The sequence below is a fragment of the Diplotaxodon limnothrissa genome, linkage group LG3, assembly GCF_057381915.1.
Source record: "Diplotaxodon limnothrissa isolate DT_005_m linkage group LG3, D_limnothrissa_male_GT1.1, whole genome shotgun sequence".
NCBI lineage: Eukaryota > Metazoa > Chordata > Actinopteri > Cichliformes > Cichlidae > Diplotaxodon > Diplotaxodon limnothrissa.
Genome location: NC_140598.1, coordinates 70,897,883 through 70,969,742, shown reverse-complemented (window position 1 = coordinate 70,969,742; position 71,860 = coordinate 70,897,883). Strand labels below are relative to the sequence as shown.

The following is a 71,860-nucleotide window of genomic DNA, read 5'->3' as shown; positions in this document are numbered from 1 at the left end:
TCAGTATCCCATTTTAACCCTACGCCACAACCTGACGTGGACCTGCTGAGACATGTAACTACACGTCGACGCTAACCACACCACTTACAGTTACAGCCGAGTAATATTACACTGAAACTGATGCAATTGGATAATAATGGTCCACAAACTGAAGCTAATGATGTGGGAACTGCAGGGTAACAAGAATGCAATAATGTGCTAATTCCTATGTTATTACTACTCTATTACCTGCGCTAGGTTCTGTGTAATAAGCAGGAAAACGGCCTGTTTCTATTTAATAACACATTAATAACCATGTTAATCTTTTAAAACAAACTGCTAGTCAAGTAAAATGATCATGCATAATGTTAATAATTAGTTTAAAACAATAACACACATGAATCCATTAAACTGTACACTGAAAAATTCAGTTTTAAAAGAAGAACAAGGTTTAAACAGATGATGTTCGGCAGCACTTTGAGCAACAATTTCACAGATATGGGCGTTCTCTATTTAAAAAAGTAAACATGCATCACTATAATTTGTGTATAAAGTTACATAATTTCTTTTCTGGCTACAAGAACATATTAGAACACGTTGGGATATTTCATGTGGATCATTAGAAATGCACTGTGGGTGGAGGAAATCGTTGCTTAAAGAACTGCAAACATCACGTCTGCTTAAACACGGATCTTCTTCCAAAGCGGGCGGCTCGGTGCCACTCGCTGCAGCAGAGGCTGATCTGTGGATGGTTGGAGACGCCTGTAGAAAGTGTCTCCCTCTGCTGGGCACTCTTTTGTAGCGCTTATGTTACTTTAAATCACATTTACCTTGTGAATGTCGTCCTTCAGTAGCGTCCCACTGGTCTGTATGATCTGTCTCAGTGCTACAAGGATGACAAAGGTCAGTCTGGTATCAGAATATCATACGTAGTATACCAGTAAACTCCCAATAACATTAAACTTGGTTTGCATCTCACCCCTGACAGCTGCAAGGCAGGTATCTTGATTGGCTAGATGGTCTCCTTTCCTCTGCAGCGATGGCCCGACTGTATCTGCCATCACCAAATGCTTCGTCCTACGAGGGCCGGGCTTTCCTCCAGGAACAACATCAGCCGATAGTCCTGCCCGGAGCTGGAAACAGGACACCCCACGCACAGGAGCAGGAACAGAAGAAAGCTCAGCACATCCCAACAAACCACTGGTTCCCTTTAGCTTCATAAAGTCAGAGCTTAAAGTAAATTTTTTAGATTTAGTGCTCATGACTAATCTCTTAGTTGAAAAAAAGAATTGACTTATACACGAGTCTCAGATATCAAGTTAGATTTGATATAATCCAGAAGTGAATTCAAAATCCTGCTCCTCACATGCAAGGTCTTAAATAATCAGGCCCCATCTTATCTTAATGACCTTGTAGTACCATATCACCCTATTAGAGCACTTCACTCTCGCTCTGCAGGCCTACTTGTTGTTCCTAGAGTATTTAAAAGTAGAATGGGAGGCAGAGCCTTCAGTTTTCAGGCCAAAATAAAGTGAAGAAAGCTCCTTCCCACATGGATCCAACCTTTTATTCGGTCATTACAAAATATTTGTGAGTCCAAGTTACAGTTCAGTCTCAGAACTTCACTGGTTTCATCCATTTCTGCAGAAAATATCAACATAATATCCTTATTTTATTGACATAAAAACCTTTATGATTGTTGGAGATAGACTGAGGTTCATGTCTGACCCACTTAATCAAAATACTTTTCTTGCCAGCATTTGTGTGAATGACTTCTTTGTGTTGTATTAAAGAGTCAGGAACATTTCAAAGCAAACAAAGTAGTGGATCTGCTGGCACTGTTTACTCATTATCAGAATCAGAAAGACTTTATTTATACCCAAGGGGCAATTAAGATGCAACAGAGCAGCAGGACATTGAAGATAAGGACAGGGCATAAACAGGCAATGAGAGTGATTGTTTTACTGATGTTTGCACAAACTGTTCTTCAGAAAGTCAGAATGATTCCCACAAACAATGGAGCCTTCTTCCAACTGTAGTCTAACATTTAGGACAGTTTGGTTTTATCCTTACTGTAAATATATGGTGAAATATAAAGATTATGCAGTATGTTATATTGTAACTCTTTATATCTATTACATATTGAGATTCTGAAGGGCAGCAGCAACATTTTGTCCCAAACATCATTCAAGTTTATCCAAGTTCAAACTACATATGTCAGAATAAAACTTTGTCACAAAGTGTTTGTGCTTTCTGTGGTTCAGAGAAAAACCTTTCCAGCAGACTGTTTCTGGTGGAAATGTCCTCATGAGCCAGCTTTCAGAAGAACATTATTTGTAGGTATTTATAGAAATCATTACTTGAAAGGTGATGTTGAGACTTCAGGGTGTTTTAAAGCTTCCGTTATCAAAAAGATTATATATTCTTTTTATGCCTGCTCTTTGCCAACTTGTAAAGTTTGATCCTACACTTTGCAATGACAGTTCTGGGTCATCTAATGTTACAAGAATATTAACTGAGCTACTTTCAGACATTGTCCTTAGTTTGCCCCATGCTCATAACACATTTTTATTCAGGAAACTGCCTTTAACAGGAGGTGGTGTTTCCCTATGAAATTTATTGAGGGAAAGGGTTTTCACAGCACTGCATCCACCTCTCACCCAGGAGGAGAGAGTTCAGGCCTGAATAACCAACATGTCTAAATTTGGTAGGCCCCACCCACTCTTAACCTTTGGCAGTTGTAGAGTCACTAGACTAAAAGGTTCATTGACTAAAAGGAAGAGCAGTGTTCTTATTTTCATGGCTATTAGTGTAATGTTTGCACCAGCAGTTTTAATTCTTCCATGACTTGCAAGTCATTACATTGTGCTTTGGAAGCAACTTGGAAACAAGTTGAGGAAGTAAAGATTTCCCTGACTGAAGTGCTGAAACAATCTCGTCCACTTATATGGGAGATTCTAAAATAGTAACTTGATTCTCTGGTATCTGTGGAAAAGTTTTTTTATTTCTTAAATAAATTAACTTTTCCATAGATATCATAGTGGATGACTATTCTCATCCACTATGGCTGGAATAAAGGATTTTACCAGAGCATTCCTTGATAGCTGTGCTAATAGGCAGTTGGGTTTATTTGTCAGATATATACAAATATATAATCAGTCTGGAACACTGACAGATGTGGCGGACAATGTAATGTGTGCTGCTGTTCAAGGGGATTATGTTGCCTACATACAGCCAAGAGATCAAACTCCTTTGTTGTATTTAAAAGCGCATTAACATGTTTGGACTGAGCTACCTGTGATGGATACCTATCCAATATAGGGCATAATAAACAGTTGAAATCACCCCTGAGAATTGTATTGGTACAGTCCACATCAGCAAGTTGACAAAATAAGGATGCATAAAATTCTACCGGTTTTAGAACAATTCAATTATTCCAGTTATTTATTACAATTCCAGTCGTTCAAGTCCAATGAATAGTTGAAATGGTACAAAGGTAAGTGGTGAACTGACAGAGGCTAAAAAAAGGTAAGGTTATCCAAAACTGAAAAATAATGTACATTTCAGAATTATATAAAAAGGCCGTTTTCAAGGATGTTACGGCCCCCTCTGCTAGGGGACAGGGTGTCACGATCCTGGAGGGTCTGAGGAGTCTGTTCAGCCCACACCTGCTCCACCACCAGCGGCTTCCACATATCCTCCCTGGTGAATTTCATGTGTCGGTCCACTGAGTTAATGTGATCCGTGAATTGTGGAACTTCCTGAGATTTGATTTTCACCCAGGTGCCATCCACATACCTGAACCAATGACTTGCTGTTGTTCCAGGGTAGGATAGCAAGTAAGTAAGTAAAATTTATTTATTTCGCACTTTTCATAGACAAAAATCACAAAGTCCTTCACAATAAAACCAGAAATATAACTAAAATAATATACAATATTATAAACCAAAGGAAAAAGTTAATTAAAAGCTCATATGTAGAGAAATGTCTTTCTGCTTTTTAAAGGAGTCAATGGAGTTGACACAGCGTAAAGACAACAGAAGAGAGTTCCACAGCCTTGGTGCCTGAAAAGTCCGATCCCCACCAACTGTAACTTCTGTCCTAAAGACCTAAGTGCTGGGGAAGCAGCATGAGGTTTCAACTGGTCAAAGATATACTGGGGACTTTCGCCATGTAGACATCCAAAAGTTTAAACTCACATTTTAAAATTAAACTTAAAGTTTACTGGCAACCAATGAAGAGAAGCCAAAACTATTTTTACGCCCTCTTTTCCACTTCTTCCATGTACAAATTGGCCACGATGGGTGAAACTGGGGAGCCCATGTTTCTGCCTGTAGTACTGACCCTTGTATGTGAAGTAGGTGGAATTAAGACACAATTCAAGCACACTTCAGTTACACACTCCTGTCAGAGCACTTAGATCTGCTACCCAATTTCTTCTGGAGCAACCTCGTTCTCGGCTGACGCGACCGTGCGTTTGTGTAGCTGCTCCAGTCTTATGGAACAATCCTTCTGTTGCTATCCGGGCATCTGACTCTATGCCATTGTGTAAATCACGGTTAAAGACTTATTTATTTGATCTTGCTTTTCCACCTAGATAATATCTGCTGTGTGCTGATACATTTTTATCCTTTATGCTTTGTTAACTACTTTTATGTATTATGATTGTCATGGTTTTATAATTGATAAATGCCAGGTCCTTTCTCTTTCCCTTTTCCCTCCCATCTCCATCTCCTTATTTTGTCAAGCACCTTGGTATACCCTTGGTTTGTTAGTGTGCTTTATAAATAAAGTTCATTATTACTATTACCACCTGGAGACTCTGTTGTCCTGCTGGGAGACTTCAATGCTCACGTGGGTAACGACAGCGAGACCTGGAGGGGCGTGATTGGGAGGAACGGCCTCCCTGATCTGAACCCGAGCGGTGCTTTGTTATTGGACTTCTGTGCTAACCGCCATAACGAACACCCTGTTCGAACATAAGAGTGTCCATAAGTGCACGTGGCACCAGGACGCTCTAGGCCGTAGGTCGATGATCGATTTTGTAATCGTATCAGCAGACCTGCGACCATATGTTCTGGACACTCGGGTAAAGAGAGGGGCTGAGCTGTCAACTGATCACCACCTGGTGGTGAGTTGGATCAGGTGGCGGGGGAGGACGCTGGACAGACCTGGTGCACCTAAACGCGTAGTGAGGGTGTGCTGGGAACGTCTAGCAGAGGCTCCAGTCCGCGAGATCTTCAACGCACACCTCCGGCAGAGCTTCAACAGCATTCCGAGGGAGACTGGGGACATTGAGTCCGAATGGACCATGTTCAGCGTCTCCATTGCCGAAGCTGCTGCATTGAGCTGCGGCCGCAAGGTGGTTGGTGCCTGCCGTGGTGGTAATCCCCGAACCAAATGGTGGACACCAGAGGTGAAGGGAGCCACCAGGCTGAAGAAGGACTCCTATCGGGCTTGGTTAGCCTGTGGGACTCCGGAGGCAGCCGACAGGTATCGACAGGCCAAGCGGAATGCGGCTCGGGCAGTGGCTGAAGCAAAAACTCGGGTGTGGGAGGAGTTCGGAGAGGCCATGGAAAAAGACTTTCGGACTGCCTCGAAGAGATTCTGGCAAACCGTCAGACGTCTCAGGAGGGGAAAGCGGTGCTCTACCTGCACTGTGTATAGTGCTGGCGGAGCGCTGCTGACGTCGACTGAGAAAATTGTCAGGCGGTGGAAGGAATACTTCGAGGACCTCCTTAATCCCACTGACACGTCTTCCGAGGAGGAAGCAGAGTCTGGGGATGAGGGGAATGACCCGCCAATTTCCGGGGGCGAGGTCACTGAGGCAGTTAAACAACTCCTTGGTGGCAGAGCCCCTGGTGTTGATGAGGTCCGCCCCGAGTTCCTGAAGGCTCTGGACGTTGTAGGGCTGTCCTGGTTGACACGCCTCTGCAATGTTGCGTGGAGATCAGGGGCAGTACCTGTGGACTGGCAGACCGGGGTGGTGGTCCCCATCTTTAAGAAGGGGGACCGGAGGGTGTGTTCCAACTACAGGGGGATCACACTCCTCAGCCTCCCTGGGAAAGTCTATGCCAGGGTGCTGGAAAGGAGAGTTCGTCCGTTAGTCGAACCTCGGATACAGGAGGAACAATGCGGTTTTCGTCCTGGTCGCGGAACACTGGACCAGCTCTTTATCCTCTCGAGGATACTTGAGGGTGCATAGGAGTTTGCCCAACCAGTCTACATGTGTTTTGTGGACTTGGAGAAGGCATTCGACCGTGTCCCTCGGGGTGTCCTGTGGGAGGTGTTGCGGGAATATGGGGTGTCTGGCCCATTGCTACGGGCCATTCGATCCCTATACAACCGTTGCGAGAGCTTGGTTCGCATTGCCGGCAATAAGTCGGACTCGTTCCCGGTGGGTGATGGGCTCCGCCAGGGCTGCCCTTTGTCTCCGGTTCTGTTCATAATTTTTATGGACAGAATTTCTAGGCGCAGCCAAGTGGCGGAGGGCTTTCGCTTTGGTGGCCTCAGAATCTCATCTCTGATTTTTGCAGATGATGTGGTTCTGTTGGCTTCATCGGGTGAGGGCCTCCAGCTCGCACTGGAACGGTTCGCAGCCGAGTGTGAAGCAGCGGGAATGAGGATCAGCACCTCCAAATCTGAGGCCATGGTTCTCAGCCGGAAAAGGGTGGAGTGCCCACTCCGGGTCGGGGATGAATTCCTGCCCCAAGTGGAGGAGTTCAAGTATCTCGGGGTCTTGTTCGCGAGTGATGGGAGAAGGGAGCCGGAGATCGACAGACGGATTGGGGCTGCAGCTGCAGTAATGCGGACGCTGCACCGGTCCGTCGTGGTGAAGAGGGAGCTGAGTGTAAAAGCGAAGCTCTCAATTTACCGGTCGATCTACGTCCCTACGCTCACCTATGGCCACGAGCTGTGGGTAGTGACCGAAAGAACGTGATCGCTGATACAAGCGGCAGAAATGAGCTTCCTCCGAAGGGTGGCTGGCCTCTCCCTTAGAGATAGGGTGAGAAGTTCGGCCATCCGGGAGGGGCTCAGAGTAGAGCAGCTGCTGCTCCACATCGAAAGGAGCCAGCTGAGGTGGTTCGGGCATCTGACAAGGATGCCCCCTGGGCGCCTCCTGGGTGAGGTGTTCCAGGCATGTCCCACCGGGAGGAGGCCCCGGGGCAGACCCAGGACACGCTGGAGAGATTATATCTCTCGGCTGGCCTGGGAACGCCTTGGTATTCCCCTGGATAAGCTGGAGGAGGTGACTGGGGAGAGGGAGGTCTGGGCCTCTTTGCTTAGGCTGCTGCCCCCGCGACCCGGCCCCGGATAAAGCGGATGAAGATGGATGGATGGATATTACTATTATTATTATTTGGTCGATGCTGAGAGTGGTCCTGTTGCTGAGGTTGGACTATCTCCAACACTTCAATGGATGCAAGTGAAGAGAGATGTAACATCGTACGAGACCATGGTTTCATCTGCCTCCATAATGACATCTCTCACCTTCTCGACAAAATCCAGGGTGTTCAGGATGTGGTGTTCAGAGCTGCCCACCAGCAGGTTGAGGATCGAAGCCAAAAACTTTGACTTACAATGCTGTGATTGCAGCCATTCCCCAACTCTCTGTGATTGGTACTCATGGCCATTGATCAGTGGTTGTTAATCAATGGTCGTGACAATTTGCATATTGATGATCAAGGAAAGGACCTCACAGCCCATCGTTCATTCAGTTGTGCTAGTTTCAGTCATTGTGCAAATGTACTGTTGATAAGATTGGGGAAACCTGCTGAGACTGAAGAAGTCACCTGGATGAGTGACGAAACGTTTCTCCCACTGAAAACGTCCAGATGAACTGAATCAGCTTTTGGGATTTACTTACTTGGATGAGTGAGCATGCGTCAAGACAGACAAATCATTGGTTGTGATGGAAATTATATTAAAGTGTTTAAGTAAAATACTTTTGCTAAATGTCTTAATTTTGTGAATGAAAAAAATTTATAATAAAAAACATCAAGTAGTTACAAAGGCTTCTTTTCACACTTAAAACAAACAAACTGAACTGTCAGCCAATCACCTTACTTGAGACTGGCTGTCTTCAGAATTGGCTTCCCTTTACTGTGATTCTGTGCTGGCTAGCATGTGTTGTGCAGACAACAATAAACAAATATTTACTGGGAACCTATGCTATATGCAGGCTGCAATAAACTTTGCCAAAGGCCACATTTGTTATGGAAGCCTTGAGAATGAAACATGCGACCTTAGACAGATATCAAAGGAGTAGCTTCTCAGGCATCACCCATTAATTCTATCCACAGGCCACCAAATTTAAGTCAAATTTAATTTTTCAATTTTCAGTGGGATCATTTCCTTTGTAGACTTACATATACAAACACGTTTACAGACTGGTACAAATATTTCAACAGCTAATTTCCCCTTAGTGACAATTGTGCATGAGGAAACATTTTTAAAGAACTCACCTGTATATATCATATTAGTATTACACATACTGGATCATTTATTTCATTCTCCATAAATTTAAAACACGCAGCTTCTTATTTCAGCTTGTTGGAATCGTGGACTGAAGCCTTAAACTGTGACATCCTGTTGCAAAATCATTATGTGTAGGGATGCAAGTGGTTTGCTGGTTTTGTAACTAAAGGTGTAGCTTCATTCCCTGTACAGAGCAGCAACCTTATGTAATACTGATGTGACACACCATGGTTTAACAAACATTTAATGCTTGATTGTATCATGTATCTGCAAGAAGAAACCATGAGACTAAGAATATCGTACATTATTTTATTTTACATGAAGAGATTAAAATATTATAAATGCAATGGCTATACATTTACATTTTTAACCTGCAGAATTAAAGTTTATAACTATTGTGTAAACGTTACATCGACAGTAGCAATAAATAAGCATTCTGACAGGATTCAGCCAACAGTAGTTGATGAAGTATTCCCTTGGGGGAAGTTACAAAACATCCTCTGCTTGCTTTCACAAATCTTGCCGTTGGTACTTCGATCTTTTATGTACAGTCTGTGATATTGGCTTTCGATTTCACTGAGTCTAAAAATGGTGACATTTGTTTGTTTCCCTTGTATATATGCGTGGATATTTATAGTTGTTAATTTCAGTCTTCTGTGTTCTCTGATTCCAATTGTCAGGATATGGTGGACATCTGGTGTTTACTGGTGTCTGGTAGGAGGATGTTGCCAGTAGGTCTTCTGGAGTTGAAGGTTTGGCCCAGGGAATCAAGACTTCTCCCGGTATGTATTGCAGATGTTGAATTTGATTGGGATCCAGGGAGCTTAGCAGCTGGTGACAGTGTCTTTACTGGTTTGGCATGTTCCTTGAGTAAATTTCGTAGTATTGCAATGCATATTGTCCAGCTAGGTAAAACCAATGTCAGTGAGTCCCTATACCAAGATGTGGATAGTGGATCCCAAAATGAGATTTACATAAATGATTAACATGAAGCAGGACTGATTCACTTGTTACTAATGTGTTGCTTATTGGTGTCTATAAATAACATCCAGCAGTGCATCTGAAGTTCATTCAGCTACATATTTAACTTTTGCTCTGTTCATATATGATGGACTTTGACATGCTTTATTCTCTTTTTTGTCAATACGGTCTTCTGTTTCTCTGTCCACTTCACCCTCTCCTTTTCCCATCACTCTTAGTGGCAACTGTAGCATAGCATGCTGCTGGGTAGGGGTGTTTACTGCTTGGCAGCAGTGAGCTCCTCCTTTATCTTTAGTCAGAAAGTAAAGAAGGGCATTGAGCCATGCATTGAACGATGCTAAAGGTCTGGTAATCTTATAGCACATAGAGACTGCCGTCATGGTGTGACAGGGAACTCCCTTGGTCACTTTCAGCAAAAGAAAGATGGTTCTGGTAACATGAAAGGGGAAGAAACACAGAGCAAATAGCAGGGTGATAGTGATAATAGTTTTGATAGATTTACGCCTTCGACTGGCATATGGGGAGTGCGCGCCAAGTGAAATGGAAATCCCTTCATCTCGTCCCGCCATCTTCTGCAATCCATTGCTTCGTCTTCTTCCCGTTCTAACAACTGCTGAGGCTTTCCCATCTCTTTTCTCCATGCATTCATCCATTGGATTTCTGCACAGTGAGGGCTGAGAATGCAGTGTCCTAAATATGGTCAGAACTACGTGAGAGTAACAGTAAGCGATTATGGAAAATGGCACAAAAAAGCCCAGCAAATGGAGCGTAATGCCATAGGGTACATAATCAGGAAACTCCTTATCGATGGCATCATCCCAGCAGTTCTGGTACTCTTCAATTATCCCTTCCAATTTACCATAGCCCACATTACCATTTTCTGGTGATATGCTATTACTCGGGTTGTCAGTACTTACATTGCTTCCAAACCCTGTTAATCTTGTCACATGACCAGTCTGAGCAAAACGGAAGATGGGGCAAGTCAAAGCAAATACTATTATCCAAACAAGGACACAAGTGCACTTGACGGCCTTCTTGGTCTCCAGCGTTATCACTTTCATTGGATGGCAAATACCAAGGTATCTGTGCACAGAGATACAAGTGAGGAAGAAGATAGAGCAATAGAGGTTAAAGTAGAAGAGAAAACGAACCACACGGCACATGAAGTCCCCAAAAACCCAGCGGTCACGCATTATGTAACTTCCTACAAGAAATGGCAGTGACAGGCCGTACATAAAGTCTGTAGAGGCCAGGTTAACCATGTATATTAAAGAAGCATTCCAGCGTTTGGTCCGACGGAAAGAACGGTAGAGGATGACAGAGTTAAGAGAGATGCTAAAGATGAATGTGAAGGAATAACAAATGGGAAGGAAGATGTACTTGTACGACTCGTCTATGCTGCAAGACTGAGTTGGTGAGGATGGGGAGGAAGAGTTGAGGATATCGTGGAACGTATCCACATTGATATCTGAAGGAACCTCATGTCTTGATGACATCGTGAGAGCAAAAGTTATTTTGATATGAGAGAGAAGGATTCAGCATGTATGTTTGGACTTCTGGCAGGTTTCTCCTCTATCATCCTTGGTCCTGTCCATGTATGAGTGTTTACCTAGAAATAAACAAAGACAGCAGTCATTTATCGGAATTTTATTTCATCAGATTTTCTCTTATCTTAGTATTGAAAGTTTTGATCAAGTAGTGTTCCTGGTTCTGTGGGCATCTGCTATGATTTCAAAGGTACATTAAAACTTTTTCACAGTATTTTATGGAGTTCTGTTAAAAAACAAAGGACATTCCATTATTCAGTAGCTTGTAAACCATGCCTTTGTCAGTTCTTCAGATGGTTTCACACAGTCTTCTTAACATTTGTGCTTCAGTTCATTGAGATTCATGGACAGCTTCTTGTCATACTTACATGTTTCAGATCATTAAATTTTAATATTACTGTATTTTCTGCACTATAAGGCGCACTTAAAATCCTTTAATTTTCTCAAAAATCAACAGTGCCTCTTATAATCCGGTGTGCCTTAAGTATGAATTCTGGTTGTGCTTACTGACCTCGAACTGATTTTTATTTGGTAGGCTCAAAAATCTGTCAAAAAATGTTTTAGTATGACTTTGGTAAGCTACAAAGCCGCACCGCTTGATGGATTGACGTAGCATTACAGCTACCGCAGTCAGGAGCCTCGCGGAGCAAAACTCCGTAGGTTCAGGTCCCAAAGTCAAACGAACACTGCAGCATCACTGAGAGTTAAAAACTGTCTAAATTCTTTCATCTTTAATAAAATGATCAGTGTTGCTGCTTTACCAGGTGTAACTATGAAGTTTAACATCCAGGAATCCATGAAAACAGAATTTATTACATGTAACAGAGTTAGAAGTTAGCAGGAAGTTAGCTCGCTAGTTTCCACCTAAACATGATATAGCATGTTCTGACTGAGAGATTTCTGAGAAAATTCAAACGTACAGCTCTGCTATCACTTCCAACATAAATGAAGACAGAAAACTAAACAGCAGTGACGTTTGTAGGGTTACTGAAGTTGGGCTAGCTGGTATATAATGATGTGCTACGTGATCGCTAGCGACACAGCTATGTTAGCATAGCTGGAGGATGAACGCCAACTTTTTTCCACTCGATAAAAGTTAACGTGAGGGTTCCCGATGGTTAGGGACAAATGCAATCGCATGGCAGGATGCTGTAAACCAAACTTCAGTCAGGACAACAACTGAGATAATCCATCCACAATACGAGGTTTGTCATTAATGTACTGCAACAACATGGGAATAGAGCAGCTGCCAGAGAATTCAGCATTAATGAATCAATGATACGGAAGCAAGAAGAATGAGTTGAGTAAAGTCTGACTGTTTTGTTTCGCTTAGTCCACCTTATAATCCTGTGCACCTTATGGTCTGAAAAATATAGTAAATGCAACCTGTCTGACGAAATTTGGACTGGTACCTGTGACACCGTAAACGCAGGTCCATGAAAATATTGTCTGACATTAAACTGGTCTGTGGTGCAAAAAAGGTTGGGGACCGCTGTCTTACAAGGTGATCAGCAACACCAGAGCACCATAAGAGACCACTCTCTCCCCTTTCCTGTTCACCCTTAACACCGTAGACTCCGTCCACTGCAGGGATCTGCCACCTTCCAAGGCTTTTTCTCTGCGGTGGTTGGATGTATTGCTAGGGGTAATGCGATGGAGTACCAGGTTGTGGTGGACTCCTTTGTCGTGTGGTGCAAGAAGAATCATCCGTAGATCAATGTGACAAAGACCAAGGAAACAATTGCAGACTTTAAGGGGACCAGGAAAACAATGACCACTGTGTCAATTCAGGGAGTCAATGTGGACATAGAATATGAAGCTAGAGACACTAGCAACTACAGTCAATTGTTACTAATCAATGTTACTGTCAATTGTCTTTCAGGGGCCAGAGTTAGCAACATTAAGGGAAATTTAAAACTGCTGGCTAAGGGTAAACATAGAATTAATAATAAACTGGTGTGTAACTTTGCCAAAACACTGTCGTTTTTGCTGGTTTGCTTGCCAATTGGACCAGGAGTGACATGTTTAGCTGCATGTTCTCCTTAAATTTCTGGCTGTCAGAGTGGTGTCCAAAAAATGATGTGGGCTTCAAGATTCAATCGTCCTGTTATTCCCCCAGAACCACATCCCCTTAGAGACTGTCTCAGCTCCCAGACAAAAAACAAACCAAAAATCACAAAAAACCTAATTTAACACAAAAAAACTACAAAGAAAGAACAATATAGCACCCACATCTCCACATAGAATAAAGCAGTGAAATTAACTGAACATTAATTCATAATTGATCAACAAATCGATCTACTCTGCCTGACAGAAACCTGGTAACAGCAGGATGTCAGTTTAAATGAATGAACACCCCCGAGTTATACTAACTGTCAGAATCCATGAAGGGGGTGCACCAGTCTTTCACACCAGCTTATTAATCAACCAAAGACAGAGTTTTGAATCTTTTGAAAGCCTGATGCTTAGCCTCGTCCACTCTAACTGGAAAACTCAAAAACCAGTTTTATTTCTTGTTATCACTGGTTAGCACAGATTAGAGAGAAATGATACAAATCCACACAATTTTTAATCTATAACATAGATTTGTTTTTTTCTGCTAATTAAACTTTTAGTAACTTTCGTCCCCTAAGGATGGAGACACTGTGTTTGTAAAAGGATCTGCTCCCATCAGAAACAGAAACGTTTTCTCATACGCTGTTTGCTCAGAACAACTTTGCATCAGCTTACAATGAAACCATGCCTGCAATCTAAATCTGTCACCTGTCTATAGCTAAAAGCATAAAAGTCCTTTAAAAAATGTTTTCTTATCTTATCTTATCATTATATTGAGGGCAATATAATAAAGAGCTACTGCTTTCCAACCCCACCCCTCCCATTAACTGTTCACTGGGGCCTTTGCACAATCTGTTTGTCCCCCTGTTGTATGCTGCTCATTCGCAGTGCTTGTTTGCCTTCCTGTGTACAAGGGTATGTTGCTGATTCAGATCCTTCTCACTCCATTAACTCAGCAATAAGTAACCACACTTTCCCTACGTGTCTTTATGCATCCCTCTGTACATTGGTCTCTCTCACTCCACTGATTACATATTACCCATTCCTGTCATCACAATCCCTGAGTAATTTCATGTCATGCAGTCAGCAACAGCATCAGCAAAGTCAACAGTTTCTAACTAAACAGGGTTCACTCAGGCAACATTGTAGTTTCTTCACTGAAAGAGTCACATCAGGTGTACCTCTGCATATTAGTTTGTTATAGAGTTCCAGTAAACTAAAGGAATATGTTTGTTTCGAGTTAAAATGACCATCTGCATCTAAACTAATTTTCAGTAAGAAAACGTTTTTGTATCAAACACCGAAAAGGGGAATAAATATATCTTGAAAGTGTGACGATAGGTTCAATATTTGAAGCATTAGTTTCAAGGCCATAAATGTGTCGTGGTGTTTCTGGTGGCGCCTTACTTTTAATGTGTCTCAGATCTGTAGCTTTCTCAGATATATGACATTTTCAAAAATATAAAAGTGCACAAAGCCAGCCTAACACAAGAAAATGTGTATCCACTGACAAATGAAAAACATTTTCATGAGTCTTTCACAATTATACAATACAAAGATATGTGCCAGAAATACATGTTTCCTGCAAATCACAAAGATTGTATATTGCAGCTATTCCTTTTGCAAAGCATGTTGCAACACCCCATAAACTTTTGGTGCTTCTTTATTTACTTTTATGTTAGCTCCCTTACGTTTTTCAGAACTATGAAGAACAGTTTGCAGACACCTGAACTGTTCTGTCTAATCATAGTAGCATGATAGAACACGATATGCTAACACATTTTCATGCTGTATGGGTGTTGATTGAATCCAATCTTTACATTGAGTATCAGGAAAAAATTAGATATAAAAAGTAGCTTCTGGAAAAGCCTAAAACTCTCAAACCGTTTGCCTCTGAACTCATATTGAGTTCCAGAGTGAGGCATGCAGTTACATAAGGCTAACTAAGAAAATGTGTTTTTGAATGGATGTTTAAAAAGATATTACTGCTTTGGAAAATGTTCTGGAACAAAAATAACAATTCTCCCGTGTCTGGAGGTTCATTAGTTGTTGTGTAAATGCAACAGCATCGAACTCATAAATACCTGCATCACTACAATCTGCTGTAAGACAAAGAGCTTACCCCTGCCAGCGATGACTCTTACTCCATATGGCTTCTATTCTGTTGCCCATCAGAATAGCTGAGAAACTGCATTGATTGACACCACGACTGCAACCTTTCCCTGTATTTCAACAACAAGTGAACATTAGCTGCAATCAGTCATCAGCAGAGCGGCTTGGTTGATCTGTGACCCTGACGATTGGACCAATACAGCTTTCACCTTTTTGCCTGCTTCTCTGAGCAGTCAGAGCAGTTTCTATGGTAATCCAGTCCCTCCCTCTGTCCCTCATTGTGTGTCATCCAATTCTTCTCCCCACTTCACCTCTGTGTGTGTGTGTGTGTGTGTGTGTGTGTGTGCGTGTGTGTGTGTGTGTCTGTGTGTGTTCCTCACTACTTTTTAAACAACTACCCTGAAAACAAATCAAGTTACGACACGTCCATTTAAGTTTAAAGCTTTTTATGAATAACCTCTGTACACTTAAAGATTCCTGGGTTTGATTCCCAAACTCCCTTTTGTTTTACAGAAAACTCACCAATCATCTTAAGTTCATGAGTTGTCTTTTTATAAAGACAACTCATGAACACTCTACGCTCAACCCCAAAACAAAAATGCCTCATTGAAAGAAAGGCAACAGTAACTCAAATAACAAAGTTCTACAGTGTAAAGGTTTACACATTCTCCTGACAGGAATCCCTATTTGATCCCTGGAAAAGAGGCAAATCCCTTTGGGCCCAGAAAAGTATCTGCACTACTTGATGTGTGAATACAAAACACGTTCTCACTCCCAAAGCGTAATATTTTACAATAGGTGACAAATCGTCAACATATTATGCTTCCGGGCACCCAACACGTCCCTGACGAGATCGAAAAAATAAGGAAACACGAGAACCGTTTAGAATCAATCTACACATGTTCGTTCATTTTCCTCAAAGTTACTTTGGAAAAGACTATTTAACGTCATTAAAGTGCTGGTTAAGGTTAGACAGTGACTCCTGAGATTAGGGACAAAACAGGTTTTAATTTTCTAAAATATATTTTTTGATTTTTCAAAAACATATTTACTTATAATTGTTACACAAAGTTTTGGCTGTCTCACCATGTTTTGGTCTCCCAGGTGTAACATTTTTTAATAATTTAGGTTTTTGCTGGAGCAGTGCAAGGTTTTTGTCAACACTGTCAGACACAAAGAAATGCAGAAATATATATTTTAAATTAAGTTGTTTCAGCTATTCTGACTATTAGCAGCTTCTCTATTCTTCTCTGGTCTATTGTTTATGCACATTTATGCACATGAATTAGTTATATACATATATGTGTGCAGTGTTGGGGAGTAACGGAATACATGTACCGCCTCTACGTATTTAAAATACAAAATATAAGTAACTGTATTCCGTTACAGTTACCGTTTAAAAAGGTGGTATTCAGAATACAGTTACTTTGTTGAAATAAATGGATTACACTGCGGTACTTTCCTGTTTCATTTTGTCGCGGGTCAGGACTGTTTGGTTTTGTTTGACAGCTACGTTCTGTTGTTCCAGGCGGCAGCGTTACGGTTGCCATGGTTACAGGGAGACGCTCTCTCTCTCTCTCTCTCTCTCTCTGCGACTGTGTGTTTCCTGGGTGAGAGAGCGCATTTTCGTTGTTGTTGTGCTAAGCTAACAGGCAGAATGCTACAAGCATAGCTCTAAAGAATGTAGCATCATGGGCAGTGTAGTCCGTGCTGCAGGGAGAATGGACTGCCATACACGTTATGTGTCTGTGAGCGCGAGGAGGGAGAAAAAGGGGAGTGGAAAGGTACGAGTTGTCATCGAGGAAAAACGGGAGCTGGAAGCATGTAAATATAATAATAACCACTTCAGCCAAGAAGAGTGCCTGACGAGCCCAGTTGTAAGTAAGCTATTAAGACTCGACTGTACACCGTGTTAGTGTTTTCCTCCGAAAACAATAAGTTCCGTTGGAGCAGTCTTTCAACGCCTCTCTCTGTCTCTGGCAAGAAAAGTTGACCCACACAACAAAGTAAAGCTATTTTTCGGCTACGAGCCGACAGGGACCCCGCCGTATCAGTCAGAGGTCCCTTTACTACAGTTCGGAGTCGCGGACCTTCAGTAATAGTAATAAATCACACAGCAATAGTACATTCACGTTGTTGTAAAAAGCATGATAATATATTAAGTATTCCAAAGTATTCAGAATACGTTACTCTCACTGAGTAACGTAACGGAATACGTTACAGAATACATTTTGGGGCATGTATTCTGTATTCTGTAATGGAATACATTTTAAAAGTAACCTTCCCAACACTGTGTGTGTGTGTGTGTGTGTGTGTGTGTGTGTGTGTGTTATACACTGGTTCACCAAAATCATCACCAAAGTAACCACCAATGAGTCGTCTCCTTATGTCACTGCTTCAGGACCTGATTATAAAGCACTGAATCAGGTCCTGAAGCAGTGACATACAGGATGACGCTTTGGACGTCATTAGTCACGTGACTCTGGCCAGCCGACCTCAGCCTCGACACAGTGTTTCTGAAGCACTGTCTTTATGACACTTTAGCTCCACAGACCATCACTACAGTTAACATCAGATGTCCCACCAGTGGGCTGCATTGATTGTGTTACATTTTAGTGGCCGTCAGTGTTGGTGAATAAGCACGCGGCTGGTCTGCACCTCATCTCTGCCTCAATTCTCCTATTTTCAACACAATTGTACTGTATAAAGTGTTGTCAGGAGTAGGACCTTCATTACACTACATCCCCAAATTATCATAACTGGCCAGTAAAACCAGTTTTGATCATCATATGATGAACAGAAATCAGTAACTGTTTTAAAACAAGGTTTTAGAACAGTTTTAGTTTGTTTTACGTTGCTTTTCTTGAGTATTTGTAATTGACAAGCAAAGAAGAACATTGTCTTCCACACCTACACCTATGTGAGACTTGGTTGTTGGCTGGTTATCCTCCGTCAGTGCAGGCACAAGCATGGGTAAAGGCATAATCAACACTTACATTCTAGGTTGGTCAATAGAGAAAGTGAGAGAAATAAACATCAAAATGGGTATAACTTTATTTTGTAGTTGTAAAGTTAATTCTGACCTTCTGCATAAATGTTTAGATGGAGCACCTCTCCATCTAAACAGCCTGATTCATCTCTGCTATCACCAAGACACATATAGGAAATCTTTTGTCCCATAATGTTTAATGCAAAAACAAACTTATTCATACACAAATCTAGACGGTTCTACCACGGGGTAGGACTCTTCCTTTCTACACCGTGGTAGAAGAATGGATTATGTGAAGAGTTGTGTTGGTGTTTTTAGAGCATGTGCTCCACAAATTGGAGGTGAGGAGAGCAACCTGGTTACAGGGAGATGAACGTGTTAGCTTAAACGAATCAACACTGCCAGTCACTGACAGTTAGTCACAATAACTGTCAGAGGTCTGAAAGCACAAACTGAGGAACAGGAGCAGTAATCTTTCACTCCAGCTTATTAACCAACCATCCTTTGAGTCATTTTAGTCCATGACTCAACCAAAGACCTACACAGAGCTTTTTTTGCAGTTCATTTCCTGAGGACAAAGCTGTCAGTGTGTACACACATAAAATATTTGCACCTCGAAAATGTTTTATCTACTTGGTGTGTAAAGGGCTTTACTCTTGTCTTGTCCATTTGAAGCAAAGGTCCGGCACAGACGGGGTTTTGAAAGAGAAAATGGCCAGATTTGTGAAGCTGAACGTAATAACTGGTGTGGAATCATCAGTATTTATTTAGGTTTGGATAGTTGCATTTGTAAAGTAGTTATACATGTGGTCAGCACATTCCTGCAAGCCCTCAAAGGTTATACACAAATCATTGTGCACATTTGTAAGTCTTTGTTTATGCTTATGGATCATATCATATGCATTTGCAACACTTTTGAGGCAGATTTCTCTCCATATTCAACTCCCCCGGTTTTTCTGCTCAGTCAGTGAATTCAGCTCTAGTTTGTCAAAAACCCACTAACTGTGACAAACTCTAAACATTGATTATGAAAGATTCTACAGTCATTGGTCGCATCAGTCAGGATTTGGCCCAGAAGTTGATTGACAGCACACAAGGGGGAATTGCAGAGGTCTTGAAAAAGACGGCCAACAGTGCTGACCCCCTGTTTCAATCCAGGGGGTCAGTGTTGACATTGTGGAGGACTATAAATACCTTGGAGTACACATTGACAATAAACTGGACTGGGCTAAAAACACCACAGCACTTTACAGAAAGGGCCAGAGTCGTCTCTATTTTTTGAGGCGACTGAGGTCCTTCAATATCTGCCAGAAAATTCTCAGGATTTTCTACGAGTCTGTTGTGGCCAGTGCGATCCTCTATGCTGTTGCATGCTGGGGGAGCAGGCTGAGGGTCGCAGACGCCAACAGACTCGATAAACTGATTCGCAAGGCCAGCAATGTTGTGGGGACGGAGCTGGACTCCCTCAAGGTGGTGTCGGAGAGGCGGATGCTGTCCAAGACAAAGACAATGTTGGATAACACCTCCCACCCACTCCATGACATGCTGGTCAGTCACAGGAGCACGTTCAGTGAGAGACTGAAATTACCGAAAAGCACCACTGAACCTGTGGCCATCTCCATCTCCCTGTACAACTCATCCATGTTTACTGCTACACCCTTCTTGCACATGTTCTTTTTCAGCTATTTATTAATAAGTGACTTTTATGTACATATATGCCTGTATATATTGTGCTATTCTTAGTGTATTGTCTGTCTCTGTTAATGTTTGTTTATAATGGAGCACTGTAACGACAAATAATTTCCCCCAGGGATCAATAAAGTATTCTGACTCTGATTAGATGTGCCTTCTCGAAGAGAGGGACCTTGTAGGCACGGCAACATTTCAATCCATGACAGCTTAGTGTGTTGCCAGTTCTTGGTGACTATGGCGCCAACTGCTTTAGATCATTAAACTCCTCCCATGTAGCTTTGGGCTGATCCACTACCTTTCTCATGATCATGCTCACCCCATGAGGCAACGTCTTGCACTGAGCAGCAGACCCAGGGCGGCTGATGGTCCTTTCGTATTCTTTCAGGCCTCATCAGAGGAAGAGAGACAGTTTCCTTGTGCTGCTTTGCCCACCAGAGAGAAGTTGATCTTTGGGAGCTTCATTTCTGGGCTCCTTTCAGTCAGACTTGTCGAGGCTGGATTGATCTCCATGCCCACTTGTGTTTACCACCTAGGCGGTCATCTGAAAGCGTGGAAACCCGTGCAGCTTACACCATCGTCCGTACTCTGTTCCAGGCTCCTCTACACCTGTGCTGGTGGGACGCAACATTTAAATGATGATAATGATAAAAAGCAGTGCTCCACTGAGACCGCTCTCTTGAAGGTCTAATGATCTAATGATCTAATTTTTTGGCTAGTGCATCTGGCTCTGCCTTGGTTTTCTTCCTGTTTATAGGGCCTCTCCTAGAACAGACAGGTTTTCCTCCAACATTGCCTTCATAAGTGGGAACGGGGTTCCACACGGTTCAGTTTTAGGTCCACCACTATTTTCTTTCTACATGGCTGCTTTATCTGGCATTATTCAATCTTTCAGTGACATTTCTTATCATCTCTATGATAATGTCGTTTAAGCCTCATCAGCTGGATAGGTTGTCCACCCTAGTCCACTGCTTAACTGGTGCTACTGATTGGCTCTCTGGCATTTACCTTGTTTTAAACACCAAAAAGACTGAGGCCGTGATCATAGCTCCTCCTGAACTCGATTCTAAAATCAGTCAGGTTTTTGCGTCTTTCTGTCCTGCTGCCAAGTCAAACATTTGAAATCTTGGTGTAATATCTGATTCTTCTCTGGGCCTCGACTTGCGTGTAAAATCTTTGTCTTGTTCCTGTTTCTTTTATTTAAGGAACATTTTCTGAACTGCGACATATGGTCTCCTTAGCTGAACTGGAAAAAAATGTTCATACGTTTGTGTCATTGCGTTTAGGTTGTAATGCCCTGTTTACCAGCTTGGGCAAATAGTCTTTTTCTCGCCAAGCTATACAAAACGCTGTGGCCAGACTATTAACAAGGTCTAGCAATCGAGCTCACATTACTCCTATTTTATATTCATTATATTGGCTCCCAATAGAGTTTGAAAGTTCTTGTCTTAGCATACAGAGCGCTAAATGGCCAGGCCCCAGATTATTTATCCAAGCTTCTTACAAAATATTCTGTTCACAGGCTCAGTTTGTCGGTTGTTCCCTGAACACGACTAAATCCTAAAATCCACAGAGCCTTCCAGTCTGTGGGACAGCCCACCACCACAACTACATTTGGTTGGCTCTGTGGATTCTTTTAAAAAGCGGTTAAAAACTTTTCTATTCAAACAGGCTTTGTGTTAAGAATTTGTTTCATTTTAAAACTAAAACTTTTTAAACTGTTAATTTTTGTGTTTTATTTAATCATTCGTATTGTCTGTTTTGGCACCTAATGTTCTCGATTATTTTAGCCTTTTGTGTAGAGCTCTTTGTGACTGCCTGTGAAAAGTGCTTTATAAACAACCTACAGTTGTCACCATTCCAGCTGTTGAGCCTTCGTCTTGTCCACAGCAGAGAGGTTGGAATGGAAGAAATGGATTCTGTGCACAGGTTTGGAAACTAAGGAGACCAACTGCAATAAACTTTATTTTATAATTACTAATTTTATTTCTTGGCCATTATAAATGCCCACACTGATAGTACATAGCTATATAAAAATAGCTAATATTGGTCGATAACATCAACCAGAAGATTGAAACCAGATTCTGTGACTTCAAAAAAAGCTTCCCAAGTGTTAACGTCTTCAACACTACACTATCTGTCCTGCTGAGGAAACGACAGGCTTTAATCCACAGCTCATAATTTGCAAAACTCAGTACAAATCAGCAGAATGGATACTGACTGTGAAAAGCATCACAGTGGACTGGAGGAGCTGTGGACCTCCTTTTCCACTTAAAGCAATCTCAAAAACTCAGAATGAAACAAACGCTCGTGTTGCTGACCGTGGTAACAATTATTCTAGTTAGTTTTAATTTTTCCAGGTTTTGATGTGCTTTGTTTAAACTTTTAAAAAATCATTTATTTATTTAAAGATGGCATTGCACTCCAAGAGAACATTTCAATAACAGTGGTCTCCATTCAACACCTGGTATATTGTAAGACACTGATGGTTTACAAATAAATGTGTACTGTTCATATTTACATTCAACTTTTAAAAAGTTTGCTGTTTTTAAACTTGATATCAACAGCTCATCAGGAATGAGATGAAATACTTTCACTGTGACCAAAAACACGAACAAAAAATAGTAAATTACAATTTACAGGTTAGTCAAGTCAACAAGTTAACTCATTCACTGCCAGCCATTGGCAGTGAATGAGTTAAACCCATTGACTCATTCACTGCCATTGACGGCTATAGACGTCAATGGCAGTGAATGAGTTAAAAGTGTCAAAATTTAGATTAATACTAAAGATATCGTTTTGTTGTACAAAAGAGCACATTTCATTTATTAACCAACATCAATTAAAAAGTGTAGACAGAAAAGCATGAATAAGACTTTATGCCAGGATCAAAAGACTATATCGAAACAGAGCAAAGAACAGATGTTAATGAGCTTTTCCATATTGGTCCCTTTTGCACTGCAGAGTTAAGAGTTTTGAAGTTTCACTCGCCAGGTGGATATTTTACACAGGACTGCTGGAAGGCTTCTTACTACTGTGTTAAGGACCGTCTCACTATTATGCAGAAATGACTGTCTCTACTGTATCTGTGGGAGAAATGATGTGAAGTACAAGTAGGATTTTCAAGTTAATAAATGAACATAATGGAAACAATCTGGTGCTAAAACTATTGTTTTTAATAAAAACAGCCCCTCTTTTGAAATGTGCATGACCCTGCTCATCATTTAGCCTGTACAGACACTGACCTGGGTTCAGTGCTTGCAGCTTGAAGGCGGATGATCTAAGAGCGCTTTCCAGAGAGACGGGAATTCCAGTAACACTCGTGAAACCTTTCACCTTTCCACGTGGATCACAATCATTTCCACAAACAGACAAAGCCAAACCTGGATGTCATATTTCCCTCTCATGCTTCTACCTTTGAGGTTTTGACCTTACACCCGTCCTGTAATGTAGCGGGTGTAAGGCACAGGTTTTTACTGACATGCAGTTCTCTGCTGGTTTTCGCTTCATATGTAAATCATCAGCTGATGGACGTCTTTAGCAGGTCAAAGTTTCCCTTACACACCTAAAAACACAGAACATTAAAAAAGTCCCAGTATTTATAGAGACCAACACTTCACAGTGAGTGACCAGTCCGGCCAACAGCAGCAGGGAATGTCTCAGATGTCGTGGAGAACTTTGTGGCGTTACCCTAATAATGTTTAAGTCTCATAACCACTCCTCCCAGCTGCTCACATGTGGACGTGATGTCACAGTGACGTTAGATCCTGTACCTCCAGCAGCATGGCGTCCTGCTCCGTCCTTAGCTGGTCTCGGACCTGGAGGCGACCCACCAGCTCTGAGCTCAGATCTAACACGGATGAAAAGTTAACCATTAAAATTCACTCTTCAATGCATCAGAGAAAACGGCGCTTTTATTTTTAAACGACGGGGCTAAGGTTATATAGTACCTTGTATAGCCTGGCTGAGAGACGCACAGAGAGCATTCAGCTCCTTGATAGTGAAGCCCTGCAGATCGCTGTGCTCCAAATGTCTCCTCTGGTTTACAGGATCACTCCGCGCTGTGCTCTGAGGAGAGTTTACACATCTTTTAATGAAACAAATCATGATTAACAGCCAAACAAAGAAACACAAAAATATTACTGCACATATTCACAACCTCGTCCCCCCCACAGACAGACAACATTTCAAAATCTGACAAGAAAATCAGTGTCGACTTCCCTAAACAGAGATGAAATGCCACACATCTGCCACAGTGTTATAACAGGTACAAGCAGACACGCGACCCTTGAACATAAGTTTAACATCTGTATTTAATTATATTTTATTTATATGGTGCCAAATCACAATAAAAGTTGCCTTAATGCACTTTACATTGTAAGGTGAAGACCCTAAATCAGCACAGAGAAAACAGAAGTCCTCCTGTGAGCAAGCGCTTTGGTGACAGTGGGAGGGAAACACCTCCGTCACACCCAGGCTCAGGGAGGGCGCCATCTGCTGGGAGGAGGAAGAAGACGGGGCCGTTCCTTTCATTTTGTTCCCAACAAATGGGAAAATTGACCGGGCAAATCCGATTGAAGTGCTGCACTGTACTTAGGGCCATAAAATGAAAACTGTCTTCCAAAAACCCACAAATGTTGGAAGGTTTCCTTAGCAAAACACAGAGTGACCCTCTACTCTTTAGTCCATATGTGCCACATGTCTGTATGTGGCCATGGGCCCGCCCTCCGCTGGAGCCTCCACTGAAGATCCACACTGCATTTCTCTGTGGGATGTTTGCACAAGAACCTGGTGCAAGAGCACCAGACCACCTCACCTCTCGAAAAACAGAGTCTCTTGGTTTTGTTGAGAACTTTCATGCTTACAGGATGTAAGGATTTGTTATCGCTGATGTTTTAAAAGACAGAATTATTTCTTCCTCCTCCTCCTGTGGAAAATCAGCGCAAACTACTGGCTGAGACCCTCCAGCTGATGCTCACTAACAGAAACCAGGAAGAGCAGCCCCCACGTGCTCCACCAGAATGACACCCATCGACCTGAGGATGGCAGCAGATTTCTACTGCCCTCCCAGTCACAACCCTGTCAGCTTTGGCAGCCCAGATGTTGCTAATACTGCTCAAGCTGGTAGAACCAAGCAGTTTTAGTCCATAACTGTGGATTGTGTATGTGGAGCTCAACATCATCAGAAGAAAACTTAGCATTGATACAGTCATCAATAAAGCTCCTGCTCCTGATACAGACTTGGGGAAAAGACGCTGAGCTGCAACATACATTCAAAGAGACCAACTTATGGTCAATGAAAACAACTTCGATTGTGTCCAGATGGTGAAGGGAAACTCCATAAGTGACGGCCAATTTAATAGCACAAGTTATGAAGTTAAGATCCGAGGTGCACAGAGAAATGAGCAGACTGTGGGACTGACGCTGCCATGTCTCAGAGGTGAACATAATATCAGGCTTCTCTGCTCAGAACAATCATGTAAGATTTAAGACTTGTTGGCAGTTTGGTGAGGCCCACGGGGACAGGTGCAGAGGGGCCTGGAGTCCCGAATTTGGGCTACGCTGCACAGCAAATCCTACCATGATGAGCCGTGGCTTTCCACGCTTTCACATGACTGCCCAAGGTGGCAAACACAAGTGGGCATGGAGATCAATCCAGCCCCACAAGTCTCAGGCGAACCTGACCGGCGGCACACCAGGAGTGAAGCTCCCAAAGATCCTCTTCCTCTCTCAGAGGCTGACGAAGCAGCGCAAGAAAACCAGCGCTCTTCCCGCACTTCCACCGATGAGGCCTCCGAATCAAAAACGAGATGACTGGCAAGAGGGGAAGTAGCACCCGGAAGTATACCGGGAGCTGCGCTCCAGCGCCGTTGGAAAAACAACCTCAATACGTTGACTGAAAATTATCCATAGCAGATTTAATCACCAATAATGCACAAAACAGCCGAAGGGAGATGATGCCGGACAAAACTGTAGCAAAACCACTTGCACAACACGGAAACACACAAACACACAAACACAGGTGAGAGATAAAAGCGTCCCAACCACAACCTCCATGCACTCACTCCTTAAAGCAGCTGTTGCTGTAATCTGGCATCATATCAATGTTTACACTCCCAGCATGCAGTGCAGGGAGCAGAGGACAGATTCCTATAACTCGAACTCGGTTATATGATAACATAGTTTGTTCCACCTTTGAATATTTGTCTCACCAAAGACTTGTGGTCCGTCCTTAGTCGGTCTCGCAGGTTCTTCAGAGTGTTCCTGAAGCCTCTCGACTTTTGTTTCTCTGGTTTGCTTGAAGGCTGAGGATCCTTGTGAATCTGAACACTTCCTCTCTTCAGCAGAAAACAGACGGCAAATCTGAGCACACTTATGAAATGAGGCCATGTGACAGCGCTGCTACTTCAGCTCTGCATCACATTTTGCAACTACATATTAACTGTAAGTAATTTGGAACAATCTGCTGTGTTGTACATGAAGTGGTTACCCATGAGCTGCTTTCTTTCTTTCTAACATCTCCTTTCTTCTCCTCTTCCTCCTCCTCTTCACTTTCACTGTTGTTGATGAAGCAGAGCTGGAGATTCATCCGTGTCTGCAGGCTGAGGGTTAGACACCAGTCAGTGGACCATCATGAACACATATCCAATCTCACATCACAGCTGGTTGCTTAGCATCTAGCTAGCAGCACAAAAGAGGAGCGAACATAAAAGGAGTAATATTTTTAAAGTGTGGGGTGATTGCATATGCAACATTTCTATCAGCTCAACAAAAGTCATCAACACACAACCTGTGTGTGCAGTTTGTGTGTTGATGAGCTGAGACAGAAGAAAAAGCCGACTTCACTCAGAGATGAGAAAGATAAAGACGGGACAGGAACAGCTGACTGCTCAGTGGGATTTGATAAACTGCACATTTAACGCTTGTTCTCATGTTTTCAAATAATAATTTCATTGTACATGTACAGTGACAATAGAAGCTATTCTATTCTGTTTTATTCTAAACCACATGTTGTGTTTGTGACATTATTTGTTTCATGCTGCAAATCAAACTGAAGCAGACTAACTGTGTCATTTAAAAACTGCATGAAATCCTCTGCAGGCTAGTTTGCTGTAGTGTGATGGACGTGTGCGATTGGTGCACAGTGGCCCTCGAGTATAAAGGCAGCATGAGCAGTGCGCTGTCAGTGTGGAGGATGGAAGAGCAACTCATGAAACATCTGCTCACATCTGGCTGAATTCACATGCATAAATCTGCAAAGAGCAGCAGGTCAGCTGATCAGAACCTGTACATTAAGAAAATCTGTTGGAGCTCACGTTAGAAATTACTGTGAGCGGTGCTTCGTTTCCCCACATGAGCCATCAAAGCTCATTTTAGGGAGTTCCCCACTTGCCGAATCCCACTTTAACCTGCCCTGTACTCACGTTCCTGCTTAGAGGTAAAGTCTCCCTCTCCAACGTGACCAAACGAAAACAAAGCTTAACTTTTGTTGTTAATAAATTCCTTCATTTTGTCAGATCATGCAGTATGAGGAAAGCATGGTTGCAGCTCATACTGCACCAGAATCTCCACCCAAAAGACTTTGACTGTGTGCAAACTGGAACTTGCAACAGATGCGAGCAGACTGCAGCGACCGCACACTGAGAGACAAACACGGTGTTAACAGACATCCAGTAAGAAATAAGAGGCGCGCCTGTACCGAGAGGTCAGTGCCAGCACGTGACTATTGCAGGCGTCGTCGCCGTCCTCCCAGCTCTCCGTTCTCCTCCCTCGCTCCTCTTTCCAGCTGACTGGGGCTCCTCCTTGCTCCAGAGAAAGGCCAGTCTGACAAGCACAGCAGCCACATGTTAAAACCATTTCAACAAACCGCGTTACATCGGTAAATATCACTGAACAGTTCTGATCAGCCTACAGGTGAAACTCTTGAGATAAGTGCTTTCTATCTTACATTCACGCTCACGTGGATTCAGAGATGGGCGTCTCTATGTATCCCATCATCGCTCACACCTCTGCAATTGTCAAAGTCAACGTGTACACAAACACCATCTTTCAGCAAGACAACATCTCTGACCTTTAACCTCTTCTCCTTCTTCTCTTCTTCCTGCTTCTCAAGCTCGGCAATGCGCAGGCTCAGGGCCTCCCAGTGCATGATGGGAAGGCCCAGATTGTCCTCGCCGTAGCGTTCCTGCCAGACCAGTGCTGCCCCCACCAAGTCTTCCCCATCTTCCTCGACCTTGTCTTTGTCGTCGTCACACTTGCCGTAATCATCTGCTTCGTTGCTCTCCTTCTCATCCCGATGTTGTCTCAGTCGTTCCTTCTCTCCCTCCATCTGGACAGCAGGGAAGCACTGGGTTAAAATGCTCGCAGCTTTACAACAGACCGCCTGCTTCAATCACATCCTGATGAATGAAATATTCATGTTGACAATCTTCACTGGGATAAAACAAATCTTTACTGGGATAGAGATCGTTTTATCCCAGTGAACATTGCATGTAGTCACAATTATAAAACTCGGCCTCTACCATAGTTTGCCTTTTGTGGTGTCTCTTTCTGACCCAACCAGCCAATCACATGGCCAACCACAACCAGATGGCCCCTCCCCTTCCTGAGCCTCGTCCTGCCAGAGGTGTCTTCCTGTTAAAAGGCAGTTTTTCCTTCTTACTGTCACCAAGTGCTTGTTCATAGATCATCTGATTGTTAGATCATAGGCTGTACAATGAGGCACTTAGGAAGGCCTGTCATTAACAGTCTGCAATCAACAGACAACTTCATGAAAGGAAGTACAGAAGCTTCATAACAAGGTGGAACCCACTGGTTACGCTGAAGGATGGGAAGCCTGAGGAATGCCACAACGTGCCCAGTTCTGGAAAAGATTATTGTAAGTGGACAGAGGAGGCGAAAATGAACGTGCACCAGAATGTTGGGAGCACATTGGTGTAGCTCAGACTGAGCAGGCAAACAGCTACAAGGCTCAGTGCAGCAGCCTGAGGCCCTTTGCTGGCGTCTTCTTCTCGCTCTCTCCTTCCGGTCACCTCTTCACTGTATTAGCTAATAAACAACAGGAAGATGCAGTGTTTGGTTCCATCTACGAGCTCTCTTCTTAAGCAGTATCTGACTGCAGAGGACTAAAGAAAAACTAACATTAAAATCATCTTCATTTGTCCGGGATTACAAAACAGCTATAATTCCTACATTATTAGTGAAATACTTTTTAAACCCTTTGAATTCAATCACATCGATCGTTTGATTTCAGATCTACGGTGTTGTGAACAGAAACAAGTTTAAAATAAACGTATCATTGCCAAATATGAATCGAGCTAATTGTATAACCGGTATGAGCAGTTAAATATTCAAAGATCGGCACTTTTTAAAAAAGGAAAACGTGAGCAACAGAAACAGGACGTTTTGTGATGAGCACCGAAACACTCAGGGTGCAGCCACGGTTTCATCCGGAAAACAAGACAACATGTCACATGTGGAAGAAGTTTGTTTAAATAGATTAAATAAACAGCAGTAATGTGAGGTACTGTACTGCTGAATTACAGCAGCAGGGCCTGACTCTGTCCTCAGGTTTAACTCGCTGGAGGAACTTCCACAGCCTAGCTTGAAGCTTCGGCCCTTCCTCTGAAACTTTTCCCCCGCGTGGATTCAAAGTTTGGAGGAAACATCAGACCAGTTCACCGTGTCAGGCCCACTGCGATTCCAACTCACCACTTTTTCGAAATAAAGGCGGCTCTGCTGCTTTCACGGACGGAGAAGTTCTTCAGAGATTTGCCACATAGCTCAGCTCCGTCCTCGGCTCCTCCTAGTCATCTTCCCTCTCTTTCCATTAGGAGCTTCGTCCCTCTGCCTTTTCACCGAGAACTCCTCGTTGTGTCCACAGACGCTTCCTCCTCCTCACTCAGCTGATGTTATTAACTTCTGGTTTATTTCATGCCATATACCCACTTTCTCCCGGTCCAAACCCACGAACAAAGGAATCCCTTGAGAAACTTTCCTGCAGAGGTCCACTTTGGAATTAGGGGTTTACTTCCTGTCGATGCCTTCAAAATAAGTGTGCACACAGCCAAAGGTGGGAGGAGGAGACAAGCTGAGGATTCCAACAAAGCTACAGCTGGCGCTGTGAGCGGGCGATAAAACCACGGTTTCTTATTTTTCCTTCTAAAATATCTTTGTAGAATCAAAGGAGCTTGCAAAGAAAAGCGTCTGGACTTCTTTAAGTTGCTTGAAGACGTTTCACCTCTCATCCCAGAAGCTTCTTCAGTTCTAAGGTCACATGGTGGAGAGTCCCAGATTTTAAGCTCTATGGGAGTGTCCCTAAGAGGGTCATGGGTGTGGGTCCCAATCAGCCAGGGTTTCGGGTGAGCTCATTGTGAAACCTGGCCCCACCTTATCATGCGATTTCTGCGATTTTTAACTGCTGTAAACCCTGGCTGCCACGTTCTGTCTGGCAACTCCCAGGGCTCATCACAGGTGAAGGAAACGAAGATTAGACAAAATCAAGAATAAGAAATGAATTGGTGTAAATACATAGATAAACTAAATGTGCGTGCTTACAAATAGAACAAATGTATCCAAACCAATCAATAAACTTACTGCAAACTAAAGTGTGTTATTTAAATCAAAAATAACGAATACATAAGAGTTACTGACTTTTAGAGTGTGGCCATGGCTTTGGCCATCACAGTAACACAGAGACACACAAGTATTCACATCCACACCTAGGGCCAATTTAGAACTGCCAGGTAACCTAATCTCCATTCATGTCTTTGGACTGTAGGAGGAAGCCAGAGTGCTCAAGAGAAAACCCTCGCAAGATGGGGGAGAACATGCAAGCTCCATAGAAGGCCCCAGTCAGCTAATGGATTTGTACTCGGGACCCTCTTGATGCATGTTCAATCATCCAGGTAAGCAAATCCACAAAAGCTGATTCTGTTCATCTGGATGTTTTCAGTGGGAGAAACGTCTCAGGACCTTCTTGCTGTGGTGCTTGGGACAGTGCCAAGCACCACAATCAGTTACTGCTAACATTTCGGTAGCCCTTGATTAATTCCATTGAATCGTAAGAATAGCTTCTTCTGTGTGAAAACTAAACGTGGATCCTGTGTTTTGCAGGAAGGTGAATAATAGGCCATTTTATTATGGGCTCTGACAGTGGACTCATCTGTGCTAGTCCTCAGCACTGTTGACTTAGTATTTTATTACAGAGATTAGGCCATACCTATGAATTAAAGGTTGGTTGCTGCAGTGGTTTAAATCATATCTACCTGATGGAGACCAATTTGTTAATAGAAACACACTCAGGTTAATTATGGTGTTCCACAGCATAATGAACAGGCAATGTGAAGGCATAGCATACATGTTCATTAATGTGAAAGCTCCATACCACATAGCAGTTATTTAAACTGCATTAAGGTCTTAAAGACATGAAAACCTGGATGAGCTCTAATTTTGTGCTTCTAAATTCAGATCAAACTGAGGTTATTGTACTGGGCCCTAAAAATCTTGCAAATATAATATCTAACCACACGTGTGTTTCCAGCCATCCAGGTCATGGTGGTCTAAGGAGCTTGGAAATAAAAGCGTCTGGACTTCTTTAAGGTCTGTGAAGACATTTCACCTCTCATCCAAGAAGCTTCTTCAGTTCTTCGAGCAATTGGTGGAGAGTCCCAGATTTAAGCCCTATGGGAGTGTCCCTAAGAGGGTCATGGACCCCCTGTTGATCCTCTGTTTGTTTTTTGTTTTGTTCCCCTCCCTTAGCCTGGTTCTGCCACATGATTCTTCATGTTACAATCGAGTTTTGCTTTTCTCCAAGTGCTTGCTCATCAGGGGTTGTTAGGTTGTTGGTGTTGTCTCTGGATCATTGTTGGCCTCACAATATGAAGCACATTGGATGGACTGCTGTTGTGATTTGGTGCTGTAAAAATTAGATGGCCATTAGAGAACACCAAGGCCTTCCCAGGCCAGCCGAGATATAATCTCTCCAGCGTGTCCTGACAATGGGTGAGAGTAGGGATATACATCGACTGGTAAATATAGAGTTTCGCTTTTACGCTCAGCTCTTTGTTCACCACGATAGACCGGTAGAGCATCCATATCGCTGCATCCGCATCACCAATCCGTCTGTCAATCTCCTGGTCCTTCCTCCCATTACTCGTGAATATGACCCTGAGATACTTGAACTGATCACCCCTCTCAGAGTCTTTGTCTCTAAGGTGTAGCTCATTGTTCCTCACTTGTTGCCTCAATAAGTTACAGGAAACATCGATAAAATGGTTACTGATACTTAATTCTTACGGAGCAGTGTGAGCAATGCATCACCTGCTGCCTCTGTGCCAGAACTTGTGTGGAGCGCACTTTATGATATCAGCAGCGAACAGATAAGGAGCAATAACAACATATTTTTGTCCTCCTTTTGCTCCTCCTCCAGATGGTGGCTCCCAAGGCAGCTATTAATCAGATAGATTAACAGTAGTTTTAGTGGCTTATTGACAACTAAAACTACTGTTAATCTATCTGAATATGACCTAAATTTACCATTTAGGTCATATTTGTAAATATTGTTTTTCTTATTCAGTCTTTTTTTCCCTCCGTTGCATATGAGCTGCTATTATACTATCCTGCTATACTACAGCGTAGTATTTGATCACATGGAACCTTTAAAAACAGCAGAAGGTAAGTTTCCTCATATTTGAGGCTGATTTATGTGAATTATTTTGGTTTAAGAAAGTAAGACACCGGGTTTGCTGCCCTCTGCTGGTGCTGCCGACATCAAAGAACCGAAAGAAAATTACTGGATTATTTTCAGTGCTCTCTAAGATTTTGGCATCAGATTTCCCTGAACATTCCTGCTCGCTTTAAATGCGTGAGTGAATGAATAATTCAGGATGCATAGAAACATTCTGCTGTTCATCACAAACTCAATCAAACAACACATTTGTTATTTCGGTCTTATTTGGATGAATCTACTTTATTATTTAGAAAAGTCGACTCCTGTGTTTTTGTCACAATTTCACAGCATCTCATGTTTACAAACTGTCATTTTGACATTAATATTAATCCAGCAGACCCACCGAGGCAGTTAATCCACGTCCTGATTGGACACAGTGGAACTCCAGCTTCCATATTTCCGCTCCAGAAAGCTTTGACGTTTTTGTTAGTCATTATTGTGTGTGTGCCAGTTTTACCAAACTTTATTAGTTCTCATTTGGTTCAGTCCCACACGGTTTAAAGTGATAATTCAAAACTAATTTCTTGTTCAAAGGATTAAACAGCATCACAGAAATGTTTGCCTTATCCTGTGCTGCTCGATGATAAACCAGGAGGCTCAACTACTCACAAGGTTCAGAGTGAGTCAGTATTAAACTATTAGGGGTGCAACGATATTCGTATCGATATTGAACCGTTCGATACAGTGCTTTCGGTTCGGTACGCATATGTATCGAACAATACAACATTTGTAATTTATTTTATCAATTTTCCTTCTGACGATGCTGTCTGTGTTGAGCGCTCAGTGAATCTGTGTTCGACTACTCCGCCTAGGCTGCACTGTCGAGCGCAGATCCACTGAGCGCTCAACACAGACAGCATAGTCAGAAGGAAGAGCACAGGGCAAGCTAGCGAGACAGAAGTTAAGCTCTACTTGCAACAGGCAAATTGAACCTCATTCAGATCTGGCGTTTGGAATTACTTTGGTTTTCATGTGACGTATGACCCTGAAGGTAAGCGAGTCATGGACTAAAGTAAAACAGTATGTTGGATGTGCCATGCAATGCTCAATTACATTGGTGTGAACTAGTGTGTTAGCGCAGTTAGCTCGTTAACGTGTTGGCCGTCTAGCCCCATGCACGGAGCGATCGGCGGTAGCTCGTTAACGGAGATTTGCCGTGTTGTGGCGTTAAGGTAATTTCAACGAGATTAACCTGAAAGCACTAGTGGGAACACAACGAATATGACTGCACATTTACGCCGACATCATCCTAGTGCAAAGACAAGTGGAAGCAGAAAAAAAACAAGCAAGCATGCTACTAACTTTAGCCGAGTCATTTAGACAGCTGTTAGCACATGATTCTCCTTATGCTGCTGAGAATATAGCCCAGAAGAAGCGGATAGTATAGCTTTTATTTTGGAAAGAGACATTTCTCTGTAATAAACTCTCTTTTCCAAAGATGAGTGATTCCTCAATCAGATACAGGGCTCGCAATATCGCTAGCCCGACGTCCTGGAGCTAGCGATTTTTTTAGTCGGGCTACCAAAATCTATCTCTGCCCTGCCCGTCGGGCTATTGTAGGAAAAATATATGTCAATGCTTTTGCATTCTTTCAGAAATGTAGCTGGGTAATTATGTCATTGGCATCGGTGAGCCACTGTCAATATGTGACATATTGAAGTCGCGTTTGAATTTGCGCTTGTTTTTTTGCTTTCACTTTGCAATCGTGCGAACTGTGTATAGAGAGCGACAGCACTGATCTGTGAGTGATGATAATTTGTGCACCAATTCCTCTGACATCGTCTTATTAATCGTTAGCTCACTATGCAAACATGACAAGTGAAATCTCCCGCAGCTTAAACATGTGAGAGGTTGATCGCGCAGAGAATCGCTGAGCTTATGTGAGTGAGTGTGTAAAAGCATTTCAGTTCTGCTGAGCCAAATAAGACAGGTCAGGGTGAAGAAGTGACAGCCAAAGAAAAGCTTACCACAAAACGGAGAAGTTATGACAAATCAGACTATAAGGCAAAAAGAAAGTGCAGCTTTATGGTTTCATGGACAAAAGAATTTCTGTGGCTGCAATATAACGAGCTAAATAACCAGGGCTGCACATAAGTGGTCCGCAGGTGCGCATTCGCTGTCAAAATAAAAAACACGCACAAGGGTTAGGGTTAAATTTAAAAACTGTACTTTTGAGTTAAAATATATATTTATAATTTTAATAAATGACAAATTAAAAATGCATGAACATTTTTTTGTATCGAAAAAATATCGAACCGTGACACCAAAGTATCGAACCGAACCGAACCGTGAATTTTGTGTATCGTTGCACCCCTATAAACTATATGTTCATATATTTCAGCAGATGACAGAGTAGCTGTGAAACGTTTGCACACATCGTCAATCATTTGCAACAATGTATTTGCATTCACACATTCATTATTAACTTTGTGTGAATGACTTCAAGACTGTGATGTCTTTATTGTCACAACAACTGATGGATTTTATTCTCATTTCTAGGCGACAGTACTATTCAAATACTGTTGGAGCAGCAAGGCTGGCTCAGTGTTTTGCATCACCTAAACTATTAAAAGTTGAGAGATAATCAAACGACTGAAATGTTTAGTAGTTGTGTTCTGCACGGTCTTATTCTGAAGTGTGTCTGTTTCAGTGCTGCAGACTAAAAATCTTCACACGGGACACTTTTTATAGTCCAGACGGAGACTAAAACTTGTGTGTCTGTCGGTACATGCTGAGATTCAATAAAAAACTTGAGATCGACAGCAGGCTCCCTTTATTTCTGTTGCTATAGCTTAATAAAGTCAGCGTTCGTCATACACAGAGACATACTGGGAAGCTACAGAAGCCTTCAACACTTACAGTACCAGTGACTGAAACAAACAACGATGAGGCAGAGGACTGAAAAGGAGTCAAACAAACAGTTTATACAAGAAAATAGTCATCGGCACTCATATTAAGTTCATACTTTGAATAAATATTGCTTTTAAAATGACTCTGCCCCTCATCGTTGCTGTTTTATCACGTTTTATTTTCACTGCGTTAAATATCAAATATATTCCTTTACTGATGCATTTCTGTTATTGCTAACATCAAACGTACCTTACATGAGATACTGGATAATAGGCTTGTTGAAAGTACAAATTTCACAGAATATAACAGTCAGAGTTTGGTAGGATACACTGCAGATGATGGGCTTCTGGACATGCACAAGGACTCGATAGAAGTGGCTTAAGCAGGATCTCTCTGTCCGAGAGGAGCTGGAGGGAGGAGGTGTCAGTCACATGGCCTTTCAAACATGCACTCTTTACTGGTATTTTACACATGTACAATACTTTTTTTTGTCATATTTAGTTCTTTTTAAAGCTAGACTACACGACTGAGCCACAAATAGGAGCTTTACATGCCAACGGGGACACTGTGCTGGGGCAGCCAACAGCTAATCAGAGCGTCGCTTCAGCTCCCTCACAATACTCAAATGGAAATGTAAGAAAGGCTGACAGAAGTACAGTGATAACACACATACATACACAGTGATATGGGTGGTAGTGACTCATAACTCAGGCAGAGTTGCCCCAAAGTCTTGTACGATTATACTTTTAATGTAGAATATAATAGATTTGAATGCAAATATTACTTTAATAAATATTCACAAGTTATTTAGTGTGCAGAAAATATGGATGAATAACAACCTGCCAGGTGACCGAGCTCGTATCACAGGTCTTGTGTAAACAAGACAACTGGATGTAAAGTGAATCATTTACTGCTAAACTAATAATAACTCATGAGGCAACATATCTTAACAAAGATAAGGGGAACAAACGGTATCTGGATCCTACGCAAACAAGGTTGTAATCTGACTAAACTGTCTTGATTCTTCAGTATAACATGCTCACAACACGGGGAACGATGCAGGCTCCGACTTCTTTCATAAGATATGCAAATATAAGATTATCGTCATTAAGTAAGAGTAAGAGGCGGCTTGGGTCACCGAAGCACCCAGAAATGGGAAAATTGTGAGCATCAAGTTAAAGGTTAAAAGTCTTTTTCTTGATTTTCTTTCAAATGCAGGTGAATGCTGCCACACATGAGTGTTTGCAACCAAATCACAGGATCGAACATGCAAACGTCTTTTTATGGCCCTGGATGTAACAAAATGCGCATCTGAGTTTTCAAATGATCAGTGCATATCTGTATTACTTTTGTGACATAGGAGTGCATTTCTCCGTCTTGTCATTTTCCCATCACTTCTCCACCTCTGCATTCAGCAGGTCCTGTTGGCTAGCAGGCCAGAGGCTGAGCCAGTACTCTGCCACATTATCCTGCAGCTGAGTGAATTACTCTACCTCCATTAGACTAACAACAAAGCAGGAGCACCAAGGAAGGGGGAAGGGAGAGGGAGCAGTGATGTAACAGAGCCGACAAGGAAGGAGGGACAGATACGGCAGATGATGAATAAGGAATAACTAAAAGGAGGGAGCGAAAGGAAACAAACGAGGAATGGAAAAGGCCTAACATAAAAGTGAGAAACAGGAAGGGAGAGGCGGGAATAATGGATAAAGGAAAAGAGTAAGAAAGAAATGAGGGTGGGTGGAGGTTTATTAGAGATGAAGATGACAACTAGAGTGGAGAGGACAATAAAAGGGAAGGAAGATGGAGAGGCAGAAAACAGAGAGAGGGACTGGATGAAGGGTTGTTGTGGTGGAAGACAAACAGGAGTGACAGAAAAAAGGAGGAAAAGAAAGATCGAGCTTACTGTCTCACACATGAGTGGCACACGGGACCCCTGTGAAGGACACTGGGTGGCCACGCACACATGCACAATTCAGTGCAGTTGTGCAGAAGAATCGACCCTCACAGGAAGGCTGAACATTTAGAAGAATTGAGCACCGACGCGCTTCAACAGACAGGCGATGCTCAAGAGGACCCATAAACATCAACGGGACTCGTTTCTGTTTCCATTCAACTGTGAAACTGAGTGAACTTGTAATATAATGCGAGTTAGGCACCAGTCAGTTGGTCTGGATGTAATATACTATCTACATCTCACATCAAACTAGAATACAGCAGTTTTAACATTGAGTAAAATGTGAGGAATCAGATATTTTCACACACAGCAACAGTTAGATAAATGCAAAATAGTATATGGCTTACCACAGGAGAAACACACAAACAAAGCAAGACCAGTACAGGTAATGGGAGTAGTGGTTGTAACAGTATTAATAAAAACAACTAAATAAATAAAAGAGAAACAAAACAGTGATGAGACCAAAAATACAACTGATATGTTGGAAAGAAGAAATCCCCAGAAAGCAAAAAAAGTGACGAGATGACCACAGAGATGAGTGAGGTTACAGTAAATCCGTAGTGGAGCAGTGTGACGGGTCAGTTAAGTTATCTGAGTCAAACTGGGCGGTTTCTGAGACGCACACATAGTTACGCACACACATTCGAGGTAATGACGCATCTTTACTCCTCCAATGACAAGTTTTACTCCACAGCCCTTAAGTTCCACAGACACACATACACAAATAAAAAAACAAAACAATAAATATTATAAATAATATAAATAAATGACAACAGTGCCTCTGCTTGTGTATGCTGTGAACCAAAAGAACCACAAAAAGATGTCAGCCTTCACTCAGGAACTATGGAGGAAAACAGCCACGGCTCGCTCGCCGCTCTTCTCTCCGTCGTCTCCTCGCTGAGGCGCTCAGAGGTCAGTGCAGCGCTCCTGCTTGCTGTAGTGGTCAAACTGACTCTTCCAGTGCATCATGTAGGAAGACCAGCGGTGAAACTCCACCTTCCACTGACGTTCTGCCTCATCTATGTTGTCTGAGAGAAGAAACAGAGACAGAACAGCAAAAACGGTTAGCAGTTGAGCTTGAAGTAGGGCTGCCACGATTTGTCGACTAGTCACGATTCGTTGATAGTTTTAATAGTCGATCCGTCATTTGAAGCTTTGTAAGATCCCAAAAGACGCAGGAATAAGTAGTAGGATTTAAGAGTGTAATAACGGACTGAAACAGAAGATGGCAGCACTGCATGTACAAGGATGCCAGCTGCCGTTAAACCCGAAGAAGAAGAAGCAGCAGTGACTGGTATCGGAGCTGTGTCCAAATTCAGGAACCGCATTTGTAGCCCAATTACGTTTCAGTGACGCGAGGAAGGCTGTGCAAATTCAAAAACTCCTCCAAATGGGTCTGACGAATGCGTCCTTCATTTCCCCAGATTTGAAGGATGGGTCGGGTGAATCCTTCGTGGCCAACCTATCCCATCTTCCAAACCTAATGCGCACCTTGTTCTTTGCCTTTTTTTTTTTTAAATTAGCTAAGGCCAATTGCAGTTTCCAACAATGGTGGCAGCTAGTTAGTTTTAATATTACTCTTATTACTCTTTCTGGGTCACAAAATAAACTTTTAAGATATTTTCAGGCGAGAATGTAGCTGTGTAAACTTCAAATATCTGCTCAGTTTATCAAGACACCACATATTTGGAAAAGTTCGGCGATGTTTTCGGAGACGTTACCCACCAGCTCGATAACTAGAGGGTTCAAGGCTCACTAGAGCCGGTGAGAACACCGGACTCCCGGCACATCGTTTTCAGACCCCCGCGGTCTTTCGCCACTCAGGTTAAACATGATATACAAGTCACTTAGATAACTTATGATCAGTGTTGGGACTAACGCGTTATTAAGTAACGCGTTACAGTAACTACGTTATTATTGTGGTAACGAGCACAGTAACTAGTTATTATGCCAAAACCGGGAATGCGTTACTCGTTACTGGGATTTAGATGGGCTCGTTATTCGTTACTTCGTGTGGTGGCTATCGCGGAGCTTCCACAGATTCAATAACATTAGCAAGTGGTGGAAGCCAGCAGGTGGATGAAGGAAAAGGGAGGCAAGAGGAGAGACCCGAAGCGGCCGCCGGTCCGAGTATCAGGTGAACTGAACTTCAGGTAAGAAGTTATAAACTGCAGTCTCTCTGGGTCAGATATAAACCAAGTTTAGGTGGAGTTTATTTTCGTTATGCTGACTTTTTCGTACTGCGTGTTAGCTAGCATGACGGAGTTTCTATACAGCTGGGTGGGTGCTATGTTACTGATGTTGAACTTTATTTTGTTCATAAGGTTAATTACTGCCAACCGTCCTGTAAAAAAACGGAATCGTCTGGTATTCAGAGAAAATATTACGCGTTTCTTATTGAGGTGAAAAGAAACACAGTTTGTCCCGGACTTCAGCTACAATGAAAAAGGCACAAAGCTGGAGTTACTCTGTGTCTTTGCTGCACAGCTGCCTCTTCTTCTCTCATCCTCTCACCCTCCCTCTCCTGTTTGTACTTCAGTCATGAAACTGATCAGTGATCAGCTGATCGGCTTTTCTCTCTTGTTTGTTTATCGCCCACTTTGCGCCAGAAAGAGGAAACCAGCGGATGTCGCGCTAAACAACAGCAGCATGTTTGATCAGCTGTTGTTAGAATTTATTTAATATTAATTTCTAGTATCAGCTGATGTTTGCTGGAGCCACAGCTGTAAAGCTGCTGGTCATGATGTCGGTTTGGTTATGTGATGAGAGGGAAACATGAAGATGAAACCAGGAGATGTCCTTACTGGATCATCAGAGCTGAGCAGGTGATGGAGAAACAGGTTTACCTTTTAGGTGACATGAATGAGTTGAAGGGAAGTTATGAACTGTTTCTGAGAGACAAATAACACCAGCATCCTTTTCTAAGTATCTGACAGCTGGTAACTGTGCAGGGGCGGGTCTAGCAAAGTGTTGCCAGGGGTCCATGTAGGGCATTAAAAGGGAGAGGGGGGCACAAAGAAATACTTTCTTATTCTCATTTAAAATGTCTCACTTTTAAAAAAATAATTATCTGAGTCTTACAACAAACGATTGATAGATTGATGCATATATACCATCAAAACAGTGTACATCACTGTCACAACAGTGTTTATTTTCATTCAAAGGCTTTATGATTTTTCCTATAATGGTGGGCTGGTCTCTAGTCAAAATGCCCGGGACAATTTTTTTGTCCCAGTCCAGCCCTGTATGCAGCTCATCTGCAGTCTGGTGTTACCTACATCTTCCTATTCAGAAGGCAGAATTTCCGAGTTCTGAGTACAATCGAAAGCACCACGACTGCAGTTTTTGTGTTGGATGTAAAAAGCGAGGATAGAATGGCTAGGATACAATCAGGCGTGGGATTTCTCTCGTGGAAATGTGCACATTATTTTTTCCTTTCTATTGGTAGGTGGCACAGTGCACTGTGGCAAGTAAGCAAGCTAGAAGACTGGCAGAAAACATATCAAATGCTTAAAATGAGAACATGAGTAACATTTTAGAAAGAAAAAATATAGTCATTTTAAATTTGATGACAGCAATGCATCTTGAAGTTGGGACAGGACCAAGTTTAAAGAGTTTATTTGCTCTAAATGCTGTACATACCTTTTAGCATTGATAAAAGGTCTGTGTAACATACCAAATCCATGCTAAACAAACCAGATACCTCCTTAGGTCAAGAGATGCAGGGTCCATGTTTTCCTAAACGAATTTGAAATTTTGATTCATCTGACCACAGTTCTCCATGTTCCCCCAGACCATATTGGATTAGTTTTTCTATGGCAGAGGTTTAACCTGCATTTGTGGATGGTATGGTAAACTCCTTTTACATACTGTGATTTCTGGATAAATATCAGAATCATGTCTGTTTTTTTTAATGCAGTGCTGCCTGATCAGTATCCAAGATTGATTTTCACGTTGTCCCTCGTGCACAGAGATTTCTCCCATGATCTTTTAAGGACATACAGTAATATACTGTAAGTAATAAGACATCCAAATCTTTGCAATTTTACATTGAGGACTATTAAGTAGACACTCTTCCACAATCTGTAGATGCAGCTTTCTGCAGACTGGCGAAGCTCCATTTCACTGTCACGTGACAGAAAAAGCTTGGAGAACACTGCCCGTCTTTACTTCTGAGAAATTCCGCCTGCCTTTTAATATCCAGTCATGTTACTGTGCTGGTGCCAGTTAACCTAATTAGTTGCAAAATGATCTTCAAGCTGTTCTATTTTTAGAAGCTCTTGCTTTCTAAGCCTTTAGAGTTAGTGTTTCCAACTTTTGATATGTATTGCTGCAATCAACTTCAAACAGAGCTAATGTTTTTCACAAAATAGAAAGTGTCTCTTTTTACTGTTTAGCAGCTTGAATCCTGTACCAGACATCAATGGGAGAGCTTTCCCCTCCCAAAAGTCCAGCAACTGCTCTCCTCAGAGTGTCGTTCAATACAGAGGGAATGAACTGGTCCGTAAATAGCACTTTTTACTCTACTTGAGCCGTCAAAGTGCTTTAAACCACCAACTTTACTACCTTCTCAGCCACAGCCACCCCAATAGTTGATGTGTCTGCAACTGGCCCATGGCTGCACACAACTTACACATGACCCACATACTGCAAAGAATGACGGCCCTTTGGTGGCCCAGATCTGGTTTGCCAGAGGTGGCCCCCACATGGGCCAGTTGCAGACACACTGGTGGTCCTGTGCTGGCCCAGAACAGTTTCAGCTCTGGCCCCAGATGTCAGCCTAATGTGTACCTTAATCAAGCCATGTAATAACAACATGTGCCGGAACATAATAGTGCAAAAGTAACATGACGAAACTCTGTTGAGACAGTGAATGGCCTGATTCTTATATAGCACTTTTCTACTCTCCCGGATTACTCAAAGTGCTCTATACAACATGCCACATTCACCCAATCACACACTTTCTCTGAACCGAGCGCTTCCTAACTGCATTCATTCACATTCACACTCTTGACATGCCGACTGGAGGAGCCAGGGATCGAACCACTAACCTTCCAATCAGTAGGTGATCTGCTCTACTTCCTGAGCTACAGCCACCCGGTGGTGACCTTGAGTAAACCGTCACTAGGTTTTGGATAAAGTGTAAACTAACAAACCTGTCAAACCTGCATTTGAAACGTTGGCATTTGGGTCCTCTAACTAAAATAGGAAAATAGGAACATAAACAGCGCCATCACTGCCAGACCTGGCCCACATCTGGTTGACATACACCCTGCCATGACACCAGTCAGTCAGAAGTGCCAGCTTGATGCCGGATCCGGGCCAGACCTGTTTTTTATGAGCATGCCATCACATAAACAGTGCCATCTACGCCAGGCCTGGCCCATATCTGGATGACATACCACTTACCGTGCCAGAAGTCAGCCAGCAGTGCCGGCTTGACACCAGATCCGGGCCAGACCTGCCTGCTATGTGGGAAAGCTCCACTTTAGTTTAAAATAATTCTTGTATCATGCATCCAGTGAGAAGTGTCATAATTTTAAGTGGAACATAAGTGAAGACCTGCATTCAGTACAGATTTCAAGTGTAGAGATGAAGTAATATTTAATAGTATTTACCAGTAATATTGAGAAGGCGTGGCAGGAAGCGATTCCAGAATGCGCACATCTGGTTTCGCAAACCTTTGTGAATCTTGAGTGATTCGGTGTTGAGGCCAACGTGTTTTTGTTCGCTGACGGTAAACACAGGCCAGCGTTTCCCTCTATCTCCCTGCACGTCATTGGGATTTCTGATACAGACAGAACAAGAAAGGATATTACAATTACAACTAAATCAAACGAAAAAGCAGTAAAATGATCTCCAAACTAACTGTTAGATTCACAACAATTCTGCTTGCAGTCGATGTCGGTACTCGTAGTACATCACTACTTCATGTTCCATTGCAGCATGGCGCAGAACAAAGCCATTTTGCTCACTGAGAAACATATTCAGATAATCATATCTGAGTTGTTTCAAGCTCAAACATGTAGGTGCTCACTAAGGATCACTAAATTTTATTTCATTTCATTTCATTTTTGTCTGTATTATTGTAGGGTCTACCTTACAATATAAAGCGCCTTGAGGCGACTGTTGTTGTGATTTGGCGCTGTATAAATAAAACTGAATTGAATTGAATACAGGAAATGTCTGACAGTGTTTCTTGCTGCAGTCATTCCACCAAGTACTGAATTGTCTTCCAAGCTGATTAAATACTGATCACTCACTAAAATGCACATGAATTTGTAACTGTTACAGAATGTTTTGTTTTTGCTGACAGTTTATGCTACTATTAAAATAAATTGTAGCTTTCTCAATTCTTTGTAACTGGATACAATTTCAAAAGGAGATCAAATAATTTAATTTCCCCCACTGTGTACCTCACAGTGTTAACATTTACTTATTAAAGCCTTTCCTTTAAGCCAAGTAGCATGAGGGTTAACTGTCAGGAGAAGCTCTCTGTGCCTCCAAATTCATGTCAAGACTCATTAACCTGCAGTCTCACAGGAATTAAAGGGCTGCTTACTCATACAGCTTTTCCTGCATTATTTATTTTGACTGAAAAACATGGCTGCTGAGGTGCATTTGCATAAAAAAGACTGGACGTGGACATAGACCCTGATTCCATAGGTAGTTTTTTTTTGTGGCCTCACCCAGTCCGAGCAAAGTTGGCCCAATATTTCATCATACGTCGGCTTAGCTTCTCCTCATCTCGGGTGTAGTTGAGTCTCTTCACCAGTGGCAGCCCGAAAACAAATTCAATCTCATAGCCATGGATCACCCCCATCCATTCTGGCCAGGCCAGATTGGATGCCCGGTGATCGAAAAGGTAAAGATACATCCCTCCTTAAGAAATAAATGGTGGAAGAAAATGCATGAAAATTACAATTATAAATAATTAATCATCATTATTATTTCATTTTTACTCAGAAACTACAGATATGTTTTAATCTTTTACAAGGACAGTTAAAAAATAAATCATTTTTCCAACTAGAATATTTTACTGATCTATCATCAGAGTATCAACAGTTTCGCTTACATGACAAATGCAGATTAAATTGTTGTAAAGTTGTCCTGCACATTATAGCATATTTTAAACAGCTATCATCTGCATTAAAAAGTGAAAACATGAAATTTAACGCACAGTTTAATTTAAGTATCGTACCAAATTGTTCTATCAACAGAAAGCAGGTCATTCAAACAGTAGCGTGTCTGGGTATGGGATATATATACTTCTAGATCTGTCAGACCACACTGGTACTCGGGTATCCTACCTTGTGAGTTTCCACTGTTCACCCCACCAAAGTTGATGCCACCCACATTAGCCTTGAGGGCATTGTGTTGTGCATAAGAGCGAGCGAAGTGGGCCAGCGGGCAGATGACGTTGTGGTCACCGACAATGTCATCCATGGCATCACGGTTTTTTATCTCATTATTCTCATCCATCCAGTCGGTGTACTGCAGCACCACTGCTTCCAGGCCGATATCATTAGCATGAGGTACGCTCAGCCTAACACCTGGAAGAGTGACACTGAAGTTTTTAACAAGATAGAAGTAAAACTGTGCCGTAATAACCTGAAGCAGAATTAACTTGAATGTTTTGGATGGATTTATACAATTCTCTCTGCTCAGTTACATATATCCATCCAAAAAACAAACATGATTTTGGAGAACTTACTTTCCAGGAAGTCCTCTCTGGAGATCAGACTGTCGTTGTCCTTGCTGAAGCCTGGTGCTCCATACAGCAGGAAGTAGGAGCCTTCATTCTGATTAACGCCGAGGAGAATTTGCGTGTCTTTAAAGTTCCCTGAGTTGAGCATGGCCTCAGGAGTGTCGGGCAGAAACTCGCCATCCACAAGAGGCACAAATGAAAATCGGAACAGAGCGGACCATGGCAGAACCTGCATGGATTACAAACCCACATGGGACTGTGAAATAACGCAACATTGAACACCAAGAAGTGCTACTTTCTACTCCAGAACCAAGCTACTCCTTTTGTGTGACTTTTACATACTGGTACTGGGGCTGCAACGATTCGTCAACATGACGTCGTCGATTATAAAGATTTGGCAACGGGGAGATTTAAAAAAATGTGGAAGCATGTAACAGCAAACAAAGTTAAATGCAGACTGTGCAAAGCAGAGCTTTCCTTCCATGACAGCACTGATGCAGTGCACGAGCATTTAAAACGCTGGCACGCTGGAGCTGCGATGTCCAAATGGGTCAGTTTTATGAAGTTAGTGGGTTGTCTGTGAAGGTTCTCAGTCATCCAGGTCATCGTAGTCAAAGGAGCTTGCAAAGAAAAGCGTCTGGACTTCTTTAAGTTGCTTGAAGACGTTTCACCTCTCATCCGAGAAGCTTCTTCAGTTCTGAGGTCAAATGGTGGAGAGTCCCAGATATAAACCTAGTGGGAGAATCCCCCCACAGAGGGACAAGCAACTTAAAGAAGTCCAGACGCTTTTCTTTGCAAGCTCCTTTGACAAGTTAGTGGGTTGCATTGACATGTTGTTTATATGAATGTTTTTACAGTAATGTTTACATTAGCTGTCGGAAACTTCTCAGGATGAAACGTGATAGTAAATCTTTAAATCTCACACTTTAATATTGCAGTAAACCTCTTCCACCTAATGAGAAACTATGATCTATAACCAAATATGTGATGAGCAACGGTCTTTTCTAAATCTGTTTTGTTGGTAAATGATCGTGATGAACATGTTCAGAGTAATTGTGGATTCATGAACTGAATCATCTGTAAACTTTGTTAACCCTGTCAGACCCAACCCGTCAAAAAATAGCCAGAAAATTCAGATTTTTTTGAACTGAGATGTTTATTAACCCTTAAAACAAAATCCACAATATTTTTTTTGCTATATCGTGTTGTGTATGATATATTTTTATTATATATTTTTTGTATCGCATTCGATACATTGGGCATTTTTGGCAACAATGTTAATTTTAGACAAAAAAGAGTTTTGTCCACAACATTTTGAAATTATGGGAAGTACTGATCATGTTGATGTGACAGAGGTCTCAGAAACTTATAGCATTACAGGGTTAACCTGTTATTTTGGACTAGAAAGCAAATTAGTTTCCTATTTGCACATTATTTTGTATTTAAATACTAATAGCACTTTAATTTGTGCAACCAATATTTTTATTTATATGATTTTTATTTTGACAGTCCTATTGAGTCCTTTTAAAAATACATTTGATTATTTTCAAATTCATGTGTTTCATTATTTTAATTTTCTGTGGAACGAGACAGCAGAATGGGCAGATTTGAGCAGGTGAGGACTGAAGACTAGAACAGGTTTGCCCACAGCACTGTGAGAGTTGTTGAAATAATCGCTGGCTAACTGACTAATGGAAGGAAAATTGGCAGATTGTTCAACTACCAACATAATCTTCAGTTGCAGCCCTGACTGATACAGGTACATACTGGCATGGTCCCTCTGTCCTCGTTAGTCTGACCTCCCATTTCGGTCTTCAGTTACTGAAACACGGCTCCTTATATCCGTGTTTGTGCAACTTGGCTTTGAATGAGAAAAACTTACTAACTACATGCCCTTGGTTGGAGAAGCCCGTGCTGGAGAGCAGTGGGCTGTTTTGTGTTCTTAGGAGCACTCTCCTGAACTGTTTGAGAGAGTCTTGCGTTTGAGTCCGGTCTGATTTTGATCCTTAACAACATATTGTGCACTTAGTAGGAACCACAGGTAATAAACCATGTCATTGCATCACAGAGCCAGTGGTTTGAAATAAGTCTCTCGTCCACGTTGCAAACAACACGATAAGTCAAGCAGAATTTGTGTAAATTACCTGCCACTCATGATCGATAAGTTGCTGTGGACTTTTACTGCGCAGACAGTCTATTATCTCGGTGTCATTGCCTCCGTTGCAACCGACGAACTTTGCCAGCTGTGTAGCACGTCTGCGGGCTTCAGCGGGACTCACTGAGGCCCAGGGGCAGTTGGGGACCCCGCTCTGGAGGATGGCTCTAGTGAAAGTGGGTCGGCTGTCTGGAGACAACAGGTGGAATCCTACTGAAGCTCCGCCAGCACTCTCGCCAAAGATCGTAACCTGTTTCACAGAGAGAACAAACAGAAAACTAAATCAAAACAGGCTCATAATTATTCTAGCATAACAGAGGCTAGGCAAATAAAGCAATAAGAAACACACCTGTTTAGGGTTTCCACCAAAGAAATGGATGTTGTCTTGTACCCACTGCAGCGCCATCCTCTGGTCAAGGAGGCCGACATTGCCAGGAGCCTCGGAGGAGCCATGCAGAGCCAGGAAGCCGAAAGCACCGATCCGGTAGTTCATCGAAACCACAATGACTGTCTCGCTGTGAGCTAGGTAACGACCATCATACACATCCAGAGAAGAAGATCCACTGTAGAAGCCTGGAAACGTGGAATATCACAGCATTAACCTACAATATTAGAGCGTACTACAACAATTCATCACTGTTATTCAAGACGTTTAATGATTAGAATTCCAGCGTAATATCCTCAGTCCTTCTACATAAAAAATAATCTGACAGACGAGGAATTTTCTAATGTAATATATCAGGAACGGCTAACCCAGTGCTCCAATGACAATTGGAGTGATATTCCCAGTATGGTTTGTGAATTCTTAAGTACCTCCACCATAGATCCACACCATGACAGTGAGGTTGTGAGGTCTGGGCGAGGAGGGCACCCAGACATTGAGGTAGAGGCAGTCCTCATTCATGTCTCTGTTAGGATTCCACATCTCACTGCCCTGGAAGCCTGGGAATGCTGTGTCCACATACTGATAGCACGCGTTGGGGTATTCCTTGGCCTCGATCACTCCAGTCCACGGACGTTTGGGTTCTGGAGGACGGAAACGGCGGTTCCCCAGTGGGGGCTCAGCAAAGGGGATGCCCAGAAAAGCAGTTATGTAGCTCTGATCCGGCACCAGCTGGCGGATGCCTCGAACTCGACCGGTACGTGTCTGAACAACCAGGTCTCCCTCGTTCTGGGAGAAGCAGAATGGGATGATGAAAGCCAGGAGGAAGATCGAGGAGAAGAGAAGAACCACAGTGGGCTGCATCTTTGTATGCGAATATGGTCTGTGTATCTGAAGCAGATGTCGTGACTCTTTCATCAGACAAGGATGGCAGGGTATGCTCTGTGTACGCTCAGATCTACAGAGAAGACAGAGAGAGAGTAATGTGATTACAGTACAGGCGAGGACGGAGAACAGGCAGAATCAGGGAGGGAGAGATGAGACGAGAAAAGACAGAAGTATGAAAGTTTCACCAGTGTGGATTTAAGATTGGATAGGACAGACAACCCCGAACAGCCAATAGAATCATATGCAATAAAATAAATAATCATCTCAAGGGTGGATTGAATGCTCTATCTTTAGCAACTAGTGAATCTATGTGAGACTTTCTCAGTGCGTGTGCACGTCCTGGTGTAGTTTATCAGTGTGCAGCATGGCCAGCGTCGATGTGACCTGCTGCGGTTTCTGAGAAAAGACTTATTAAATATTCAACACCGAGACAACAGCAGTCTGACAGAGTCCGAGCTTCACCAGCATAAACAGCTTTTTGTTCTGTTACTGCAGATTAAAAAGCTAATCATTCAAATCTGCTTATGTTTAATAGAGACTAACATTTGCAGGATAAATATGTCTAGGTGGTGAATATCAATTTACTAAGAAGAGTATATCATGTTTTTGGTGAAGGACTGAATGTAATTACACTTAGTTGGTAGCAAACATTAAAATATTTCACAGCTCTAGGATAAGAAGACCTGTAACTGTAATGATGCTGCTTGGGTTTGGTGGGTTTCTGTGCTAATAGGTCGACTAACAGACACAGTTTATTTCAATAAAGAGTAGTCCACATTAGTATGTGAAAAACAAGATGCAGTCATTCAAATCAAGTGTCAGGGAAGTGAGGAGTGACTCGCTTTTGACATGAGGGGGAACTCTTTCACCTCCCCGGATACAGCTGACACACAACAGAATCATAATAAGAATGCAATAAAATAAGATATTTAGGCTACGTCCACACGTGCATTTCAAATGTTAATAACTAAAGACAGAAGCTTGGCTGTTGTGTAGACTCGCAACTTAATAATGAACAAAATGCATACAGCATACATACATTTAATTTTTTACAAATTCAATTTATTCAAAATCGACATTGGGATTTGAGTTGTGAGAGCGTCTGTGTTGAATGTAGAAGCCACGTGCGCCTCTGCCTTTCTAAATGGAGGGACAGTAACTGTGTGTGTGTCAGTGTTTAAAAACTGCAGACAGATTAACAGCAACAGTATTTTGTCTCTGTCCACCATTGTAGAAATTAATCTCATGTAAACAATAACGTGAGCACAGCGTGAGGTCAAAAACGGTGCACGCCTTTGACATTGCGCGACTAAATCTCAGTTTTCCTCGTCCACACGTAAACGCAAAAACTAAGTTTTAAAAATCTCCATTTTCAGTGACCCAAGACGCCGTTTACGTGTAGACGAAAAGATCAAACATAGAAAAATCTGTGTTTTCAAAAATACCCGTGTGCGTGTGGACGTAGCCTTAGAAACAGCTGTTTTATTACAAACTAGTCCACCACCTCTCACTATATGATCTCAGCATATATGTGAATATATGTTGGAACAAAACTTCATTTTCATGTGTCACATTCAACATGTGTCACTTGTACGTGACTTAATGGTCACCAAAATCTGGATTACCAGTAAATGCTGAATGAAAATTTTGAAAAAGCACTACAGGTCTGGCAGAATCCAGAGATTTCAACCATATGAACTTATTTTCTTTTTAACAAGTTTTTATTTATATAGCACTAAATCACAACAAAGGTTTACTCAAGGTGCTAAATGGAACAAAATAAAATATTTAATAATGATAAGTTTATTTGTACACTTAATAAAACCTGCAAACCCTGGACCTGCTGTCAGTCGTCGTGTGGAGGCGAGGAAGAAGGAACCCAAACGCAGGACTCGCAGGTAGGTGCAGATTTATTATGAGGAGTGGATGAACAGAACAAAGGGAGAAAATGGCTGGCTGGCTGGACAACTGACTGGAAGGCTGAATGGCTGGCTGGCTGAACGCAGGCGGAAACGGCAACAGAACATCACATGAACATCAACATCAATGACACGACAGAGAACTGGTGAAACCGAGGAACTTAAATACACAGGTTGAATGATGACAATGATTGGAAACAGGTGAGTACAGGGCTGAACATAATCTGACTAATGACACGGGAGACAAGCTGACACGGGAAAAGACAGGAAGTAAGAACATTAATGTGGCGAACCAAACTGAACATGAACAAACTGAAATCACTGGGTCAACGACCCAGGAACCCTGACAGTACCCCCCCCTTCAAAGGCCGGCACCCGACGGCCAAAAGAGAAAGAAAAAAAAACCAGAACAGGGCGGGCGGAGGGGGCCCAGGACGGAGGGACGGAGTCCACACCAAGACAGTTCAGGTGGGCGCCCCCGCGGCCCGTGGCCGAGACGAGACAGTTCAGGTGGGCGCCCACGCGGCCCGTGGCCGAGACGAGACAGTTCAGGTGGGCGTCCACGCGGCCCGTGGCCGAGACGAGACAGTTCAGGTGGGCGTCCACGCGGCCCGTGGCCGAGACGAGACAGTTCAGGGGGCCGACCGTGCGGACGGCAACGGCGACAGCACTGGTCCGGGGGCCGACCGCGTGGAAAGCAACGGCGGCGACGTGGGCACAGTTCGGGGGGCCGGCCGTGCGGAAGGCGACGGCGGCCACTCAGGCGAAGGCGGTCCGGGGGCCGGCCGTGCGGAAGGCGACGGCGGCCACTCAGGCGAAGAGGGTCCGGGGGCCGGCCGTGCGGAAGGCGACGGCGGCCACTCAGGCGAAGAGGGTCTGTGGGCCGCCCACGACGGCGATGGCGCCCGGCCAGTGGCCCAGCCAGCGGTCTAGAAAATGGCCGTTCAGCTCCAGACCCAAACGAGGCTGGGCCAGGCGAGGCTGAAGGCACGGAGGCTGGGCCAGGCGAGGCTGAAGGCGCTGAGGCTGGGCCAGGCGAGGCTGAAGGCGCTGAGGCTGGGCCAGGCGAGGCTGAAGGCGCTGAGGCTGGGCCAGGCGAGGCTGAAGGCGCTGAGGCTGGGCCAGGCGAGGCTGAAGGCGCTGAGGCTGAAGGCGCTGAGGCTGGGCCAGGCGAGGCTGAAGGCGCTGAGGCTGAAGGCGCTGAGGCTGGGCCAGGCGAGGCTGAAGGCGCTGAGGCTGGGCCAGGCGCTGAGGCTGAAGGCGCTGAGGCTGAAGGCGCTGAGGCTGAAGGCGCTGAGGCTGAAGGCGCTGAGGCTGAAGGCGCTGAGGCCGGGCCGGGCGTGGGTGCAGCTGAGGCAGAGGCCGGGCCGGGCGTGGGTGCAGCTGAGGCAGAGGCCGGGCCGGGCGTGGGTGCAGCTGAGGCAGAGGCCGGGCCGGGCGTGGGTGCAGCTGAGGCAGAGGCCGGGCCGGGCGTGGGTGCAGCTGAGGCAGAGGCCGGGCCGGGCGTGGGTGCAGCTGAGGCAGAGGCCTGACCAGGCGATGCAGGCGCGGAGGCCTCTGGCCGGAGACAGGCAGGGCCAGTAGGCGCGGAAACCCCTGGCTGAGGAGCGGCCGGGCCAGCGGGTGCGGAAACCCCTGGCTGAGGAGCGGCCGGGCCAGCGGGTGCGGAAACCCCTGGCTGAGGAGCGGCCGGGCCAGCGGGTGCGGAAACCCCTGGCTGAGAAGCAGGAAGGCTCACAGCTGGCTCTGGGTGCTGTGGCTGCAGGTCCGGGGACTGGACGGGATGGTGGACAGGTGACTGGGGAACAGGAGGCGACTGGACTACAGGGCACTGGGCGGCAGACTGGACTACAGAAGAGTGGAGGACAGGTGGAGGCTGGACTACAGGTGACTGGGGGACAGGTGGAGACTGGGCTACAGGTGACTGGGGGACAGGTGGAGACTGGGCTACAGGTGACTGGGGGACAGGTGGAGACTGGGCTACAGGTGACTGGGGGACAGGTGGAGACTGAGCTACAGGTGACTGGAGGACAGGTGGAGACTGGACAGCAGGTGAGGGAACTGATTGGACTAAGGAGACTGACGGATAAACAGAGGCCGGTGAGGCTAATGGCTGAGCTAAAGAGTGAGCTAGTGACGGAGATAAAATTACGGCTTGGGCTCGTAAGGCTGGTGCCTGGGCAGGGGACAGTTCAGCTAGTCTAACCAGTGATACTGCGAGGGCGTGAAAAGCTGGATCAGGAGGTGGATGAAAGGGTGAAGTAATAGGTGGACCGGTTAGCTCTTCCAAGCCTCCAGGGAGGTCAGGCTGGGTTCTGGCTGCCCTCAGCCTGGGCGCTGGGACAGGCACAGAAGGTGGCTGGACACCAGTCACCCCCACCCGAGAAACAGGAGCGGGTGTGGAGGTAGACTGGGTCGCAGCTGCCCTCCTCCTGGGAGCTGGCACTGGTGTGGGCATAGACTGGGCCCCCATGCTGGTGGGCAATGGCTCAATAATGGGTGTGGAAATAGTGACGGTGTGTGTGTTACTGGCAGGTGTATGGGAGAATGTTCGGGTTTTCCTGCCACCACTATCTACAGTCTTTGGAGGAGCAGAGCAGAAAAACTTTTCCCAGTCCACTTCCTCCTCTAGGAGGGAAACGTCCCATGAATCAAAGACGGGTTTATTATTGGGTTGAAGTGGAGAGTCAAACGAGGGTGGAAAACAGTCGCTGGAACTCACCACCGGGAATTGCTGAAAATAGTCCATTTTATGGCGGCGTGTGCGCCGCTTTCTCCGGGAAGAGGAAGCGGCCGGGATAAACAGCTGAGCCTCTGGCGCGGTAGCCTCCGTCGAGCTGAGGTGGGAGGCGTAGCCGTTGTGCCGCGGCGATGGTGGAGGTCCGGCGGATGAGGCGGCGGGTGTGGGAGCGAGGAGCGGAGTGGCGAGAGAGGGAGTGGCCGAAGCGCGGCGTGGAACGTCCACTCTCCACGGCAAATGCTCCGGTACAGGTGAGGCAGCAGGTGGGGGAACGCGGCGTCTCCGAGGCCCGCCCAGAGCCAAGCGAGTGCCCTCGAAGACGTGCTCTCGCTCCGCGAAGAGCCGCTGTTTTCCCCTGAGCTCCTTTGCCCAACGGGAAAGCGCTGCCTCCTGCCGCTCGTAGAGGTCCGAGTCTGCTGGGTTCCAATCGTGTCTTCGTGGCACGGGTCGTGTCATTCTGTCAGTCGTCGTGTGGAGGCGAGGAAGAAGGAACCCAAACGCAGGACTCGCAGGTAGGTGCAGATTTATTATGAGGAGTGGATGAACAGAACAAAGGGAGAAAATGGCTGGCTGGCTGGACAACTGACTGGAAGGCTGAATGGCTGGCTGGCTGAACGCAGGCGGAAACGGCAACAGAACATCACATGAACATCAACATCAATGACACGACAGAGAACTGGTGAAACCGAGGAACTTAAATACACAGGTTGAATGATGACAATGATTGGAAACAGGTGAGTACAGGGCTGAACATAATCTGACTAATGACACGGGAGACAAGCTGACACGGGAAAAGACAGGAAGTAAGAACATTAATGTGGCGAACCAAACTGAACATGAACAAACTGAAATCACTGGGTCAACGACCCAGGAACCCTGACACCTGCAAGGAGTGTCATAATAAAGTTAAACATTCACACTCCAATGGGTGTGTCAGAGAGCAACATGAGGTTACTATCATCTCCCAGGATATTCGGCACGCAGACTGGATTGAAACACCAACCTTTCGGGTAGTCGGTGGCCTGCTCTACCACCTGAGGTACAGCCGCTTAATAGCTGGATTAAGCACAGGCATATAAGTGAGTCTCTCCTGAAAGGAGGCTCATGCACCTCAAATTGCTCAAGTCATGACAGAGAGAATCTTTAGCACTGTTATCAGGAACTGGGAACATCATCTCAAAGATAAGAGCAAGCCTCACTCCAGAGCATGTCCAGTGCAATCGTGAGTTCATGACCTGCGAACTCCAGGAAGCTCTGATAAGTCTGCCCAATAATAAGGTCCAGATGGATTTCCAACATAATTCTACAAAGAATTCTGGACGATTCTGGCACCAGTACTCCACAGACCATTGCAGGAAATCAAGGAAAACAGCAGACTACCATCAAATATGAATTCTGCCAACATTAGTCTCCTGCTAAAACCAGCAAACACCCTGTGTTTCCCACGAATGTTGACCATAAAATAATCTGCAAAGCTCTCTCAGAGAGATTAGAGAAGATAACCCCCCTCTTAACTCATCCTGACCAACTGGTTTCATTAAAGGTAGGCCCTCATCAACAAATACACGTAGATTAATTTAATAGACTACTCATCCAGTAAAAAACACAATATTGTCTCTAAATGCAGAAAAAACTCTTTGATAAACTGGTTAAAAATATTAAATAATCCCCCAACAGCTTGTTTCAGAACAAATGACCAAACATCCTCCAGCTTCAGTCTCCAGAGGGCACCAGGCAGCGATGCCCGCTCGCCCCTCACTGTCTGCAGCTTTCATCAAACCAGTAGCAGATGGTCTTGCCAAGAATCAATTATTTATTTTCAATGATGTAAACCATCACCAGACCGGTTAGATCTCTGGAAAGATCTAAACATTCCAGGGTCCACTCGTCTTCTATGTTCAAGACACTCCTAAATACAATTCAAAGTGTTACACAGGTTACTCAAAAGCTAAACTAGCGACAATATTTCCAAACATTGACCCATCGTGTGTTAGATGTAAACAGACTCCAGCTACGTCCCTTCATATGTTTTGGTCCTGTCTGAAAATTGCTCTTTTCTGGTCATCATGTTTTGAAGTCATCTCTAAAGCCTGTGCCTATAACATCTCGCCTTGGTGGCAATTTTTGGTTGTTTCTCTGGTATAGCGACTTCTGTTTCTGGTCATTGCCTTTTTGTCATTATTAGCGAGACGCCTGATTTTATTTAAAAGCCTACTACTGCTCCATCACATCACCACTGGATAAGGGATGTTATGCAAAATGTCAAGCTGAAAAATCAGATGTACTCTCCACGGATCCATCAGCAAATTCCACACAACATGGGAGCCTCTGTTAACATACGACAACAATCCACCTGGTCTGGAACGGGAACCTTGAATGTTTCTGTCTGTCCTTGAACAGGCCTGTAAAAACTGAGAGGTGCACCCCTGTTTTCTTTTCTCTCTTCTTGTCTTGGTGTTATCTGTCTTTATGATTTGTGGGGATGTGGCTATCTGTAAAATAATACGAATGTTCTGTATGATAATTGGAAAAATACAAGTAAAGTGTTTAAAAGATGTTAAAATTTATCGCTATATGCTGTATTAATAAATCACAGAAAAACTGAAGAGATTATTTGCTGTGAAACCCAAAGATACATTTAATCAGTTTCATCATTTGAAATGCAAATACAAATTGAAAATTTCAAGCAATTAAATACAAATTTAGCAAACAATGACTACATGACACAATAACTATGCACTCTAAACACACTAATCTAAAGACTCACTATTAAAATCACCGTTATTGATTTTGAAGCCACTCCCACAACGTCCCCTTTTTTTCCAGAGCCACCAAATGTTCCCATATAATCTTGTGATTGGCTACTGAGGTGCTTTTTTCCACTGATACGAGAGTGAAGTCATAGTTTCTTCTACTCTGTCCTTAAAAAATATTTTTATGGTTTCTTCCTGCATTGAATGTGACTTCAACACAAATTAGAAAATGGTAGTTTGACTTAAATGAGTAAGTGATATGTGTATCCATCAACTCTAGAGGGTCAACAATGTTATTTTTACTGTAGATTATACAATCTTTTTTTACATTTTTATTCTTTATTGTAGGACAGTAAGTCCTCCTGCAGGATCACGGCTAAAGTCTGTGTTTTCAAACTTACACGTGTTCCTCGTGTCTTTCCAGCTCAGTCACACCAAGTTTCCACTGTGATGGAGGGAAAGTTATTTTCTGTCTCCACACAGACATTTGAAGACCCTCATAGCTAAGCCACAAAGGCTGAGACAGGTGTTTGGTCACACGGCCACTATAAAAAGGCATCAAAGTAAAACCCTAGTAAATGCCACACCGTCTCATGGATTAGTGGGGCTCTGGGTTTATACTAGAAATGCATCTCCTCACAGCTAGAAACTTTAAACATTTGTGAAAATAACATACAGGAGATTGTGGAATTAGAAAGAGGATTTGGGTTTCTAAAGGTCAGAGAACATTAAGTTTAATAAACTCAAAGACTTTTTATTTTGCTTCATATTGCAAAAATGGAAACCTGGCAACCTCTACCGCTCACCCGGGTCAGTTCACCTGGTGCCAAATGACTTGAGCTAACCTAGAGCTTGACATTAAATTTAGCTAGTTTGTCGTATCAATGTTTAATTATTATAAAATTGTGTCAACACATCGTGTACGGTAACAGTTTCAACAAATGCTTTCATTTAAAGTGCTAACAGTGATACAATGGTAGCATTTTGAGCCCAGGCCTCATTTTTTGGTGGTTTCTGTGTAACTGATGCAGTCCTGCACCTTTTACTGCAGGTGACAAGTGAACGGTGACAATGCAAAAATACATTCTTTATACTGAGGAAGAGTGCTCAGAAATAGTATTCATGCACTCAATTACCGCCCCACTACTCCTCCTGTGTGACAGTTATCCTCTATTCCTTACAGTCTAAGTTTCTGTCTCCAGCCTGACTGGTGTGTCAACTGTGTCCAGCCACTGCAGCACAATTATTCATTTCAATTTTATACATAAAACACCAAAATCACAACAACAGTCACCTCAGGGCACTTTATACTGCAAGGTAAAGGCCCAATAATAATGCAGAGAGAACCTCAACAATCAGTCGATCCCCTCTGAGCAAGAACTTAGTGAGGAGGAAGAAAAGCTCTGAGAAACCAGACCAGACTGCCGTGACCGGTCTGGGGTGAAGGGAGGAAGACAGAACGAAAGACGCAGCGTGGAAGACAGAAAGAGATCAATAATAACTAATGAATAAATGCAGAATGGTGTATAAACACATAGTGAGTGAATAAGAAACACTAGTGCACAGTCCTCTGCAGCCTGGACCTATTGCAGCATCACTAAGGGAGGATTCAGGGTCACCTGATCCAACCCAACTATATGCTTTAGCAAAAAGGGAAGTGTTAAGTATGAAAGTAGAGAGGATGGATGTCTCTCGAATCCCGACTGGCAGCTGGTTTCTGCAGAAGAGACTCTGAAAGCTCTGCCTCCCGTTTTACTTTTTAAAACCCAGGAGCCACAAGTAAGACAAGTCTGACAGCAAAGTGCTCTAATGGGGTTATGCGATACTGTGAGTTTTACTAAAGTAAACATAAAACGTGTCAGGGTCACAAGGTTGCGTGTGTTAAGTCAAATTTATTCATATAGCACATTGACCAAGGTGCTGTACATTTAAGATAATCAACAGAGACAAAAACATAGGAAGACATGGCAAAAGTTAGGAAACAAGAATCATAAAATTAGAAGATTTGAGTGAGAAATAAGACCAATACAAGCAGTACCAACTGATTGTGATTTAAAAGCCAAAGAATAAAAGTGGGTTTGTAGACGGGTTTGAAAGTGTTGGGGAGGTCCTGATGTGAAGGAGCAGTCACAGCAAAGGCTCGGTCTCCTCTGAGCTTTGGTCCGCAGACCTCAGTGATCTTGCAGGAGCGTACCAATTCAACAGATCAGAAAGGTACGAGGGTGCTAACCCGTGCAACGCCTCAAAAACAAATAATAAAATCTTAAAATTAATTCAAAAACTAACTGGCAGCCAGTGTAAGGATGCCAGTATGGGAGATATGTGGTCTCACCTCCCAGTTAGTAACTGTGCTGCAGCGTTTTGGACCAGCTACAGTCGGCTAACTGATGACAGGCTAACACCAGAGTAAAGACTATTACAGAGAGTCGAGGAGAGATGAAATGAAGGCATGAACAGCTCTGTCAAAGTCTCTGAAACAGAGAAATGGCTTCACTTTAGCAAGAAGATGAAAGAAACTGGACTTGATTACAGCATTGATCTGTTTATCAAACATTAGAGTCAAAAATCCCTCCTGGGTTCCTCTTAACCTCCTCCAAACAATCTAGCAAACCCTTCAGACGACTCACAGATCTACAAATATTTCAGGTGTAAAAAAATCACCTAACATGAGAGGCTGAATGTTGTGTTTAAAGATTGCAGAAAACTGCAAGAAATCACATTTAAACAATGTTGGGCAAGTTACTTTGAATTCTAGTTACTAGTTACTTCTTCAAAAAAAGTAACTGAGTTAGTAACTGAGTTACAAGATTCTAAAAGTAATTAATTACTTGAAAAGTAATTAATTACTTAAAAAGTAACTATTGCGTTACTTTAAAAAAACGTTTAACCCTCTGGGGTCCAGGTTGTAACTGGCCATTTTTAACTACTTTTGATGTTTCCTCCACATTTCACCGTTAAAAGCTATTTCCTTTGCCTTGTTTGGTACCATCCTTTTCAGCACAACCTCACATGTCTGAATTTACAGTCATGTTTTCATTTTGACAAACTGTATTAACACAATTGATCTAAAATCAGACAGAAAACATAAAATCCGAGTAGAAAAAGTTCTATTTTTACTGTAACAACCACAAACATGTTTATTGAATCATATTTCATAACTTTAAATGCAAATATAAATTGTCAATTTTAAAACCACATGCACAAGTTTTGCAAACAACAAAGTTATTTGCATCCATTTACCTTTTACCTTGATTTTTTTAAATAACCATTTCAAACTATTTATAGAACAATCATCTGTTCTTCAATGAGATGCCACAAATTATTTGTGCCACTGCAAAAAAATAATTTCTGTCCACTATAAAGGAAACATCACAGCCTGAGACCTGCAGGTCTGACAGCAGCAGGTGTATCACTGCTGTTTCTACCTGGAGACAGCAGTCGCCTCATTGTTCTGACACACAACACAAAACTGTTTGTTGAAAATCTGTAACGCGACCGGACCGCATTTTATTGTTAGTAACTGTAACGCCGTTGTAACAATAGAAATAGTAATTAGTTAGATTACTCGTCACTGAAAAAGGTAACGCCGTTACCTGTAACGCCGTTATTCCCATCACTGCGTTTAAATTGTATTTTAGGCACCCCGCTACAAGCAGACGGTTACAAAAAGAATGTCATTTGTTTCCATTTCTTTAATTGTATCTATGAAAATGATTGATGATAACAGTTCAACAGGCATACAATATTAAAATTAACACAAAATTTGTGGTTTTCAGAGAACTATTAGCTGGAAACATCTCAGCATGCTGTGCAGTATAGAAATGTCCTGACTCCAGCTCTATACCCAGTATGTCGGCTTCAGTGTTCATTGCTTCCTGTAGTTTAACACAGACACAATAGTTTCCTCTAGAATTTGGATGCTAACTAGTAATCGCTGTTTTGTGTCGCTCCTATCACGTACAGAACTTTGGAGTTGTAAGTTTCTTCATCCATTTTCTTAATTATTCGTTCTACTCAGGTTTGTGCAGCTGTCACTGGACAAAACATGGGGCACACCTTGGACTGGTTGCCAGTCCACCACAGGGTAACACATACAGAATGACCAGTTTAGAATCAGAAGATCAAATTAATGTCTTTGAATTGTGGTGGGACGATGGAGTACTAACCCAATCAAGTAACAACTGCGACAGTGCACACCGTGGACCATCTACCTCCACAACCACATCTGGTTTGTCCACAGATCACAAGGTCTGTAGTACAATTCCTAGCTCCTCCTTTCTACATCCTGAAGCCCAGGTTTTGTCCTACACATCCATCCCACTGTGAGTGTGCATGTGTCAATATTAGATACAAAAAATGAATATGTGCGTGGTCATGTGACTATGATGTGTAGTGCAAAGTGCTTTGAGCGCAGCTCAGTTACTTCCTTTTGTTCCACTGTGGAATTTCAGGAGGACTGAACAATACAGTGAGCTGGGATGATTTTACACCGAAACAGATCAAATATCAATTCTGCAATTATACTCGCTGAAATATCGCTCCACCACATCACCACCTTGAAATTATTTGTGAAGACCAGGGACGGAAAAAACAAAGATAAAAAAGTGATGGTGGAAAGATTGGTTCCAGTGGGGTGAAGAAGGGTAGAGAAACACAGTGAGAGTGGGGCCAGGCCATGGGCGGGGAGAACGTGTGTCACCTCTCAAATTAGACCGAGGAATTTGTGCATAAGGTTGACAGAAGGATTGGTTTCACTGGGGGTGGGTTCAAGTTATGGCTCATGACTCTCAGGATAAAACACTGGAGGAGGAACCTAATATCAATTAAAATCAATAAATAAATCAGCCCTGATATGATTGAGGAATGCTGAAAATAATTAAATCAATTTATGAAAAAAATATAATCAGACTGAAGAGTCTCCAGTGCACAGATGGAGGACGAGGAGAAAAGATGATAAAAATGAGAAAACAAGCGATTACTCAACCAGTACACTTAGTTATACAGCTCGTGGTGATTGTGCATGTTCATCCTTAGTGTGGTCAGACCAGCGACCAGTCCAGGGTGCAACATCTGTGCTCGACTTATTTTATTTAAAAAGTGATACAAGTATGTCACCAGGTCAGCTCAGAGGAGTTGCAGGGCACTGATTTTTAATCAAATGCCTGTTCCTCGTGTGTACGTCCATCATTTGGTGTTATTTAAGCCACACTTACATGATTGTTGTCCCCACATCTCTACCACCACAGAAACAGGTGCACTGACTTTCCACTTACAATGGTGCATGTATAGAAATGCTCCTATGTGCAACTGTTAGTCATGGCTGTGGCTATTCATAGTGAGTGCACCACTGTTTAAACGCGTAAACACAATCTCATAAGTGTCTTTGCTGTATGAAATCTGACACTTTACTAGTTAGTCAAAGATAATATTCATTTTGCTCTATCGAAGCATATTAGCAACTGTAAACAGGATCTAGATGTTCTGTGGTACATGTGTGGCACTGCAGGGGTGTCACAATACCAGAAATCCAAACTCAGTGCAAACACCCAGTGGCGGTCCTAGCCTGTTTGGCGCCCCGGGCAAACACTCCCCCCACACACACACACACACACACACACACACACACACACACACAAAACACATCAAGGATTATACATTAACATAAAACTGTTGTCGGAACCATACTGAATTTCGCCAGAGACACACACACACACACATATGAAAAGAGAGAGAGTATGCATTGTATGCAAAGAGCTACCAAACAGCCATCATAATTCGTCATACAATGAGAACAGGACAAATCAACAACTGACAATGACTAATTAATATTAAAATCTGTAACATAATATTTGGAGTTTAGTCTGTTACTGTTACTATTTTTACCATTTATTTTTGGAGCAACTGTAACCCACATAATTTCCTTAGGGATTAATAAAGTATTCTGATTCTGATAGTTTCAGGATGACCTGCCATTATCCAATGACACATCTGCTTACCTGTATCTTTTGCTCGTTTCTCCTCCTCTTCTTTTCTCTTTTTTCTAAACTGAGGACCTGATGGCTTTGAACTTTTCTTGTCCATCTTCCATTGGTTTTAATTTTGCACTCCAGTATGAACACCCATCCCCCAACTCAGGGATCACCACAACATAACCTAATAGACCAACACCTTAGTTCACAGATTCACTTAGTCTAAGGTGTATCTGGGATTTCACACAACCCAGGATTCAAATCATGAATACATAATTTACAACATTATGAATGAAATGTGCTCTACTTGGAAGCAGCCGGCCCCTCCCCTTTCGACGGGTTGTGTGTGAGACTTTAAATCATCAAACTGTAAATTATACATTTTAAATTGTTATTGATCCTTTACCACGAGTCCTAAAGTGTATATTTATCTTCTTACTCTTCTTATATTTATTGTTTGTTTACTTGCACTGCTGTAACTGGAGCCTCGTCGTCTCTCTATATACTGGACTGTAGCGGAGATGACAATAAAGTTTACTTTGACTTCGGCAGCGAGCAGGCGCACCGAGGGCTCTCGCGCTCACTTTTCTCGTATAGAATTTCGAAAAAACATCGGTGCAAATTATAAGTCTGTATCACGTCTGGTGTTTTCGTGTTTGTTGTTTTGTTTTTATTTTGTTTTATTTGGCGAGTTGGTTATTAGATGCTGCTCCAGCCGGTCAGAGAATCCCCCGCCGCCCCGCCCTCTCCTCCCTGTGCCGCAAGCAGCAGGCGCACCTCGCAAACGGAGGGCGCCCTTACTCCCAGCAAATGGGCGATAGAAAACCGATCGGTGCCTCTGCCATTCCCAATATGCGCTGCCTGATGTCGGGGCAGCATGAGTATGAGCAATTTTTTTTTGCTGATGCCTGTGATGCTGCCCCGCACCACGATGCCACCCCAGGCAACCGCCCATGTCGCCCGTATCAAAAACCGCTACTGCAAATCCCCAGGAAAACACTCAATGGTTGATACCATTTTCTGTAGCACAGGGGGGAAATTTGACCCCATCCCACAACAACAGAAGTAACGGCAAAGAAGTGACACCTCGGAAAATATCAGTGCGTTATTGTAAAAACAGAAAAGTTCAAGTTGCCTCAACCTGCCCCCCCGTTCACTCTGCTCCACCTCAAGCTGCAGCTCTTCAGCCTACAACTGTCGCCTGCTCCAGATTTCACTCTGTATTTGCTCTGATTAGCTCTCCACACTCTGTTCAGCTCAGCTGCAGCCTCCCCTCTGCTCTGCACAGCTAATGCTCATATGCATGGCAGCTAGGTTAACATTTTTGATAAAAGTTTAATATTTCAGTTGAAATGAGAGTTTTACTGAGCTCTGAGTTTAAGTGTTAAGCATGTTAACTACATCAGCTGTCAGGGGGGAGGAGCTCTCTGTCTGCAGCAGTTGTGTGTGAAGTTGTGTGTCAGCTGCAGGAGGCAATGATGAGGCTGTTGGCACTGACACTGTCGCAGGGCTGAACTGAGAGAAGCATCCAAAAATGAAATGACTGTGCAACATCTGTAGGGTCCATGTATCACATGATGCTACCAGTAGTGACACCAACCCTAGCCAACCCCCTCTGCTGCTTAACAGACCAGATCAATAACCCAGCAGTCTGATTGGCCTGATGCTACAGTATGATAACAAATAGTTGTTTTTTCACACATAGAGCAGTTATTAAGATCTATATTACGAATCTTTATACTTTTGCATATATCATAACCATTTAATCGTTTGTGTTTCTCTTCCGTGTCATCTTAAACGTTCACTGCCTGCATGTAACGTAAGGGTCGCCAAAATCTGCATCGTGACACAATTTTGTTCACATGACCACAAAATACAGAGAGAAGGTTCTGAAAAAGCCCTGCAGGCCTGGCAGAAATCGCCTGCTAGTTACATACAAAAATATGACTCTTTATGTCCTAATGTTGTGGTTTTTATGATTAAAAGACATCCCTGCTCCCGAAGATGGCTGCACAGTATCTATCACAGCGTCGTCCCCTCCCACAGGAAGCTGCATTTTCCTGTCTCCACACTCGGCACACACACGCAGGCTGTACAGGTTACTGGCAAACCCGGTTTTTAATATGTTAACAATAAACAGTAGCGCTTCAAGATAAATGCTACAATGAGAACATAACCCTTCTGCTTAAAAAATAAATATGATATCAAAATACTTCACCAGATGAATATTTATTAAGTGACAGCTATAGGCCTTTTTTGTTCCACAGATAAATGACTTCAAAGAGATTTACGAAAACAAAGCAAGTCACAATGTGCAAAAAATACACAGTATTAGCTCTGATAATAAGTCTAAAAAGGGGTAAAATCATAAAAGTATTATTTTTATTAAATTAAATTACACAAAAGACAAGAATTAGTATTTAACATAGTGCACAAGCATCGTCTGTTGAATACAAAAACTGGAACAACTGGAAATAACGTACTAATAATTATATATTAATAGTTTTATAATAATTCATACATTCAAAATTTAATGATGAGCAAACAAAAGGAAACTAGCAACACGGCTGCACAGCCTGATGCTCCACGAACAAAAGCATGCTCTAAAGTTCAGCTTTGTTTCTACCCCAAAAGTGGGGATAGTGACACTCCACTCAAGTCACCCACTCAAATGAAATATAAATCCACTTGCATTAAATAACTGTCTTTCACAGCAGTGTTTATCTTTCTCACAGCTACCAGAGATAAAGAAATCTTCAGTTTGGTTTAAGCAAGAGTGCAGCCTGAGTACAGTGTAGGTCAGGGGTGCTCACACTTTTTCCGCATGTGAGCTACTTATAAAATGACCAAGTCAAAATGATCTACCCACTACAAAAATCCAAAACATATACTTATTTATAAATATATTGAGGATTCTTTATATCTACAATGTATATACATGCATAACCGCAATATCCAATATTTCACAACACAATTAACTATGTAAATTTTTTGTCATTACCTGAGTTTACTCTGATGACTTGCACTGAATTGAATCAGCCAGGGATGCATAGTCCGGACAGTAGCTGCTGACGGCCAGGTTTAAGAGAAAAAACCGAGAGCTAAAAATTGGAGTTAACTCGCTGACTAGCTTGTCAGTTTTACTACACTTCGCGCCGCTGTTTGCGCATGCGCAGCGACCTAAGCGTCAGAAAAAATCTGCTGTCATCTGACTGGCTTCCCTGTATCAATCAAGTGACGGGATGGATGATAGGCTGGCATCTATTTTTTTAATGCCATGCGATCTACCAATACTACCTTTGCGATCGACTGGTCGATCGCGATCGACGTATTGAGCACCCCTGGTGTAGGTGCTGGGACACGAGCTAGAAACTCACCTTATTATTACCTGTAAAGATTTCTAACTTGAGTGCAAAATAACAGGCTGGAATAATAGGAACAAATTAAAGTGAAAATAATCGTCTTGAATCCTCTATGCTCGCCAAAGCAGCAAAGCAGCAGAGCAACCAGAGTTTGGATCCAGAAATGTGCAGAGCCAGAATCACTTACAGATATTAACTTGTGTGATAAAACTGCACGCACATGCAAGTTTTATTAAATGAACACATTCAGTAAAACCTGCAGCGCTGATTAAACTTTGGCAATCATCCCACTGACATTGTATAAGGACTGAGTGCTGTCTGCTGCCAAAATAGCTTTTACTGTTATGACTTGGAAAAGAAATACATTCAAGCTACCGAGACCTGCAGATACAGAGAGGCAGGAGAAAATGGTTGCTTTGTTTTTAACTGCAGATATCATTCATTAAGGCAGGACTGGCTTGGTTTCAGGCTTTAGTGCTCTCGCTTCTCTTCCACTTTCAATGTGCTGCCGGCACATGTTACCAATCTGAATTATGGATCTATAGATTTTTGCTTAAAGCTGAAAGAAATTCAACTTGTGGAAGCTTCAGTGCATTAGTGCAGGATCAGCCTATCACATCATGTTTATCCAAATCCTCCAGCACGGCCGTTAGCCAAGCAAATCACATTATGCAGAGATCCTGAAAAAGTCATGTAGCCTCTTATAATTTAGCATCACATTGTAAGGAGAAAATGATAACAGGGGGAGTAAATAATCAGCTTCTTATATGAACACAATTTCTAGCAGGCAGCTAGCTTGACTAATTTTACCTCCTAATCGAAACTTCTCATGACTGATTATGGCAATAATATGACGGTCAGTCTGGGCCTCTGTTGGTCACAAGATCAACATCTGTCCCTGTTTAGTTTCTGCCATCATACCACAACCAGTTTTGAATGGGGAGAAACAGCCTTGAAATCTGAAGAAAAACACGAATTTGTTACTGTCAGCATGACTTATAAACTCTTTGGATGTGCATGAAACAGCCTGGAAAGAAACTTTAAAACAGTGCATGATTTTTAAACTTAGCCAAGTATTTTAATGCTTAAACCTAAATGAGAACTTACTGTACTTAAATCTAAACAAGTTCTTTTTAGTGTGTATTAATAATAATCCATTTAAAAACGTACTAATAGTGTATTACAGAATAATATATGTGAAATGTAAACATCTGTCACATGTATGACCGGAACTGTGGTCTCTGTAGTTGTTCATCAGATAACGGATTAATCTGTGCCCATAAATGCAAATCAACAGATCAGAAGTCGTGACTATTTTCTGAAGCGCACGGAGCCTGTGTTTGACCAGTGCTGCTGTTTCAGCCACTGCTTTGACCACATACGAATCTAATGCTGTCAAATACATTTGCTAAAAGGGAATAAAATTATCAAGCAACAACACTGCCACTGGTTCAAATGTTGTACTGTTAGAAAGGTGTACATTTAATGCAAAGAAAAAGAAGCATTTTGTATCAGCAATTTTCTAAAAACACCATCATACCTGCACAGACGCACCTTTACAGACACGGTTCTGCAAACCAAACAAAGTTACAGTAGAATTTTACTAAAATCTCTTACATATTTGCCACAATATGAGCCCGGATGGTATCCTGCCATGTTTCCCGAGCTCTGTAGTTCTGCTTACAGACACGGGAGCCTTAAAGTGCCAGTATGTAACACTGAGTTTGGCCTGGCGCTCTGCCCGTGCCGGAGAACCGCATCTACAGCGCACAGTCTAACCCGGTACCGGTGTTGTGGAGCAAAAAGAAAAAAGAAAAGGCCTGTAACCATGACCACCTTTGATGTAGCAACGATTAAACGGAATAACGTCAGTCGTGCAACACAAATACTGGTGACTTATTGCTCGAGTTTGAGAGCAGCTTCCTCGGTGTCAAAATCAAAGACGCACACAGAGCGCAGAAATGCTTCATTGTTATGGTTTTAATATAGCGCTGCCTCTTCGTGTCAGCTGTCAAGTGGCTCGCTGAATAATAATAGCTTCAGTTTTTCGGTCTTACCCGCCTATTCCTTCGAAGAGAACCCGAGGCGACGACTTGGTGCCTGCTTTCTTTCGTTCCTTGCTCTGCCTGGGCAGCGATAATTACCCCGAAGAAAAGCAGAGGCTGTGAAAATGTCGATAGTAGCGCATTAAAGCAGCGGCGAGTTTACGGACACACTCGGTCGGTTAGACCGTAAAGCACTGACAGTAGGGGGAGACTGCTCCTAATAAATACCGCTTGTAAACATGGAGCTGACAGTTACTCTCGCGAGAGCACCTGTAGTGCTTTAAACTACTCCCCGATGAAAAAAACCACATATGGTGCCAAATTAGACACGTCTAAAATAAAGTGTCTGTGCAGAGACCAAAGAACTCATGGCTACATATCGTACACCATGCATCAAGCTGCAGATTCATGTAAATATTATTTCCTTTTATTTTCGTTAGGTTTTGTTACTCTTTCTGGCCTCACATCACTAAAAACTCAGCAAGGCCCTTGGTTGGCTGCTTGTTTTAGGAAGGACCACCCAGCTTCTGTTTCCATGGCGAATGATAAAAGCAGAAAATGATATATACCGTGAACTGAATTTTGTAAATATACACTCAGTTATGCATACCTGTGAAATCTAATGAAATGCAGTGTGAGAGCTCTACCACATTATTCTACTGTCACCCACCACATGTTTTTGCCACGTTATAGAAGAAAGATTGAGGCACCTACTGTGGCAGACACGAGGCAACTGAAAAAGCCAGTCATAGTTTGTGTTTTGTCTTTGTCTGTCTATCTACATTCCTGCTTACTGTCCCCAAATGCTTCTTCATATTGATGATCCTTGGCAGTCTGATTGTCTAACATCCGTCAACTATCGATCGATTACATTGATCCCTTTTCTGCCACTGATCCATATTGTGAGGGCAGCGGTCTACGTCGAGACCCAGAGGCCTTCCTTTCTGGGGACGCCACCCTAAAGCTGGTTCTATGGTCGAGCACAGAGAGCACGGTCGTCTGCCTGCAGCGAGCGCTGTTCTCAGAGGGAGGCAGTGTTACAACCGGTCTGTGGCCACTCTTGCTTGTGCTGTTGTCGCTCTGTCAGCCGGCCACAAAGGAGAGCAAAACTATAACACTTGAATTTGAATTTAACCTTATTGTGATCATAAATACATGAAATGTAACGAGAGTAGGTGCCTTCCTTATGGTGATAGTCATTCACACAATACACCATTGCATGTGGCATATAACACTATTGCATGAAAACACACATGTGTGGCATTATTGTACATAATATCAACTATTATATATGGTGCTAGGTGGTGAGTAATGCCCTGATGGCTCTCAGATAGAAACTGTTCTCCAGCCTGGAACAAACTATGATGGGATGTGAGGAATCTTTTAAAATGTGGAGTTCACCAGCTGATGGTCTCCTGGGTATCTTTATTGTAGATGCTCCGCAGTCCTCTTCTTGTAGTCCCTCTTAGCCTTTTAATGCCTCTCTTTAGGTTGGTCCATGCCATGCTGTAGAGGGCCTTGACACCAGACTTGATGTTCCTCTCTTGAAGCAGCTGCTGGACCTTCCTAGTCTTGGTTGGGAAAGACTGGGATGTGTTTCATCACAGTAACAGTCGGTGCAGGTCTTGAAATAGCATGCAAAGCGTTCAAGTGAAACCAGTGGTAAAAAGTGAAAAAGTGACCGTGCAACCACTCTTTGTGATTTTCATACTGTAGTTTTTTTATCATTGAAGTTTTTTTGTTCCCAGTGAACATTATATTGGAGGACTGCATGGAAGAACATCTTGGATGGGTGAAAACCTCTCTCCGCCTCGGTCCAACCAAAAAGTCTACACAGACGGACACATTTGTGGGACCATAAATTTAACCTCATTCCCAACAGCCAGTCTTGGCAGGATGGGACTGGACTGTTTGCCAGTCTACACGACGCTACACTCTCTCTACCCTGGAGATGCTAGAGAAACACTACACGAGGGCCTATATCTTACAATAGCAGCTTGAAGCAACCGTTGTTGTGAAGTGGTGCACTATAATTAACATGTGAGGAGTTTATACTGTCAGACTATGTCTGTCCCCAAAACTTAAAAGCATGTAGTAGAGTAAAATGTAACAAAAGTGGTATAAATAGTATATAATAGTAATGTCATTTTAAATTCTATGTTTATTAATGAGGTCAGAGTAGGTGGTTCACATTTCACAAACAGAGAGGCCGTCTGTCTCGTTGTAAGTTCATGTTTACATTTGAGCCTATAATACTTAAAAGAATGTTTTACAACCAGACACTCGTCTCAGACGGCATTAACTCTGACTTTAGCTCTCCTGTCACAGATGTTCTGTAACTTGCACACAAAGTTGAGGAATATATTGTCTGGTATGTGTTTCCGTGTGTGTTTGTTCAACTCGGCATCAGACACATTTCCACTTTTCCACAAATTTGCAAAAACATTAACAAACACATAATAATTGAGCAGTAGGATACTCGTAGGTTTTCCTTTATTTTACATAGAAAATATTTAAACACAGTAGTAATTACATCTATTCAATTCAATTCAATTCAATTCAATTTTATTTATATAGCGCCAAATCACAACAAAAGTCGCCTCAAGGCGTTCCATAGATACAGAGAAAAACCCAACAATCATATGACCCCCTATGAGCAAGCACTTTGGCGACAGTGGGAAGGAAAAACTCCCTTTTAACAGGAAGAAACCTCTGGCAGAACCAGGCTCAGGGAGGGGCGGGGCCATCTGCTGCGACCGGTTGGGGTGAGAGAAGGAAGACAGGATAAAGACATGCTGTGGAAGAGAGACAGAGGTTAATAACAGATATGATTCAATGCAGAGAGGTCTGTTAACACATAGTGAGTGAGAAAGGTGACTGGAAAGGAAAAACTCAATGCATCAGACATCTGAATGGTCTTTGTACATTAATCATTAGTTGCATTGTTTATGATAAAATGAAAAACAGACCTCCAGCCAACATACAAAGAAGCCCACTGTGTGCTTTGCCTCCCACAGTCCCCAGACATGCATCTTAGGTTTAATTATTCTGGTAGGTTGTGGTCTAAAGCGCTTTGAGTGAGACTAGAAAAAAGTTATACAAATGCAAGTACATTGTATTGTTCACAACTTGCCAGTTTAACTTAGTTCTAATGAAGTGGTTGGATAGTTTTTTAAAACACAACCAGCTGTTCTATTTTTACATTAAGTACATATTCACATCACAGTGAAGATCCTTTGCAAAGCCAGCCATCCAGTGCATGCACACTGTTATAATAATAACATTGTTAACTCCATAAAACTACCGTGTCTTCTAAATATGTATCAATACTTCAAAAGGTAGCTCACAGAACCACAATGTCAGTCCATGTTCATTGTTTGCACACAGTCAAGGACAGACCAACATTCCTCTAATTCTAAGCGTGACTTCTGCTGCAGCTGTGGGATGTTTGTCAGGAAAGTTGTCTTCTATAAAAGTCAGCTGTTGCCTCTTTACAGTTTTTCTATTCGTGCAACAAACCCCCTGATAAAATCAGGAGGTTGAAAGTTTCTGCGTACGTATATTTACCATGAAAAAAATGGTTGTTTGCTCTGTCAAACAGATCTAAGCAGCCCTGTGGCTTTGCATTAACATCAAGGAGTCTAATACTAATATCTGCAGCTGTATTAACGTAATTCAATACTAAACAGTTTACGGATGCAGTGGCTTGTTCGCAGGCAGAGTATAAAACTAATAACAGTTGGCTGTTAGAGGCCCTGCTGCTCTGGGTTGGATCTTATTTATGGTTTTGTTGCTATACTGTCAACAAACACCTTCACATGAGCCCCTCAGCTGCCATCTTTCAAACCTTCACTATGTAATGTTTAAAATAATTCGACACTTGAACAAAGCTGTGCGGCTGCATGGCAGGGTTGGAATGAGTGACCTATAATGAAGATATAACAAGCCTAATCTAAATTAAGCAAATTTATTATTTTATAAATGCTAAATGGAGGTTCTTATATCGCACGTGACAAAACTTGCCTGATTCACACAAGCGCCTTCTATCTAACTTAGGCGAGGAGCAGACGAGGACTGAACCATCGACCTTCTAATTACTAAGTGACCTGCTCTACCGCCTGAGCTTTAGCCAAACCGTGTCAGGTGTGTTCATTTATTTCTTACAATCAATTCCCTACATGCGGCGGGTGTGGTTTGTGGCTCAGTTGCAGGGGAGGGGAGGGGTGGAGCAATCATCTCACCATGGCGCCCCTATAAAAGATGTGCTGGGACCTGAGGTGGACCTGAGGTGGACAAGTGTGTGTGTGCTACAAAGAGGGCAGCTGTGTGCAACTGTAAACGCTGTTGGTGTGTCATTTCCACACTACACTTTTTAATGTTGGGTTTAATTTATGAATAATTTAAAACAAATAGAAGTTACATAGCTGAAAATCCATCCATGCATTTTCTTACATTTACCTGGGGCCTGACCTGGGGCCTGGTCACAGCGGCAGCAGCCTAGGCAGAGAATCCCAGACCTCCCTCTCCCCAGCCACCTCCATCAGGCTGTTCCATGAGTTCATCTGAGCGGGTCAG

The 71,860-nt window shown here is 43.0% G+C and overlaps 4 protein-coding genes across 5 annotated transcripts in view; all 4 read right to left on the bottom strand.

The window, feature by feature from the left end:
- Nucleotides 1-3,695, bottom strand: part of LOC146637697 (proline-, glutamic acid- and leucine-rich protein 1-like) — a 4,674-nt gene extending 979 nt beyond the window's left edge. The window contains exons 1-3 of the mRNA XM_085350411.1: nucleotides 3,648-3,695; nucleotides 959-1,112; nucleotides 810-865 (exon numbers count right to left, since the gene is read on the bottom strand). Coding sequence (XP_085206537.1) covers nucleotides 810-865; nucleotides 959-1,112; nucleotides 3,648-3,695 — 258 coding nt within the window. The remainder of the gene's footprint in view (nucleotides 1-809; nucleotides 866-958; nucleotides 1,113-3,647) is intronic.
- A 5,829-nt stretch (nucleotides 3,696-9,524) lies between these two features.
- Nucleotides 9,525-10,934, bottom strand: LOC146637696 (P2Y purinoceptor 3-like). Its single transcript, XM_085349779.1, has one exon. The coding sequence runs from the start codon at nucleotides 10,932-10,934 to the stop codon at nucleotides 9,525-9,527; it is 1,410 nt and encodes a 469-aa protein (XP_085205905.1).
- An 11,783-nt stretch (nucleotides 10,935-22,717) lies between these two features.
- LOC146637695 (schwannomin-interacting protein 1-like) lies at nucleotides 22,718-29,829 on the bottom strand. Its single transcript, XM_085349782.1, has 7 exons — nucleotides 29,542-29,829; nucleotides 27,902-28,159; nucleotides 27,530-27,654; nucleotides 26,321-26,432; nucleotides 26,043-26,168; nucleotides 23,781-23,898; nucleotides 22,718-23,680 (listed from the first exon to the last, which is right to left on the bottom strand). Exons 2-7 carry the CDS (start codon nucleotides 28,157-28,159, stop codon nucleotides 23,580-23,582), a joined length of 840 nt encoding a protein of 279 aa, XP_085205908.1. The 5' UTR covers nucleotides 29,542-29,829; the 3' UTR covers nucleotides 22,718-23,579.
- A 5,493-nt stretch (nucleotides 29,830-35,322) lies between these two features.
- On the bottom strand, nucleotides 35,323-67,464 carry ache (acetylcholinesterase (Yt blood group)). Of its 2 annotated transcripts, none has more exons than XM_085349773.1 (9): nucleotides 67,298-67,464; nucleotides 48,041-48,567; nucleotides 47,577-47,800; nucleotides 47,217-47,477; nucleotides 45,079-45,301; nucleotides 44,675-44,917; nucleotides 44,054-44,246; nucleotides 42,983-43,152; nucleotides 35,323-38,392 (listed from the first exon to the last, which is right to left on the bottom strand). In XM_085349773.1, the coding sequence occupies exons 2-9, from the start codon at nucleotides 48,525-48,527 to the stop codon at nucleotides 38,271-38,273; spliced, it is 1,923 nt and encodes a 640-aa protein (XP_085205899.1). In that variant the 5' UTR covers nucleotides 48,528-48,567; nucleotides 67,298-67,464; the 3' UTR covers nucleotides 35,323-38,270. The 2 variants fall into 2 exon arrangements, with proteins under 2 accessions (XP_085205899.1, XP_085205900.1); XM_085349774.1 differs by lacking the exon at nucleotides 67,298-67,464 and adding an exon at nucleotides 66,858-67,284.
- Between the last annotated feature and the right edge of the window lie 4,396 nt (nucleotides 67,465-71,860).

Coding starts and splice junctions, on each gene's coding strand:
- LOC146637695 (XM_085349782.1), bottom strand. CDS start 28,159: ATGGAGGGAGAGAAGGAACGACTGAGACAACATCGGGATGAGAAGGAG. Junction 26,169..26,320: donor AGAAAGAAAGCAGCTCATGG/GTAACCACTTCA, acceptor TTTCTGCTGAAG/AGAGGAAGTGTTCAGATTCA. Junction 23,681..23,780: donor TCTCAGCCAGGCTATACAAG/GTACTATATAAC, acceptor CATCCGTGTTAG/ATCTGAGCTCAGAGCTGGTG.
- ache (XM_085349773.1), bottom strand. CDS start 48,527: ATGAAAGAGTCACGACATCTGCTTCAGATACACAGACCATATTCGCAT. Junction 47,801..48,040: donor GGTGTGGATCTATGGTGGAG/GTACTTAAGAAT, acceptor CCACGTTTCCAG/GCTTCTACAGTGGATCTTCT. Junction 47,478..47,576: donor TTGGTGGAAACCCTAAACAG/GTGTGTTTCTTA, acceptor TCTGTGAAACAG/GTTACGATCTTTGGCGAGAG.
- LOC146637696 (XM_085349779.1), bottom strand. CDS start 10,934: ATGTCATCAAGACATGAGGTTCCTTCAGATATCAATGTGGATACGTTC.